The sequence below is a fragment of the Magnolia sinica genome, chromosome 3 (assembly GCF_029962835.1).
Source record: "Magnolia sinica isolate HGM2019 chromosome 3, MsV1, whole genome shotgun sequence".
NCBI classification, from domain to species: Eukaryota; Viridiplantae; Streptophyta; class Magnoliopsida; order Magnoliales; family Magnoliaceae; genus Magnolia; species Magnolia sinica.
In genome coordinates this window covers 119907843-119979704 of record NC_080575.1, presented here as the reverse complement: position 1 = coordinate 119979704, position 71862 = coordinate 119907843, and the positions used below count along the sequence as shown (strand labels likewise).

At 39.8% G+C, this 71862-nt stretch overlaps 4 protein-coding genes across 7 annotated transcripts; 3 read left to right on the top strand and 1 right to left on the bottom strand.

Moving 5' to 3' along the window:
• The first annotated feature begins 7512 nt into the window (after positions 1 to 7512).
• Positions 7513 to 20322, top strand: LOC131240978 (shaggy-related protein kinase eta). Its single transcript, XM_058239561.1, has 12 exons — positions 7513 to 7666; positions 8438 to 8530; positions 8992 to 9051; positions 9154 to 9426; positions 9528 to 9602; positions 9692 to 9748; positions 9931 to 10071; positions 10218 to 10268; positions 10348 to 10443; positions 11036 to 11119; positions 12021 to 12122; positions 19719 to 20322. The coding sequence occupies exons 1-12, from the start codon at positions 7580 to 7582 to the stop codon at positions 19812 to 19814; spliced, it is 1215 nt and encodes a 404-aa protein (XP_058095544.1). The 5' UTR covers positions 7513 to 7579; the 3' UTR covers positions 19815 to 20322.
• A 10799-nt stretch (positions 20323 to 31121) lies between these two features.
• Positions 31122 to 49299, top strand: LOC131240977 (probable LRR receptor-like serine/threonine-protein kinase At5g45780). Of its 4 annotated transcripts, XM_058239556.1 has the most exons (12): positions 31122 to 31245; positions 31334 to 31613; positions 35649 to 35781; positions 36173 to 36244; positions 41892 to 42035; positions 42151 to 42209; positions 42307 to 42366; positions 45795 to 45887; positions 45997 to 46140; positions 46251 to 46589; positions 47425 to 47816; positions 48643 to 49299. In XM_058239556.1, exons 2-12 carry the CDS (start codon positions 31526 to 31528, stop codon positions 48955 to 48957), a joined length of 1839 nt encoding a protein of 612 aa, XP_058095539.1. In that variant the 5' UTR covers positions 31122 to 31245; positions 31334 to 31525; the 3' UTR covers positions 48958 to 49299. The 4 variants fall into 4 exon arrangements, with proteins under 4 accessions (XP_058095539.1, XP_058095541.1, XP_058095542.1 ...); XM_058239558.1 differs by having other exon boundaries at positions 31129 to 31613; positions 41892 to 41974; positions 42151 to 42222; XM_058239557.1 differs by having other exon boundaries at positions 31130 to 31613; positions 42151 to 42222; positions 45814 to 45887.
• Positions 49300 to 52640: 3341 nt separating this feature from the next.
• Positions 52641 to 56520, top strand: LOC131240975 (pentatricopeptide repeat-containing protein At5g16860-like). Its single transcript, XM_058239554.1, has 2 exons — positions 52641 to 55929; positions 56017 to 56520. Exon 1 carries the CDS (start codon positions 52823 to 52825, stop codon positions 55145 to 55147), a length of 2325 nt encoding a protein of 774 aa, XP_058095537.1. The 5' UTR covers positions 52641 to 52822; the 3' UTR covers positions 55148 to 55929; positions 56017 to 56520.
• A 1012-nt stretch (positions 56521 to 57532) lies between these two features.
• On the bottom strand, positions 57533 to 68346 carry LOC131240976 (aspartate aminotransferase, mitochondrial). The gene is made up of 10 exons (XM_058239555.1): positions 68041 to 68346; positions 67853 to 67938; positions 63006 to 63212; positions 62671 to 62776; positions 62464 to 62568; positions 62214 to 62386; positions 60421 to 60580; positions 60204 to 60299; positions 58140 to 58234; positions 57533 to 58047 (listed from the first exon to the last, which is right to left on the bottom strand). The coding sequence occupies exons 1-10, from the start codon at positions 68212 to 68214 to the stop codon at positions 57975 to 57977; spliced, it is 1275 nt and encodes a 424-aa protein (XP_058095538.1). The 5' UTR covers positions 68215 to 68346; the 3' UTR covers positions 57533 to 57974.
• Positions 68347 to 71862: the final 3516 nt, after the last annotated feature.

The following is a 71862-nucleotide window of genomic DNA, read 5'->3' as shown; positions in this document are numbered from 1 at the left end:
TCCATCAAGCCTTCCCATTAAGTGATGCCACTATAATCATGTATGCTAAAAAAAAAATAAGGCATATATAATCATTAGATGGGCCACACCATAAAAACAACGAATAACATTGAAAAATCTTTAAACATGTTGTGGCATATGTGATGGTTAGATGAGCCTGGTTTCTGGGGCAGTCCTTGTAGACATGGTGGACACCATGAACACACTGCAGTGGACCCCACACACAAATATAAGTTCATTCTACAAGGACTTAGGATAGGAACCAGCCTCGTGGAGGGTACAAAGACTTTCACCAAAGGAGCTCGTTTTATCCTCGATGGAGTCGTCCTCTTCCGCATCCCACCAGAAGATAAGGATACGTGTACTCCACTGCCTCCTACTCCAACTTACCAGGAAGAAGGGTATTTTAGTCATTTAGATATAACCTTCCAAAGCTGTCGTACAGATCTTACAGCCGTTTGGCACCTTGGATTTAGTGGTAGGTTGGTGTATTTCAAATCTAAATAATTGCTTTTTTCCTTTGACAAATTTGAATGTATAGGTAAAATGAGTCGGAGGTATTTCAAATATACCTTTTAGTTGTGTTTAGAAATATGAGCAAAATAATGAGATTTAAATGTAATCCAAAATAGATGTTAAACAACAACAACAACAACAACAACAACAACAACGTAGTTTTAAAAGTAAAGGGAGATAAACATGTAAAAAAAAAGTATTTATAGGCTATTAACCCAGTGGTACATTGCATGCTAATCATACCCTGAAACAATTTAATTATCGTTGCAACACAAATCACAAAAATAGAATGATCTAGACTATCCAAAAATTAAACATCTAAATGGACAGTTTAAAAAGGTTAGGGAGTTGCTTATTTGTGATCCTTGCATTTTTGGCCCACCGAAGGCTTGTAATTTTCTTGTTTTTGGGTAAGGTATATAATTTAACAGGCTTATTACAGTCATTCTATCAAAATTCATATGATAAACTAATTTGTGATATGAAAGTTAAGTTAGTTAATCAAGTCTAAGTTATATGAATATACTAAAGAATTTTAATGCAATCTAAATATAAGCTTCTAAACAAAAGATTTAGATTCCAATGCATTTCAACTCAACACAAATGAGGATTCAGAATCAACTTGATTCCAATGTAATTGTGATTTGGATTCCAATGTAATCCAAATCCAAGTTCTTAATGAATCCAAAAGATGTACATAGGAGATCTTGCTACATGGGCCAAGTATGGTGGGGCCAATCACATTAATGGTTTAGATCACCGAACTGTGAACACCATCTGTACACGAGGGGCTAAAGGATCTTCAACCCAACAATTGAGGCCATGGTTCGGTGATCCATGACATTGTTTGTGGCCTTCCATGTATGGTGGCAATGGGCTAGATTTGGGCAGGTCCAAGCTAGGCTCTGGCCCAACCCAACACTTAAGATGCAAACTTGAACCTGGTCCAAGCTTTAGTTGAAAATTTTTGGTTAAGGCCTTACTCAACACTGCCCATTCAAAAAAATTGATAAATTCCCTATTTTCCACTTATATGCTCCTAATATATCTATTGATCAAGTGGGACACATGTGCACAAAGAAAAAAATAAATAAAAACACTGGGAGGAATAAAGTCAAGCGCTTTATTTAACATGCTCTCATTGCCTAGTCAAGGTTTAGAATGACATATTTGTGGAGCATAAGACATAATATGTGAAGTGGGCCAAGCCCGCTAAAATGACTTGACCCAGGCTTGGCCTGAAAATCGATCGCCCCACACATTTTGGGCCCAAACGCAGACCAAACCTAGTAACAAGTTAGGTTGGGCTCATGGGGCTAGGCGGGTTGCATTGTTGTACTTCCACTGGTGATGGATCGCGCCCATGAATCTTTTCCACAGAAGGGCCATAAGATTTTCATTTGTTGCTCATAGTCTTGATTTTTGTTCGAACAAAAAAGCATTCCAAGTTTTGAAGGGAAAAAAAATACAAATGGCAAATGGTCAATTGCATGGCTCTGTCTATAAAACGATAGGCCAAACTTATAAAAGCTTAAGATCTCCATGTAAGATAGTATTACCAATGAGTTTTGCCGAGGGTTCCCTTAGTATAAGGATTCTTTTGGTATCTTATATTTAGCATGGATTGTAATCTAAATTACAGTTACCATAAAATGGATGCGAATTAAAATCCGCCATGATTGACAATCCATTCTTGGAATCCAAAATTGTGCTTGGCATCTTATAATTGAAATACATTACAATCATGTGGTATATTTATGAAAACTTAAATTTGATTGAGTAAATCAACTTTAATACCTAAATTTAGTTTATATATTTGGCATTTGATAGAGTGATTCTTATAAACCCATTGAAATGCATACTTTGGCAAAAGATGAAGATATACCAAGCCTTGAACTACAAATGCAATGATCCCGACATTTTTTAACAGCCTATTAGATGGTCAACACTTGGACAATTTGGACTATTATACTAATAAGATTTTAATAATGTAGTCAATAATTGAATTATTTTGGGATATTGTTAGCATACTAGGTGCGTGGTATATTAATAGCCTAATAACACCTTTTTTACTAGTGCAATTCTCTTGCGTTTGTAAAAGAAACCAACAAGTAATTACTCATTTACAATTAATTATATGGTGCCGAATACACTAAAAAGATGTAATTACCATAAATTACCAAAGCATTTATCGGAATGTATGCTGCCAAATGCCACCTAAGCCTATTCAAACCCTGGACTGGTTGTCCACAACCCTAGTATAAATGAAGATGGAGCCGACACTATAAGGCCCAAGCACCCATTTGGATGCACCGACGAAAGAAGCATTTGATGCCCAAAACACCGTCTTAAGCCACGTCCACTAGATGGACTGCCGACTGGATGGACACAACTGTGGGAAACCTTCTTTTGAAGGGAGTTACATCCAAAGGTGCTCTAAGGCTGCAACTCAACAAAGGCCTAGCACAACAAGTCCAAGCATAAGCTTGAAATAGTTGATTAGACCTTGTACCACCTAGCTCAGCTTGAAAACTGCTCAAATCCCTGTTTTCCTGTAATGTTCCTAGTCAATCCACTGATAAAATGGCTACACACATTCAAAGAAATAATCAGGTTTAACTAAATTTATTAGCTTGAAAATTAATTAGTCCATGCATGCTGGACCAAACCTGGCCCCACAGGCCTAGCCCAGTCCAAAGTCAAGCTGGTAGGCCGGTTGCCACCCCTACATATAAATATTCTGTAAATTGAGAAATTAGGGCTCATTGGTATTTATTTTTCCCGCTACTCTTATATATTGCAATAAAATAATTCAAAATATTCAATAGTCTGTGACCGTGCGATATGATGCATACTCACCTTAGGGCGTGTTTGGGCGGTGGGATTAGAAGGGATTAGGTGGGATGGGATTCAAAAAATATAATTATTACCCTTGGCAGGGATAGTCCCTTGTTGCCATGGGATAAGATTAATGACATGCTTTGTTAGTAATACAGTGCTACATTGAATGGATATACCCACAATCATTTGAAATTATTAAGAATAACATACATGTGTTATATCTAAACCGTTCATTTGTTTTATAACATCATTTTATGGGATGGGCCTAAAAGTGAGGTAGATCCAAAACTTATGTGGTTCCAAAGAAGTTTTCAACGGTAAGTATTCAATTCTCATCACTTTCTATGGTGGGATCCACTTGAACTTTAGATTTACCTGATTTTTTAGAGCATGCCCATGCTCTAAAATAATCTAGAAAAATGGGTGGACGGTGTGGATATAGCCCACACATCATGGTGGGACCTACAAAACTTGCTAACATTAAGTAAAATTGGCACAAGACCCAATGCATTTTCATCTAATCTGATTGGAAGCTTTTCCATTCTTCCCAAATATGAAGTGGAATGGGCACTGGAACAGGCTAGATGAATCCCATCCCACTTAATCCCTTCTAATCCCACAGCCTAAACACGCCCTTAACAATTTCACAAGCGAAATTAAAAAGCTGGGGCTACCTTTGGGCCCGCGTTGATCAACGAACCCTTTGATTAGGCAGCAGACCCGATGTGATCGCTCCCACATTGGAAACGGATTGGCTACTCCCCCCACCACCAGCCTCATCATGATGTATGTATTTCATCCATTCGGTTCATCCATTTTTACAGATCATTTTAAGGCTTGATCCAAAATATTAGAGGAATAAAAATCTCAAGTGGACCACACCACAGGAAAACAATAGTGACTGGATATCCTCCATTAAAATCCTCCTAAGGCCCACTGTACTCTTTATTCAACATCCAATCTATTGATCAGGTCACACAGATCCAGATCAAGGAAAAAAACAAAGATCAAATTGATCCAAAACTTTTATGACCCCCCCAAAAGTTTTTAATTGTCAATCTTCATTCAACACGGTTTCCGTAATGTGGTCCACTTGATAATGAGATATACCTCATTTTTGGTCTCAAACCTAAAATGATCTTTGAAAATAGATGGACGCATGGACGAAACACATACATCATGGTGGGGCTCACACAACACCGACCATCAGCCATTGGCTGGTGGCAGGGGGAGTAGCCGATCCGATTCCTCCCCTATTGCAGAAAATTATGAAAGGTCCCACCTACATCCGGGCCAGCTCCTCTCCCATAATCTCGCTGAAATGACCAGAGCATACCTAAGTGCATGCACTCGCGGGAAAGTAGAAAAATAGATGAACGAATAGGCACAGGTGGGGCCAAAGGCCGCCTTGATGGAGCGTGGACTGCACAGTGACACTGAAAGTGGATGGTCTTCTGCGGGCCCCACCACAATGTATATGTTTTATGTATGCGGTGCATTCATTTTTACGACTCATTGTAGGGCATGAGTCCAAAAATAAAAAAGATCTAAATTTCAGGTGAGCCATAAAATAGGGAAATAATGGTGATTGAACATCCACCATTAAAAACTTCCTAAGGCCACTACAATATTGATTTACCATCCATCTTGTTGATTAGGTAAAAATAACCCAAAGGGAAAACACAAATATCAACTTGATCCAGAAGATTTGTCGCCCCCCAACATCGTGAATGGCCGGCAATCAGTCACATTATTTCGTGTGGCATGGTTGGCTTAAGGCACATGGTTGGCTTAAGGCACAGATTTGCCTTACTTTTAAGCTCATCTTGGACGCAGATTGGACAATGATCATGTGGTCAGTGGTCTCTGTGGGACCATCATGCTATATGTGATCCATTCATGCTATCCACCTATTTTTTTATATCATTTTATAATACATGCCCATAAATTAGTAGATCCAAATTTCAAGTAGACCATAAAAGTTTTGGATCAGGCTAATGTTTGCTTTTTTCTTTCATCCAAGTATACGACCTAATCAGTATGTTTGATGTCAAATAAATGGCTTAAAAAGACTTTAATGGTAGACATTTAATCAAGGCTGTTTTCTTATAGTGTGGTCCACTTGAGATTTAAAATTGTCTCTCTCTCTCTCTTTTTTAATATATATATAAAGCCTTAAAATGATTTAGAAAAAAACGGATGGATGGCATGGATAAAAACAAATACAACATGGTGGGCCCAAAGAGCACTGTCCAGTAGTCACTACTGACGATCGTCTGTATGCAATCCGCGTCCACCTTGGTCGTGAAGATCACACAAGCATAAGACGGAGAATGTGGCCAAGAGGGGATTGCCTGATGAGCGGCTTGGATTCCTTGCATGGGTACGTCATCACGACATGCGAGGCAACTACACTTTCAAAGCGCAACCGAGTCGGTGGAAATTAGGATTTCTCAGCGACCAAAACCTTTGCTTTCAACGGGCTACCTCTCCTTCTGTCAAAGAAATGCACCCCACCACCATGTGACTCGAAGCAGCTTTTGTCGACAACTACCCACCCGGAAAGCCGCTGCCACTTTCGTATTCAGGGTCATTATCGTAACTTTCTCATTCCCCGTCCACTTCAAGGCAGTCTTCTTTTGAGCTGAGGACCGGAATCGTCTACGACACCTGTTTTACCCAGTTGCGTATAACACCCAAGCTATGTGGGGCCCACCATGCTGTATTTGTGAATCCAGCCCGTCCATCAGGTGGGAAACCTTTTTTTAAAGTAGTCATACAAAACATAATCTTCATTAAAAAACTCTTACGGACCACACGAAAGTGAGCGATGTAAAATTGCCTACTTTAGATTTCGATGAATGACACCCGATTAACGGATTTGGTTAAGATACGCCCAAGGGCGGCCCCACACAAAAACCTATGGTTGGCATCCTATTCCGATTGCTCTCCTTGGTGTGGCCTACCTGAGTTTTATATCCGTCTGGTTTTTTTCCTGAGAGCCTAGAGTCAAGGATAGAACCGGATGGGCGGAGTGGATTTTTACATCTACGACTGGCGCGCCCACAGAGTTCGGTGATTTGTATTTTATGGAGGATTCCTTCGCGTAGTAGTTTTGAGCAAGTGGGCCCAGTTGGATCCCTCGTTCACTGATCCAAACCGTTGATATTACGGGCCGCACTGGTGATCAGCCATTCACTTAAAAAAACACACCTCATCAGAAGAATCCCGACCCTTCGGGAGGTTAAGAAAAAAGATACCGCAACGGTTCACGTTCAAAGAGAAATTGCCAATACCATACAACCCAAATGTTCTATTCTCGGGACCATGTAGTCCACATGCCATGAACGGTGTGCCCTACCGCACTGAAGGTTTGGATCACTGCACGTGGGCCCCACGTTTACAAGCTGTATACCAGGAGTGTAGCGTACAACATGCTCGCCCGAGCATTGTACTGCGTTTTTACTTGGGTGGAATTTCTGGCAAGTGGATCCTATGCTTTGGTAATCTACATCACTGACCCAATGTAGATGCGTCACCTCTCAACTTGTAGCCGACGGATACACTCTACTATAAAGGTCCAAAGATCTGTGGCTAGGATCTTCCAATCTCGATGACTTCTTATATCATAATCCATCCACGGTGGGCCATAAGAGAAGAATGGTTTAGATTACCGTAGCATGGGCCCACCTGTAGAATTAACAATGCATGTGCACATCACAACTCCTACACCTCTCTACCTAACGTCGTGAGGTTTTCGGTTCGGCCAGCACCCGTACAGCGGGACCTACCCTTTTCCGACTGAGCCGTTTTGAACCGTCACGAATGTTTGATATCTTGTACCCGTTGGACAATCTCACCCATATAATCAGCGTCAGCTTTTCTTGTAGAATCTGGACTGTGTGCTATACCTTTCATCTTCAGACTAATATTTAAACATTCAAAATAGAATAGTAGGCAAAATCATCATACGGCCCATTAGTAGATGATTTGTCCAGATGAACGGTACCGATCACTGAAAAGTGGACCCCACTTGTTTAGGTACTGGGCCGGACAAAAAACACCTTTTAACTCGACGGAGCATCACATACACATAATTAATGTGTATATTCGGATAATATACAAATTTCTCTGGGTAAAGTGGAGAGAGAGAAGAGAGAGAGAGAGGGAGAAAGAGAGAGAAAGAGAGAGAGAGAGTCTTCAAAGTGGAGCTGTATTCCACATGGCTTCGTTGCCGCTGGGGCCTCATCCACCAGAGAATGAGGGAGTGAAGATCGCGCCTCGCCTGCCGAAGATGGGAGACGATAAGGTATTTTCCAGCCATTTCCGTGTCAGATTCCGGCCGATCGTATCAGATCTCCGACCAGCTCCGCACTCCTCCCTCTGCCAGCGTTTCCGATCCAGTTCTCATTTCTGCATTTCCGATTTCTTCGATCCTCTCGTGTTTGGTCTCAGCGATCGTTGTCTTGTTTCATCTGTCCTTTCTCTACGAGATTTCTGCATTTCTTCCCGAAATTTCTGTCCTCTCCGCCATTTTTCGTTCAGTCCTCGTCGATCTCAGCAAGGTGACCGGAAATAGCCGATGGCTGGGGCTTTTGTTTTATCAGCGTCGAGATTTCACCGATTGCTTCGGTGATTTTCTGCTCCTCTTTCCTCTCTACCGATCTGTTTATGTTTTCATCAGATCTTTGATGTTTTCTAGGGTTTCGTTATGAATCTTGTGGGTTTTCTCTTTTTACGCTTTTTCCACGATGTTTCAAGCATCAGATGTTTTTCTCCGCGTCTGTTATCTTGCGATCTTTGATTTTTATTTTTCTTCGAATTTTGTTGTTTTACTTTCGATCTAGGCTAGGATCTGGTTTGCTTTATGAGTTGGTTTGGCATTTGATTCTCTTTGCATCTGTTTCGAAAGGCATCGCTTCTCCTTTACATTTCTGCATCCTTTCCTCTCTCTCTCTCTCTCATAAGTTTCTCTTACATCTTTAAATGCAATGGTTTGTCATTTATCTTTGTGGCTATTAGGACCATTTAATCTGTGAGTAGCTTTATTTTTGAATCCATGGATGGATCTTTACTGCAGGAAATATCGGCATCTGTTATCGAGGGGAATGATCCGGTCACTGGCCACATCATTTCCACTACAATCGGTGGCAAAAATGGCGAACCGAAGCGGGTTAGTCCTAGATCTCACAAATCAAATGTTTTTTGCAGCTATACGTTTAGTTTTCTAAAATTTGGGCTTTTGATCTCTGAAAATGGCGATTCAGAGCATGCTAGAATTGGTCTTTGTTTTAAGATGAAATGTTTTAGTTTTTTGATTGTGTGTTGTATTCATATATATGAAAGAAGGGATGCCTGTCATTAAATTGTTGAATTAGAGCCACTTTACCCTCATGCGGGGCACCTTTTAGAATTCATCATGCACGTCCTACTTGTGGAGACATCCAAGCTGTGCATTAAGTGGTCGCCATTGCATTCATGATGTGGCCCAACGATCAGGCAGGTCCTCTCGTCACTTGGGTGGGCCACAGATTCTTTTACTGAATCCCTGGCTAAAGAATGGGTGTTTCTCATGTAGCCTGTGGGTTCTTCAATTTCTCGAGTCGTAAGTGTAGTTCTTTGTGCGTATTGCAGACAATTAGTTACATGGCAGAGCGTGTTGTGGGTACTGGATCATTCGGAATTGTCTTTCAGGTATAATATTCACAGAGGTTTATCTGGTTGCTGATGGCTTCAAACATTGCATCATTTGGTTTCCTTATCTCTCCCTGGGTGTGTGTTTTCTTTTGCCTAAAGGCTAAATGCTTGGAGACTGGAGAGACCGTAGCTATAAAAAAGGTCTTACAGGACAGACGGTATAAAAATCGAGAGTTACAATTGATGCGTTCAATGGACCACCCAAACGTGATCTCTTTGAAACACTGTTTCTTCTCAACCACGAGCAAGGACGAGCTTTTCCTCAACTTGGTCATGGAATACGTCCCAGAAACTTTGTATCGGGTTCTGAAGCACTACTGCAATGCAAACCAGCGGATGCCACTTATCTATGTGAAACTTTATACATATCAAGTATGAAATCCTGCTTGCATTTAATAGGTTCTGTGCCCGTTTAATTATCTGTTCGTTCTCTTTTCTTTTTTTGTCCTTAATGGCTTGGTGTTGTTCTCCAGATTTTTAGGGGCCTAGCTTATATTCACAGTGTACCCGGTGTTTGTCATAGGGATGTGAAGCCTCAAAATCTTCTGGTATGTGTTTTCTTTATTAGGGATGTTTACTGAATTTGTTCTGTTTGGGAACTGCAACTGTTTCTCTTACTTGGTGAATTTTTGTGCAGGTGGATCCTCTTACCCACCAGGTCAAGCTTTGTGATTTTGGAAGTGCAAAAATTCTGGTACATGCACACCTTTGTTCTTTTTACGATGTGCTTTCATGCTTAATACCTGACCAGTGGGAATATATCAAGTTCTGCATATCGTCACGAGGGGAAAGCGAACATATCATTTCAGACTTTTAGATGCATATTTGTTTCTCGATTTTGGCTCAGAAAATCTGCGTTTTTAATTATTATAACAGGTCAAGGGAGAAGCAAACATATCGTACATATGCTCTCGCTACTACCGTGCTCCGGAGCTTATATTTGGAGCGACCGAATATACAACATCAATTGATATATGGTCAGCTGGTTGTGTTCTTGCTGAACTGCTTCTTGGCCAGGTCAGACTGTAGCCAAGACTTACAAGTTTATATATATATATATATATTATATCTGCACCTTGTGGAATCGTATTCAAATTGCTGTCCTAGTGGAAGCTGTGATTTTAACTTACTGACTTTTTTTTGATTTACACAATTTATTTTAGCCATTATTTCCTGGAGAAAGTGCAGTGGACCAGCTGGTTGAAATCATCAAGGTACATCCTATTCATGTTTGGTGATATAGGGGATCTCGCATTTTTGTGAATCTTGACTACTAATTGGTTGCTTTCGCAGGTTCTTGGTACTCCAACTCGGGAGGAAATTCGTTGCATGAATCCTAATTATACTGATTTTAGGTTTCCTCAGATCAAAGCTTGCCCTTGGCACAAGGTAATTAAATGCATAAGTTTCTTTAGTTTCATTGGTAACTCCTGTTCGTAGAGCAAAAGGAACCCCTTATATCTAGTACTATGAAAAGAATCTGAAAATTTGAGTTTTGCATGGTGATGGTTAATGAATTACATAGAACTTGTATTTTTCTTGGTTGAAATATTAACATTCCTTATGGTGTGGACGCTTCTACGTAAACTCTTTTATTGCATTTTTATATGCCGCAGGAAATGCTATATAAACTTTTAAAAGCAGGAAAATGTTGGTCATGCCGAACCTATGGTTTCAATTCTCTTATGTGAAAATCTTAGTAATTTACTGTACTTTATCTGAGGCTCGAACCTATTTGCGATTGGGTGTTGTTCTATATCATAATTTATGCATCCTTCCATACTTAAAATAGTTATTTATTTATTTATTTTTTCCATCAGGTGATAGTTAATTAGAGCAGCTATGTGGCTTTTCACAAAATCATCCTAAGATTTCTGCCTTTATTATTATTATTATTATTATTATTATTATTATTATTATTATTTTTAAACCTTTGGATATTATCAGTTATCCTTTTCTTACTATCAAGTTTTTGTTTCAGGTTTTCCATAAACGAATGCCTCCAGAAGCGATCGATCTTGCTTCACGTCTTCTCCAGTACTCGCCTAGTCTTCGCTGCACTGCGGTGAGTTCAAGTTTTCTGTTCTTTCATATGGAAGAGCAAGGTTCTGATTCCCTATTTCACGGGTTTCTCACCAGTGGAAAATTAGGATTTGCTGGTTGCTGGTTCTGATAGTCCTGGACTCATTGTCCTACTTGTCCATTCTTTTCAGTAATGGATGGCCCTCTTTTCCATTGGGAATGGCTCTTTGCTTTTGTATTCAACTAAAAGAATCACAAATATTTTGTTATCCTGGGTCATGAAATATTTCTGTTAACTTTGACTTGCTAGTCGCTAGTTCTGATAGTCCTGCACTTGTCGTCCTACTTGTCCATTCTTTCAGTAATGGATGGCCCTCTTTTCCATTGGGAATGGCTCTTTGCTTTTGTATTCAACTAAAAGAATCTCAAATATTTGTTATCCTGGTTGATGGAATATTTCCATTAAAACTTTGTTTATTGTGTTTTGGGGCTTGTTTGGGTGTTCATTGCCATGTGGTGTGGGCTGGATACTTTTATTGTGCAAATTGATATTGGATAATTTTTTCGGTCTGGCCTGAGATGCATCTGATACCTATTTGGGATAAAAAAGAGGAAAAATGAAACCCACATGATGGTGTTTCTGTTTTCTGCACCAACGTAGATAACATGTGCAGACAATGGTTGATTATTTGTTCTGCCAGCTCATGTGGAACATCTGAATTCAGCTTTAGTTTTTGTTGCAATTCTCAGTTTGTTGCTGATCCAATTCATAGAGTTGGGTTGGTTGCTGTTGTATTACTCACAACTTGGTTTATGGTGTCATATTTTGTTGTTCTATTGTAATATATCAAATTTACTGTAAAGTAGAAAATATTTATTATTACCATGTGTATGGATGAATACCTTTTATTTTTAATGGCTGACTTCCATTTTTATCATTGCAGCTAGAGGCATGTGCACATCCCTTTTTTGATGAACTCCGGGAGCCCAATGCTCGCCTGCCAAATGGCCGCCCCTTACCTGCTCTCTTCAACTTTAAACAAGAAGTATGCCTCCAAACCTAGAGCATTGCATTGATGTCTGCATGATGTTATTATTTTCCAGTATGGACTTTGGCTAAAGTCATTAGTTAATATTCTCAAAATTTTCAGAAATTTTGAATTCTATAGTAATTCTGAACTTCTGCTTAGTAGAAAAAAATGAAAGACATAATGGGAATATTGCTGAGAAGCTTAAATTCTTTAAACAGCTGGGGTGAGAGCAGGTGAAAAAAGGCAGTGGATGGAAAAATGAAAGACATAATGGGAATATTGCTGAGAAGCTAATTAGGGCAATAAGTGAGATGGAGAATTATAGCATGGTGAGGCAGCCCATGGTCTGTGTTGATAGTGCAAATGGACTGTCTTGGTTGATTTGGTGTGCCCCATTGGTATTGGTATCTTACGCTAATGGCTTTTTATAGTTTCCTATATTTTTGCCCCTTATTTTCTAGTCCATATCTAAATCACACGGAATTGGTCCCATTTGATAGCCTATTGAGTTAGCTTTCAAGCGAGCAAAGATCATGTGAATAATGATTCGTTTAGTGTTGTAACTTGTAAGGTTGGATCGGGATTTATGGTCTGTGTCTTTTCCGAACAATTTTGTGAGTTTAGGGTCCATTCGTATAGCGGGCCTGTGTAATTGGGATTAACTCAATTAATCCAGGGTGCTAATCGTGGATAATCTATGTAAGAGAGGGTTGGTGCTCCCGAACATTTGTATCACGTGTACGAGGGACGCCCAGTGAGTGGATCATTTATTCCTTCACTGCTCTTTTGCGAGAAAGATTTGGGATTTCTTTACTTTGGATCTCAATATTAATTAGGTAATGCTGGGCTCGATCTAGGCTTTTGTGTCTGTGTGGCACGAAGGCGGTCTTGGCAAAGATGGGAAGGTGGTTGGTAGCAATGGCAAAATCCTACGAGCCATTTGGATAGGGAGGAATAGGCAGTGATTCGATAATTAGATCAGATCTTGAAAGTATGGTAATTCAAAGGGCTGTCTCTTGGGTAGTTGATTGGGCTTCTGGTTTCAAGGATCTGGATGCTTGTGTTCTTCTTCCCCTGTTACGGATGTGAATTTTCTTTTATTTGTATTGTTTTCTTTCCTGCCTTCTTTTGAAGCGGCTTATCGATAAAGTTGTTACCTTTAAAAATAAAACTGGGATTAACTCTAGTCGTGATTTTGGTGGGCCCCATGCCCTCCAAGTTGGATTCAGCATGCTAAACTGGCGCCTTCTTTCGCATAAAGCACAATTAGCGGGGTTTTTGTTTTATCCTATGGGCTATGACTTCGTTAATTGCGTTTTTGCGGAGAAAACTGCCACTTTATTGTGGTGAATCCTATATGAGACCCACCAAAATCAGGTTGACTTGTCCCTTTTTTTTAAAATAAAAAATTAGCTGGTCAGTACACCCCACTGTCAGTTGACACTTCACTGTTTGCCACCCCCACTAGGGATCGATACCAAGACCTCAGTGTTGAAACGAGGTATCTTCCACTCAGTCTACCACTTGAGTTATGTATCAGGGTGTGGGTTGACTTGTCCTGATTAGTGGGTTCCCATACCCAAACAGACCCCTAGGCAGTTAGGGTTTTGTTATCGAAACAATTTTGTCAATGGGTTGATTGAGTAATGGTAGGAATTGTCTGTTCTTTGTGGGTTTTTTGGTGCGATTAGTGGGTTCTCCTAAGTCCTACCCAAACGGACCCTTGGGTTTTTTTTTTTTGTCAGGTAAGAGTTTTGTTATTGAAACAATTTTGTAAATGGGCTGATTGAGTAATGCTAGGAATTGTCTGTTCTTTGTGGGTTTTTTGGTGTATTCTTTTTAAAGAGTGCTATTAAGTTACTTGGAACATATTTGGATCCATCTTTGCACACACATCTGATCAATAACACAACTGTTAGAAGCTGACGTGCTACTGATCTGTTGGAAATGGGACTACAATTCGGATTTCACATGCTGTCCCAGCCAATGTGATGAACAGTCTGAGCCAGATTTTTGTACAGGGATCACATATGGTTTGACCTGCCTGATGAATGGTTTGGATTGTTTGCACATGCCATTTAGGCATGTGTAGCACCTAGGACTGTCAACAACCCTGGGTCTAGGGTTGTCTGAGGCCTGGATTTTGAATTGTTCAGGGCCTTCAGGCCTATTAAAAAATTTCCATTGAACCCTTCGTGTTTAACACCATTAGAGGCAACTATTCTATTTCTCACCATTTGTTCACTACAGTATCTATCAGAGGCCACAAAATGCATGCAATTCATTTGGGCTTATTGTCACTCAGCATCCAAACATGCCCTTAGTTGGATTTTTTTTAAATAGATTTGTTTTAAATTATTTCCTATTTAATTGTAACTCTAGTCACAAGTTTGCTAGTGTTGGTTTCCTAGAATATTAGGAAACTTAAGGGATATCTGTGAGCCACTTTTCTTAGGGGGGTGATGTAGGATGTGAATGAGAAAGAAAAGAAGAGAAGAATCGGTTTCTGATCATAGCACAGAATTCAAAGTGGTTGATTTTTTAGAGGGTTTGTCCCTCTTACCTAAGAATGATTTATCCCAAAAATCACACTTTTTAAAAAATTCTGATCTCATTACCCATGAACTCTCTCTGATACATTCGGCCTTAGAGCTCTTTATACAGGCCAAGGTATTCTGTAATGGTAATGGTGGCCGTGACATACACCATCGTTACCATTATGATACCGGTAGTTATGGCCTTTTAAAGTAAAAATAAAAATAAAAAATAAAAAAATTAATTAAAAAAAAACTTTTATTGGCCTGGTAATGGACTGTTACGGGACCATTACGGCTGTCATTGTAACGTGTAACAGTTGCCACCATTACTGTTATGTAATGGTAATATGGCCCCATAATGGCTGTCATGGCACACCATGATACAGGCACAAATACAAAAACTAAAAATCTCAATAGTTCTTAGGGGGGGCATAACAGTAACCGAAAAGATTCTAAATCTTAAAAGATTTTCCCAAACGAGTCAAAATTATCTTGATCATGGGGTGTTTACATCCACCCCACAATAAAAGCATTGATGGATGGACCGGATGCATGGATTCCCCTGGTTTTGAAAGAATTTGTCATTGATTTGGTAGCTGGTGGTAATCCATCAGATTGATCCAACTTTAGAATATCTTCCTTGGCTTCAACATCAGTTGATGGCTTGCATTGAATGGAGCTTTAGATGACGCCACCTCTTCCTCCGTCTTTGTGCTCTCCATGTTTAGGCATTTGCTCCCACTTCTGCAGTAATGGAGTTGCGAGTCTATCAGTTCTTTGTTGGCGCGGTGTTGTCCTTATTTATGTTGTCGGATTTAAAAGTTCTGACTGTTGTTGGTATAGGATCAATGTGCCAATCTCAACTTTGACATACGTAGTAGAATATGCTAGTTTGACAACTTAGCCGCTCCATCTCTTCCTCTGCTAATCTAACTGTTGATCCATTATCTGTTCCATCAACTAATATATTTGTTGATCATTGATGAATCCACTGACATGTATCTTCTTGATTGTGTTGCTTTCGCTAAGCATGTTATCATCAGATCTTCAAACACCTAATGAATCTTGGATTTGTTTTTTGAAATTCGCAGATTCTTTGTAGAACTTGAGTACATGAAGTTTTACATCACAATTGTAGCCAGGATCCTCCAATCAGCCATCTCTTCTGCTGTGGGGACGATCAAATGGAACATTGTTGGAACCACTAACATCCAATTCTAGGATGTAGCCACCCTCTTGCACATGAGGAGGCACTCTTTGATGTTGTGTCAATATTATCTAGTTATCCAATTGATAAAAAAAGAAAAACAAACTTATGGAGAGCATTTGCTTCATACGATCATATTCCCTTACTATTTCCTCCACACCTTTCCTCTTGCTGCTGCCATTTGTCTCATGCATGCCCATGGATGAACCTGCGCATGAGGAGGCACTCTTTGATGCTGTGTCAACATTATCTAGAAAAACTTTCAGAGCATTTGCTCCATATGATCATATCCCCTTGCTATTTCCTCCACAACATTCCTCTTGCTCTGTTACCAATTTGATGGGGGATGTGGAATCCTAAAGATTGACATCTAAATTTCAAATCCAAAAAGGCAATAATGATATCTAAAAAGATCTTAACTAAAATATCCTGATCATGACTGTTTTACATCCACCCCCACAACAAAAGGCATCCATTTCATGGTGATTGATGATCCAGATACATTATGAAGTTATTAGGGGCATTTTAAGGGTTGAATTTAGATTAGATGCAAGGTCCAGATTTTGAAGAACTTTAGGGGTTTGGGTTTGCTGTATAATACTCCTTGTGGATGTTGTATGGCCTGATTATTGAGACGAAAATGAGTTTGATTTTTAATTTCCCCAATTTCCTGAGACTGAAAATACTAGATATGAGACACTACAATTTCTGAGATGTGACTCTACTAATGCTCGTCTTTGCATGGTTTCAAGCTATACCTCCGCTACATTGATGACCATCTCTGTCCATCTTCCAATCATTTATGCTAGATTTACCAGAAAGAGACTGACTTTTCCCTCCTCATCACAGTATTAGGCTCTGAAATTTACAGGTTTAGCAACTGCCCTGAATCACATAGGGCATTTGTTTGGAAGGAGTCCATCAATATAAACAGTGATGGTATTAGGAACAAGGAATGGACAGTTGCTTGATGGATGCTACCTCTCAGTGAGGTGCTTAAGCAGAATTTTGATGGTAGCTCTGGAGTAACTTGGGGCCATCAGGATTGACAGCATCATTTGAAGGGAGGAAAGGGCTGTACTAAGGGTGTTCTCAGGTTCCAGTTTGGTAGAGATAAGATCTCTTTGGACTGGCGTCAAATTGCTGTTCTTAATAGATTCAACTCCAGCCGTTGTAGGAGGGAGAGTCTCTAAATGCACTTCACTAAATGATGTAGGAGGGGATCTTGTCTTGGAAATGGGCCTATTAGATCAAGGAGAATAGGGATATTTGTGGAAGGAAATGGTCCAAACAGCCTCTTCGCATGCAGAAATTCCAAGGAACCTTGAGTTCAAAATGTTAGTGCAGGAGGTGTTCCTATAACCACTTGTACTTGCCCTCTTTTGCAAATTCACAGAAGTAGCAGGCAAACAACTCTAAATCTGAAAAAAAGGAAAAAACTACATGTTTATAAGTTTTTTTGAGTAATATGCGATATTTTGCTAACGATGCTCTTCATCCTTTAGATATGGGAAAAACACATGATGTTTTCTTATCAATATTGTTCAAGTTTTTGCCATTCGAAAAAGAAAATAATGTTTAAAATTTTAATTATGTTCTTAATTCGAAAATTGTGGAACTACAATTTTAGGTCAGGAATTTTTATGATGTACTTCTTTTTAAAACAAAACTTTTGGTTTTGTCATCAGTGTGCATTTTCACCATGTGCATGGTTCATTGCCCCGGTGTGGATGGGTCACCAATCAGACTATTGCGGCCACCTGCTTAATGATGTTTTGCCCTTTGATAGTGGACCACCGCCCAATTCTGTCTTTCATTCATGCATCAACCCACAGATGATTTGGATTGTTAAATTGATAGGATTTTTTATTTTATTTTATTTTATTTTAAATTTTTTTTATTTTTAATGAACCACTCAAATGTCACCTGTATTGTGAAGATAGCTTTGGAGGATTTTGCTGTTCCTTTTCCCTATGTGCCACTTAATTAAATTTGTAAACGAGAAAATTTAGTCCCCCTCCCCCCTCCTAAAAGAAAAGAAAAGAAAAGAAAAAATAAAATCATAGTCATCATCCTCTAAGCTTTATCTCATCTGATTGGGCCAGCTACATGTATCCTTCAAGTCTTTTCTTACTACCTCTACCCATGTCCTTTTGGGCCTTCCCCTTCCCCTTGACCTAAACTATCTAAGTCTACTTTCCCTCATCTTATTGCTTATTGTTGCTTCTCCTAAATTCTCTCTAATGCATTCATTTCTAATTCTATCCTTGTCTTGCCACTCATCCTTCTCAACATCCTCAGTTGTCTAAGTACGAAAATAGCCTCAGTGATAGACTTCCCTGGCACCAGACCAAACTGACTTTCTAATACATTTGTTTCATGCCTTAGCTCTTTCAGAAAGTATCTTACAATCTTGTTGAACAACTTTGTCAACAAAAATAGCTAAGTATCTTTCATAGCTAAGTATTTATGGACACGACAACATTTGAGTAAATGGTTCCTTCTATACCTACACTGTCAGAGTGCCTGTCATTTAACAAGTTCTGAAAATAGCTTCTCCATCTTTTGTTAATCTTGTTGTCCTTGACTAGCACCCCCTGATCATCACTTTCTTGCATGTTTGAACAGTTTGGTGTCAGCTAAGCTTTTTGCCAATATGATCCACTTTTGAAAGTTGTTAAATGTTCATCTCTTTTTAAAGTATGCTCTTGCTAGGTTGATTGAGTGCCAATAGAAAAATCAAGAACAGCTTCTGCCAAAACCATATCCTCCATGTGGCCCTCTCATATGCTCTACTTTCTTTTCCTACATGACCATTTAAATCTCCTCCAAATGTCCTCTTTCCATTTGGAATTTCTTACATTTAAGCCATTAATACCTGTGGGCTAAAAAATGCTACACTATCTGCCCTGATCGAGACAAAAATATTCCACCTCACATGCACCCAGAATTTCTAGTTTTTCATTCTGCCCTATGCATGCCAGTTGATGTAGGATGATCAAGGGTTAAGGTGGATCCAGTAAACTGCAAGTAATTCCAATGGTAATTAAATAGGCCCTGCCAAGTCTTATATAAGATACTAACAAAAAAATTGAAAATCAGCAAAAAAAATCCCAATTCCGATCAAGAGCTGTTATCAAACATATTCCAGTAATTTTAAAGTGATTTCCTGAAAGTCAAATCTCCAGCCATCAATAGCACATTAGCACCATTTCAGTCAAATATGGCAAAGAGGGAAGATTCAATTTTGATGTAGAATTCAGGGTCTAAACTCTCCAAACGTAAAAATTTAACACTGTTCCCAGAAGCAGATGATACACCAGCTTAAAACTGAAAACTCATGGCTTTAAAAGGAAAACAGGCTTTACTCTTTAAAAGAAACCCTAAAACCTGGCATTTATCTCTCCTTTTATAATGCTAAGCAAATGACTCCTAACTATATATCAAAGCAAACCATAAACAAATCTCTAAAATGTATTTATTTTTAATCTATTTAGCTGGCCATCAGATGGACCAATAGCTGGGCTGCCAAGCCCTGTAAGAATCTGCACAAACCTTTTACTTACAAAAGCGAAAATGTCAGCAGTTGCTGTGCTCATGTGTCAGCATTTGCTCTTCCTTAGAGAGTTCCTTTTCAACATACTATGCTCAAAGAACTTGGTTGATTCAGATTGTGGTATTAGTTTTCTCTGTACAACTTTTTGTTGTCTTTGCAATTGATGGTAGTTACCTGAAATGATTTTTGTTGTCTTTAAGAAGGCAGGTGGAACTCATCCCCCCTTCCTACTTATTTGCTCGTCCTTTTGTTGAAATGACCGCGAATTGAAAGTATTTTCTCTCTCATCGTTTGGTCCTCTTTGGTTACAGTTGGCCGGTGCTTCACCAGAGCTTATCAACAAGCTGATTCCGGAGCATGTTAGGCGGCAATTTGGTCTTTGTTTCATGCACCCGGCAGGCACGTAAGATGACCGGCAGAGATTCTTCTTCTTGATGTATGCTAAGGAAAAAAGGCCTCTTTATGGTGGTTATTGTTGCATCGAGGCCATCAAATACAGTGCCCAGCATTATGAAGTTCTAGACCAAATGGGCAGCTGCTCTTTTGGAGTTGGTGCTTGTTTACTTTCAGGCAACATATCTGTGTTGTATACTTGTCTGATGAATAGGATAGTTTCGATGCAATCGGTAAGGAAGCCATGAGTGTGAGAAGATGCGGGGGCGAGAAGCATGGCCGGAGGAAAGGGTGGGCTTGTTTACCTGGTCTTCTTTTAGTTTCGTGGTGGCTGCTTGCTGCAGACTCCCAATGCACAAAGGTTGGTTGGTTACTGTCCCTTCCATGCTGTTTTAATCCGCAGGGCTCTCTAGTTTTTTTACATTGGATATCGATGTGGTTTCTTCCAAGTTTTATCAACTTGTATACATGTTTTTAGTCTGTGTTCTGGAGCTAGAAAAATGGAAATTCCTGTTGTACTCATCTGTGTTCAGTTTGGCATGCCTGAATATGTATTTTCAATGGTGACTTGATGGGAAATCGATGCACATTCTGGTGACCCGCACATTCCTTAGGGGTTCGTTCTAGTCTAGTAGGTCCCACAGCTGATCAAATGGTCCTAAGCTGGCCTCACCCTCCTCTTTGCAGGCAACTGAACAGGCGGCTGAGATCATTTGATTGTTATTTTCATGGTGTCTTCTTATGGTAAGTCACTTGAATATTATAAGGCAGGCCCTGCAATCCAGTCCTAAGAATATATTGCCAAGTCATCGTGATCAGATGATTCTTTTTCATCTATTCCAACATATTGATAATTGGAGATTTACATGAGAAACTTAGAACTTGGAAGTAATCCGTAAGCACCTGCTGCTCGTAATCCATCACGCTGCCAGAGTGTTGAAGTACTCTTGATTGTTGCATGACTCTGCATGCCTGATGCTTTCATCTCCACCTCTAGTAAAGTAATTAGTGTTTTATTTGATTTCGTTTTTCTTATTGTAATTCAGTGAGGGTGCACCGTTAATGTCATGTCCCAAAATCATAATAGCACACTCATTAAGTGAGGGACACGTGTACTGTTGGATATTTCCTGACTTGCATATTTTCCTTGTGCAAGTTTGATCTGCCTGATGAGTGGACCAACAATATTTTTTGCCCTTGTCATAGTGTTCCCTACCTGTTAAATGGCCTGGATCTCAGGCCTGTGTTACAAGGCTGGCCATTACCAACTTTGGATCTGATCACGACCCTTAGGTTTGGAGCTCCGGTCATTTTTTTTGTTTGATCTGATGGCTCGCATCAAAGTTGAACCATAGCCAAGCTGACCGTTTATTTTGATTTCCAAACCGTGAGCCGCACTGGACATTATTGAAAACCAATGTATGCGTATGCTGTGAAAAGAAGTGGGCGGGATCGCTTACCTCGTATAATTTCTCCATGAAATATTGAAAATTTTCGGTTTTGGTAGAGGAGATTTTCGCGAGCCATCTCTCTTTTTACAGTTTGAAAATCCGAGCACGCTACTCGGGCCGAGTACTTATAAGGGAAATCTCCCCACAGCACAGGTGGCACTACGATGGATCGTCATCATCGTGTCTAAAGCATTATCCATTTACATGAAAAGAGGAGGGAACCCAGGAGACTATTATCCTAGAGGCCACGAACAGGGAATTTTCCTGTTTGGTATAATCCGTAGATGTGGGACCAATAAATACAAGCCATTGATCTGATGTCCCCCTTAATGGATGAACCATGCCCAAAAAATCTCCTTAACCGGAAGATCTTGATTGTTGCATCTTTTGCCTTTTGGCTCTTTTTATGAAGGGACTTTCTGGGCATGTTTTATCCACGATTGGGGGCCATCAGATCAATGAATTGGATAAAGCAACCAAGGGCCCTACATGTACACGTTAGCTAAACGAACAGAAACTTAGAATCCTATCCAATATCCATCACCTTCTGGGGCGCGGCTTCGGTGGATCCGAAGTGGGTGGGATCCCTGACCGTGGGGCCCACTTCGATGTATGTGTTTTATAATGAAAAATTATTTTAGGGCATGATCCCAAAAATGAAGTAGATCCAAAATTTACGTGGACCATAATACAACAGTTGATGATCATACGAGCATTACTGTAAAGGCATATAATGTTCCCAGTTGGGATCGCCTGAGCTGCTCAGATCTCTCGCAAGTGTTCGAACTTGTGAGGTGAGTTGACCCTTTCTAAGGACCCAACTTTCTTTCATCATGTGACTCGAAGCAGCTTTTTGGGGGACAGCTAAGCTACCATTCCGGAAAGCTACTGCAACTTTTGTATTCAGGGTCATTTTCGTCACTTTCTCATTCCTGAATCCACTCATTAGAGCCCGACATTCCGAAGTAAACCAGAGCAGTTTTTGATACTCCGGCTACGGGTGACGCTTGATATGCCGGGACTCCAAAACTGTACACGAGACATACACTAACTAACATTAATCGAATAAATCTTGGGACCCACTGTCACTCACAGTTCCAGAATAAGATTGATGGGATAATCCTAACCTTTGATTTGTGGATACATTTTACAAAATAGGACGGTAGGAAACTTTCAACATTAACAGTCCAATGATCGGATTTACTTATTTATATTTATTTTTAATGTTCACGATACATTTAGACTGGGAATCACAATTTGAGCACTTGTGGGGCACCGCTACGGATGACCCATTCGCCTAAAATAATTCAGATTGCGAACAAATAGACGGTTAAGATAGAAGGTAGGACCATAGTCGACAATCTGGTTGAACCCACGTTAGTGAAACTTGAAAGTAACGTGATAGGTAACGATGCACTGGCACTGCATGTCTTTTACCATTTCCGGCCTACCCGATCTGCTTCTTCTATCCTCTCTCCGCGTTAGGCGTGGTTGTTACTTTTGGTTAGAAAGAAGTGTGGTGGTGATACTTTCTACTCGTAATTCTTGGCTGCAGCTGATCACAGATGGGTCTAACTTTGCCAATCATATCATGGGTCTAATAGGGTGAGATTCAGTGATGGTGACCATGCAATTTGTTGCTGGGATGATTTTCTTAGAGGATGTTTTGGAAGGTTGAATGTTTTTTTCATCCCGTGTGTTTGGTGCAGGATGATTTTCTTTAGTCTGTGTTTAGGGGCGCGGCTTCAGTGGATCCTTAACTATGGGCCCACTTTGATGTATGTGCCTTACATCCACACCGTCCATCCGTTTTTACATATCATTTTAGGGTATGTTCCAGAAAATGAAGTAGATCCAAATCTCAGGTGGACCACCACATGAAACATTAGTGATTGACCCTAAAAACTTTGTGGACCACAAAAGTTTTGGATCGAGATTATATTTGTATGGTCACTTCATCCAGGTCTATGTGACCTTATCAACAAGTTGGATGACAAATAAACATTTCGGTGGCCTCCAATAAGTTTTTAATATTAGATATTCAATCACATGCTTCATTTTTAGGATAACGCCCTAAAATTTGATTTCAAAACAGATGGGCGGTGTGGATGTAAGGCATATACAGCGATCCACCTAAGCCTCACACGTGTCTAGGAACGTTGAATACTTACTAATTGAAAATGGTTTCCAGGAGGTATAGTTTTTCCTTGTTTGAAATAATTTGTAGATAATTTGTTTGAAATCATTTCCATTTTCAAGGTTTTATTTAAAAAAATGTGGATATTAGTCTTTAAAAAAATAAATAAAAATAAAAAATAAAAAATAAAAGAGGAAAAAGAATAAACGGTATCTTTTAAGAGTGACAGCTCGCAACGTTTGACTGTTGAACGGACAATAGAATTATTTATGGAATCTGCAATTTGTCTATTCCACGGCGATTTGCACTGTTTTAACGGGTGGAGGGTCAAAACAAAAGGCTGACAGAATCGGACGCGGATTTCCTGCGAAAGCCTTTCGCAGGAAGTTCCCGTGCTGGGAACTTAGGTGGGGCCCACTGTGATGTTTTTGAGAAATCCTCTCCGTCCATCCTTTTTGTGAGTTCATTTTAGTACATGATGTCAAAAATGAACCGTATCTAAAACTTGAGTGATCCGTACTAAAGGAAAATGTGGTTAGGGAAATTTCTACCATTAAAACCTTCCTGGGTTCAACAGTGATATTTAGATGCCATCCATACCGTTAATAACGTCATTCCTATTGGGATGAACTGAAAAAAAAAAATATTAGCATGAATCAAAACTTATGTGACCCACAAATATTTCAACTGTGGAAATTTAATTATCATGTTTTTGGCTCACTGGAGCTTGGGATACGGTTCATTTTTTGGGAAATTGTCCTAAAATGAACTTACAAAACGGATGGACAGATAGGATTTCTCACAAACATCACAGTAGGCCCCACCTAATTTCCCAGCGCAGGAACTTCCTGCGAAAGGCTTTCGCAGGAAATCCGCGTCCGACAGAATCGGTGGTTGGGATTGTCCAAGCCCACTTCTGACATGCCAGCTGTAGCAGGAGAGACTAAAAATGTCATTACCACGATGGATGATGCATACCTTCTTTATTCATGGGGAGAAATGCTGGTAGTTGCATTGGATCACTTGGACCGTCCAATTCATTAATGTGAACTGGCCATTGAGTTCAAAACACACATTTCTGTATCCTTATTCGGCCCTTATTTTCTGTAGCCTTTCTTTTTCAAAGCCATGGATGGACGGTGGCAATTGCCTAACAAAATTATTTCTTTAGAATAGCAAGCAATCCATCGTCATCCCAAACAAGTTGATGGATCAAATTGTCTATTGAAACCATTTTTGTGTAAATGATCTTGGCCGTCATTTTAAGGCCATTGATCATTGCCCATATCAGTTGGAGGTTTTAGTGGTAGCCCATGAAATATGTATTGGACCTATTCAACAGTCTAGATCGACGGATCGGCCTGTTTTTAAGTGTCCCAGTGCAACTGGGAGCACTGGAGCACGGGACCATCCTGTTGGTGGACATATATTGGACGGTTAAAATGAAAATTATCTACTTCAACAAATGTCTACGGATGAGATTGTTAAACCAATCTGTTCCATGGCCCATCCACAGTAGGGTCCACCCTTGTTACGTGGCCCATCGCTGCCTCGTGTAAAGAAGAAAGCGTGACCCATATTTGCTTTGACGAAGTTGGCTATTCCAACGTCGGAAACAAGTAAAAATGACGGTCGGGTAAATCCCAGAAAAGTACCACCTTTAACAACGACAGGCTGCTTGGTTTTCACCTGCTTTCACTTCCAAGGCCTATCCTCTTGTATTTTACTATCTTTTCATATAAAAAATTATTTTGGTAAGAAGTTTCCATGTTGAACGGCTGACCATTTTAAATAATGCTCATGATTCATTGATAGTAGGCTCATCAAGACGCACCATCGACGTCTGGAGCTCCGGGCCATGTTTTTGTTTTAATCTGGATCTGTGCCCGTCAATCCGACGGTTCATATCAAAAGTCTTGCTTTGGTAATGGTTCATTTGGATATACAATTACATCTCCTAGAAAATAGAGCTTTTGCTGCTAGGGTTAGTGTGGGGCCCATGATCATAAACATCGTGTCAAAAACTTCCCATGGCCAATCTTTGAAGTGGGCCTGCACGATCATTATCCCAGCCATTTAAACAGGAGAAAAACCTTGATACTCTGGCAGAGTGTGATGGATGACACGACGGCATTTTGAAACTTCATTCCTGGTACACAACGGATCTGATTTTGGGACTATCGTTCAACTAATCTGATTCTGGGACTGTGAGCGACGGTGGATTTCGCAAACTAGTCCGTTTAGTTTTAGTTAATGGCTGCAAAGTGTACAATTTGAGTGTGCCTGCGTATCAAGCTTCATGCTTTGCCAGAGTATAAAATAACTCCCCAAGATGGGTCCCTAGATCACATTTGATGCGGATTGAATCGATAATCATCTTATCCAAACCGTTTATTTTTCTCATATATATGCGTGCCCCATCTGCATGCACAGGCATGATTTTGAGGGGTGGGATGTTGATGGTGAATGGCTGTTGACCATGAATGGCACAAAACTCGAGTTGTGTCTAGATGGGCTACCTCAAGCGAACCTAGTGACGAATCTCGTTTTTGAGAATTTCTCGGGATATTTTCAGATAATGAGGTTTTCGTGGGGAAAATCTCGCTACCTATAATTATAAATTCATATACATATGGTCCAGCGCTAACAGCATTATAAATACTAATTGAATCAGTCCAGTTAGAAAAATAAAAACGGTTGCTCTGAACTGTCCAATAAAATCGATTTGCTCTATAAATTATAATTCTCCTGATTGCATCAGTTCAGTTAGAAAATTAAATTGATTGATCTGATCCGTCTATTAAGTTTCAAATGCATTTCTTAAGCTACCATGCAAAACCCTCATTGATTGGATGATCCATATGATCCTTGGTTTGGCCTTATTATTTCTAGGAAGCTGATTGTCTTGCCTTGCCTAGATAGACTTGGTGTAAGCATGGGATCTGTGGGGCCATCATAATGTATAGGTTATTCATATAATTTATCTACTCCTTTTCAAATTATTTTAGAGTATTTGCCTAAAAAGGAGGCATGTCACCGGCTCAAGTGGACTACACAGTAGGAATTGAATACCCACAACTAAAAACTTCTTTGAACGTTCAAAAGTTTTGGAACAAATTGGTAATTGTGTTTTCCCTTAATCTAGGTTATGTAATTTTATGAACAAATAAGCATTATGATTGTCATATGATGGTTTCATTGATGGGTGTAATTATCATCTATACTTCTTGTGTTGCGGTTCATTGAATCCTTGAATTCATCTCAAGTTTAGTTTCATTTGGGAGCTGAACTTGGAATTGAGAGTAAATGGCTTACTCAACTATGCTTGGATTGAAGTAAATGAAATCTAAATATTTCGTTTGGATGTAAGTAATTGAAAAAGGTCATAATCCTAAAATTGTTTTTAAAATTTTAAATTAGTGTACATATGTAATGTTTAACATAATGATTGTAATAAGCCTATTGAAATTATAATTTAGTCAAAAATGAAAAAAAATTAAACCCAAAGTGAGGTACACATGCAAGAATCACAGGCAAATAAGTTGCCAATATTTATCAATTGTCTATTTAGATTGCTAACTTTTAAACATTTTTTATCATTCTATTGGTATGATTTAGAATTGTAGCTAATGATTGAATTAGTTTTGGAATATTATTAATGCATCACATGTATGGTGTGCATATGCGTAGCATTACCTTTATTTACTTGTGTGATTTTATAAAAGAGCTCAAAAAAGCATTTCGCCTTTATTTACTTTTAAATTCTATATTATAAAGAATTTACTCCCATCCAAACATACCTCATCATGTACGTTTGGGCAATTAAATGGAAGTAAATGAAGATAAATGGGAGTAATTAGGAATAAATGGCATTATAAATTTATAATGATTTGGAAAATTAGAAGAACATTGAAGATAAAACTTATACATCATGATGGGATCGGGTCCATCCATGCGAAAGCATGGCTTTCTATTTTCTATAGCCGTCCTATTCCTGAGTCATGGAAGAAATGGCTACAATTGAAGGACAAAATCGTTTCATTAATAATAAGCAATTCATGAAAATCTTAAATAAATAGATGGATTAACCTTGTTGGTGGGATATTTTTGTGCAGAGGCTCTTGCAAATGCGAATGCGTTTTAAAGCCCCCAAATTACAAGGAAATCTTAACAGCATGTAGCCGTGTATGGTGATAATCTTGTCGTACTAAGAGGTGGGGCTCAGGCAAAACATATTTGAAAGTTGTTAGCTTCACTCGTTTATTTGAGCAGAGCAACTCTACACAGGGGCAGTCGGTTCTATCAGATCCTGCTACATCCCAACATTAGATATAGGTGTTAGGTCACCAGCATGGTTGAGCCAAAAGAAGATGGACCGTGAATTGACCATAACATTTGATCCGGGTATCGTTGTAGGGTGTACAACCTATTAATCTTTACTGAAACGGGTCATCCGAGGTGAACCGACCCACAAAGTGGGTCGCATCTGTCCGTTTCGTCAAAAAATGTGCGCTTTCAGCTCAAAAACGAATTTTTAGAAAAATTTTGCTATGTTTAGTAATTCCGATTTTTTTAAATAATTTTAGAGTTTTAGATTTTCTTTCATTTTAGAAATAACTTTTAGTTATACTAGGACTCTTCTAGAGAAAGTTTATTTACAATTTTTATTTTTAGAAATTAGGCTTTAGAAGAGTCTTATTAGAATTAGGATTTTTATTATAGTTAAAATTTTGTTATTTTTGATAATTACGAATTTTAGTTTTTTTTTTTTTCTATATTAATGGTGTAAGGAGACACATTAGAGAATCATCAATGATCAATTAATCAATTTCGAATTTATTATAATTTATTTCTATTTCCTGCCTTCTTTCCTCGTGGATTCGAGAAGTCTCTGTGAGAAGTCTAGAGAAGCTCCGTGGATTCGGAGTAGTTATCCTCATCACGTTCATCCTTGCATCAATTGGTATCAGAGCTAGGTTCCTCTTGGGCCGATGACAAATAATGAAGGTATAAATCAAAATCCTGTAGACGGTGATCCAGGGATTCATTATCTTTTGGAAAGAATGGAAGCTTTCCACTGGGAGAGTCAGTTGACTATGCAAGGGCTGCAGGCAACCCTCAATCGTATTGCGGATGCGCTAATTCCTCCCCGAGCTCAAAGTGATGCTCAACCGCCTGTGCCGCTGTACGACACAACCCCAATTTCTACAAAGCACCATCAAATGATGGTAAATCACAGGCCACCATTTCGATTATGAGAAAGCCGTTATACATGTCAAAGGTGGAAATAAAATTACAGCGAGACAACATCTTTCGAACAAGGTGCACTGCATACAACAAAGTCTGCAATGTGATCATCGATGTCAGGAGTGATGAGAATTTCGTGTCAAAAATAATGGTGGAAAAGCTACAATTGAAAACAGAAAGACACCCATCTCCATACATGATTAGATGGATCGAGGAGGTCAACAAAACAGAGGTAACTGAACGATGTCGTATATCTTTTTCCATTGGTAAATATTATAAGGATGAAGTAATGTGTGACGTGGTCGACATGGAAGCTTGCCACATGTTACTTGGTCAACCCTGGTAAAATAATATTAATGCTACACATAGGGATCGGGATAACCTATTTATCTTTATTAAGGATGGTAAAAAGATTATCCTTGGCCCTATGGGAAGGGAGAACTAACCCAAGACTTCTAAAGTTGAGGAACAGTCTCTCACAACTGAACAGGCTTTTGTCAAACAATCTGAGGAAGCAAGACATATATATCCATTAGTTGAAAAAAAAGAATATATAGAGCCTGTGAATATTCTAAAAAATTTGAAGCTAATGTTGCAGGAGTTCAAGGAGATTGTGCTCGATGAACCCCTCGATAAATTGCTTCTCATACGAGATATACAAAATCACGTTGATCCCGTTTCAGGGGCAAGTCCGCCTAATTGCCCACATTATCAGAAAAAATATGAGATCTTGAAGACAAATATGAAGGAACTGATCAATATTAATCAAGTCAAGAACAACATGAGTACATGTATTATGTCAGTTCAAGAGCTTAATGTCAAGTACAAAAAAAGGGCTAATGAACATCGACGTCAGAAGTTATCTCAAACTCATGTGCAAGTCTCTTGTATAACTCAAGGACGAGTTTTTTTCAAGTGGAGGGGTCTGATGTAGAACGTGTCACAGATACGTTCCCAGCATGGTTGAGCCAAAAGAAGATGGACCGTGAATTGACCATAACTTTTGATCCGGGTATTGTTATGGGGTGTACAACCTATTAATTTTTACTGAAACGGGCCATTCGATGTGAACCGACCCACAAAGTGGGTCGCATCTGTCCGTTTTGTCAGAAAACGTGCGCTTTCAGCTCAAAAACGAATTTTTAAAATTTTTTTACTATTTTTAGTAATTTCGATTTTTTAAATATTTTTAGAGTTTTAAATTTTCTTTCATTTTTGAAATAACTTTTAGTTGTACTAGGACTCTTCTAGAGAAAGTTTATTTGCAATTTTTATTTTTAGAAATTAGGCCTTAGAAGAGTTTTATTAGAATTATGATTTTTATTAGAGTTAGAATTTTACTATTTTTGGTAATTACGAATTTTAGTTTTTTTTTTTTTTTCTATATTAATGGTGTAAGGAGACACATTAGAGAATCATCAATGATCAATTAATCAATTTCGAATTTATTAGAATTTATTTCTATTTTCTGCCTTCTTTCCTTGTGGATTCGAGAAGTCTCTGTGAGGAGTCCAGAGAAGCTCCGTGGATTCGGAGTAGTTATCCTCATCACATTCATCCCTGCATCACATATGCATAGCATTACCTTTATTTACTTGTGTGATTTTATAAAAGAGATCAAAAAAACATTTCACCTTCATTTACGTCTAAATTCTATATCATAAAGAATTTACTCCCATTCAAACACACCTCATCATATACATTTGGACAATTAAATTGAAGTAAATAATTTACTCCCATTCAAACACACCTCATCATATACATTTGGACAATTAAATTGAAGTAAATGAAGATAAATGAGAGTAATTAGAAATAAATGGCATTATAAATATATAATGATTTGGAAAAATAGATGAACACCGAAGGTAAAACTTATACATCATGTTATCAAATTGAAGCATGGCGTGGCTTTCTAATTTCTGTAGCCGTCCTATTCCTGAGTCATGGATGAAATGGCTACAATTGAAGGACAATATCGTTTCATTTATAATAAGCAATTCACTAAAATCTTTAATAAATAGATGGATTAACCTCGTTGGTGGGATATGTTTGTGCGGAGGCTCTTGCAAATGCGAATGCGTTTTAAAGCCCCCAAATTACAAGGAAATCTTAACAGCATGTAGCTGTGTATTGTGATAATCTTGTCATACTAAGAGGTGGGGCTCAGGCAATACATGTTTGAAAGTTGTTAGCTTCACTTATTTATTTGAGCAGAGCATCTCTACACAGGGGCAGTCGGCTCTATCAGATCCTGCTACATCCCAACATTAGATATAGGTGGTGTTAGGTCACCACCTCAACCGTTGATATTTATCCAAATGATTTGATGCTCACTAGATGGTTTATAAAATGTGAGAAACTAATGAACGGTCTAAATAATGAATTGGACGGTCTAGCTGTCACAATGCAACTAGGAGCACTAAACTTACACAGTGCTTGGTGCATTTCTCAAATTCGTAAATAATTTTTAATCTATAAGCTTATATAAATAATTTCGTGTTAATATCAGGATAATTTCGCGAACCGCAATATAATCGTTCAGCTGATTTCTCGCGAAATATCGCGCTATTCTCAAATCGCATTGCACGCTCGTGGCCGGAGCGCCTCTCGGTAAGAGACAAGTCATCGCTTTTAGAGCCTTTCCTTCTCGACTTTCGATCTTTCAATTCATCGCTTCCGAGGATTTTGATTTTTCTAGGGTTTCGGAAGAGCTCCCGAGGAGTGAGCGAGTGACTGAGTGAGGGATTCCAAGAAGCTTCAATGGCAGGTCTAATCCCCAACATAACTATTACTAGCAGCAGCAACAGCCTCTTTCCAGAGCAACGACCGTACGGTCGAAACCCTAAAAGCCCCAGATTTCTGCTGCTGCACCCGTTGATTCTCTTTCCTGATGGAATGTCTGAAGCTGCTGCTGCTGTTCTTGCCTCTCTTACGAGCCTCCGACACCCTTCTTTCTCCCAAGGGCGTTAACTACGAAGGTAGGTAGAAAATGAAAAAGAAACCCTAGATTCCTCTTCTGTTTATCGCTTTCCAAAGAGGTCTTGTATGATGAGAAGAGCGGTGTTTTTTGTTCGGCTTCCCCCTTCTACGCCGCTGATCTTTTGTGCCCCATCACTGGACAGGTTATGCCCCGTCTTATGAAAAAGGACAATTGTGACTGATGGTCCCCCGGCCTAATTAGATGGTTGGAATCATCCGATGGGCGAGAAACTTGGGATATTATTTCCCATCCACCATCAGGCCCACCATTTGGAACACCAGACGGTGGGCCCCACGATTCAAGAAATTTGTCGGTTATTGAAGTGATATTAAGGCCGCCTTTGGATGCCTGTATGTTTTTTAAGTTGTAAGTTAAGTTAATTGTAACCAACTTACAGGTGAAAGAAAGTTACGGGTAATCTTGGTTGGGCGTAAAGCTGTAACTTACTTACAGATAACTTAGTTTTGTGTCTGGATAACCTGTAAGTTAGTTACAGGTAAGATGTTGTATATTCACACCAACCTAAGTTTGGAGTAACCTGAGTTTGGAGTATGGAATTGTTTAAAAATCAAATTGATGCATAGAAAAGCTTGGATAAAAGCATGTAATTTTATTGAGCCCATCTAGATAAATAGTTTGACTCTTAAGCTAAACTAATCATTAGGTGGGTCATAAAGTGAGCTCAAAGTATTCAAAAAACATGTAAAAGTGGGCCCACTTATATGTAACTTAAAAACTTCCTGGGGGCCACAAGTTTAAAATCAAACTAGTATTTGCTTTTCCCTTCATCCAGGTCTTTATGACCTAATCATCTGGTAGGACGTCAAATAAACATTGCAGTGGACCCTAGGAGGTTTTTTAATCATGAACATTCAATCAATACTGTTTTCCTATGGTGTGGTCCACCTAAGATTGAGATCTGCCTCATTTTCCTCATTTTGGGATCAAGCCCTAAAGTGATATGAAAAAATGGATGGATGGCATGGATAAAACACATGCAACATGGTTGGGCCCACAAAGCACCAACCAGTGGCGATCTAGCTATTGGCTAACGTCACTAGCGAAACTGGAGTGGATCCATTGAGGTGGGTGGGATCCCAGATTGTGGAGCCCATCGTGATGTATTTTCCTCACATTCACGTCGTTCATCCGTGTTGAAAGCTCATTTTAGGGCATGATCCAAAAAATCGGAAGATCTAAATCTTAGGTGGATCATAGTATGGGAAATAGTAGTAGTTGACCATTAAAAACTTCTTGTGGGCCACAAAAATTTTTGGATCAAGATATTTGTGTGGTCTTTTCATCCAAGTCTTTGTGACCTTATCAACAGGTTGGATGGCAAATAAATATTCCAGTGGACCCCATGAAGTTTTTAATGGTGGGGATTCAGTCAAGATTGTTTCTTGTGGTGTGGTCCACTTGAGATTTAGATCTGCTTCATTTTTTGGGATCATAACCTAAAATGAGCTTTCAATACGAATGGATGGTATGGATGTAAGGAAAGTACATCATGGTGGGCCCTGTAGTTAGGGATCCAAAACCGCCCCCTGGCCAAACCGTGCCCGTTATGCCCTAACGCAAAAGAAAAAAATGATGAAGAGGAGAAAAAAGAAAAAGAAATAAGGGTTAGGGCTTACCTTGCTAGAGAGAGAGAGAGAGAGAGAGAGAGAGAGAGAGAGAGAGAGAGAGACGTTGTGTCAGAGCAAGTAGGTGCACTCTCAATGCAGCTGCGTTTCCACCTCCCTCTCCCAAATTCGAAATGGATAGCCGTTGCCTGTAACAAAGTAACCCGTGACTTGAAAAACACCTATTTCCCTTGTTACATTTCTTGCAATCTTACCTGATAGAAAGTTACAAGTTGAGATTTTGTTACTTGTAACATTTCTCCCCCAAACACAAACTGTAAGAAAGTCACTTATAACTTTCTTACATTTTACAGAAGTTACAGGCATCCAACGGCTCCTATTTGAGAAAGGTTGATTGCATTTCATTATTAGGTGTTTATTTCTGATTGGGCTATAGTAAATCCGGTGATATTGTCATATCTATGAGTTTGCTACATTGCAGGAGTTGGGGTTTTCCCCTCATTTACACCCCACCCCCCCATCTCTCTCTCTCTCTCTCTCTCTCTCTCTCTCTCTCTCTCCCCCTCCTTGTGAAGTACTTTTGTGTCATTTGCTCTTCTGGGAGACTTGCACTGTCTGCAAGTGGCGACCAATTTGCTCAACTTGAGCTAGCGATTCAACAACTTCACAGGCAGATGAATCATTTGGCTCGAATGGGGAGTGATATGCATCGAGAATTGGCGGTGTACAATTGCATTGGTCCTCCAGCTATTGATTTTGCACCTTTGGACAGATACCCTTCCTACAAACATGTTTTGCAGGCACCATTGGAAAATCCAAGATCTGAAGAGCGGATTGTTAAGTAGTTGTAGGAGATGGAGATCATGGACTTCTTATGGATGTAGATGATTTTGATGGTTGGTTTGATCCCAAAGAGTTCCTAGATTGGTTAGATAGTTTAGATGAGTTGTTTGATTGGAAAGATATGGCTGAAAATGAAAAGTTAAATTGGCTGTAGCTTGTAGGAAGTTAAGAGGATATGCATACGAATGATGGAACCAAATTAAACTTACCTATAACAGAATGGGTAAAAGGAAAATTGATTCCTGGGAGAAGATGCGGAGGGAATTGTTTGAAAGGTTTCTTCCATTGAGCTACACAGATTCTTGCCCAAAGGTTTTGGAACCTGAGACAAGAAGAGAAGAATGCAAGATTACACAAAAGAATTCTACAAGTTCTGCAATAAGTGGGTTATATCCAACAGTAACACAATGTGTAAAAGATTTGATCCCCAGGATCCAATATGAGATTTCGATGGGTAGAATGTGATGCTGTCATGCTCGCTATGAAAGCTGGAGAGAAGTTGTGTTGGCACACTAACCATCGTTTTGTGCCTGAGAAAGGACAATCCTCCATTGTTTGTGTTTTCTGGGTGATTCCAAGAGAAACAACTGATGGGAAAGGCCATATGGACGGGATGAATAGTGATGCAAACTGGTGGAAAAGACAAGGAAAGAGAGGAAGATTGGTTGAGACCAAGTGTCTTTCGTACTCGTTGTACCTCGGGTGGTAAGGTGTGTAATACGGTGGTAGTTGTGGGAATTCCGTATCAAAGGATATGTTAAATAAATTGAAGCTTGATTGTGAGAAACATCCCCAGCCTTACAAGATTTGGATGGCTTTATGATGATGATGTGTTTAAAGTTGATCAAAGATGTCTTGTGTTCTACTCCATCAGTAAAACCTATAGAGATTCGGTTTGGTGTGATATCGTTGATGCACATTCATGCCATATCTTACTCAATAGTCTGTGGATATTTGATTGGTATGCATCACATGCTGCTCAAAATAACACTTACTCATTTTGGAAGGATGGAATGGAGGTTGAGCTTGCAGCGATGAAAGAGGAAGCCCAGAGTCAAGCTGAGCATTGGTTAATCAATCATTACTTTATTCATTACATGGGCATTGCTTAGTATGGCTAGTCGGCTGCTTCCCAGCTGGGGAAGAAAGATGCTGTCCAATTTTGACCCTAAGCTGGCTAGTCTTAGTTTTTTTAAGGAAACTAGTCCTTTTGGGGATCTGGTTTAGTTCGAAAGTTAAAAGAATTTGGACAGAGTTGAGTTTATTTTGGAAAAGGTGGGCTTTGTTTTGGGTTGGTTTCTAGTTTCTATTGGCTAGTATATGTGGCTGGTTGGTCATGCTTCAAGGGAAGTTTAAGTTGTATTATTTGCGTATCTTCAGAGATTTCTTATTTGGATTGAGTTTGCATGGGTATGTACTTGAGTTTTCTAGATGAATGAATTGTTTGATTGACATTTACTTTTCTTTATGCAAATTAGGTGTGGGCACTCCCTCTCTTGTGAATTTCTTACGGTGGATTTGCCCCCTTGTCTTTCTGCTTCTCTCTGCCTCATTTTCTTTCTTTGAGATTTTGAATTTTGAGGCTTTGGTTTCTTAATTTGCAGTGGCTGCTTTGATGTCTATGAAGAGTAAACTGAGAGACCCTTTCCATGTTCTTGATGGATGGGATATTAATTCTGTGGATCCTTGCACTTGGAGCATGATTGGATGCTCTCCCGAGGGTTTTGTAATTTCACTGTAAGCCACCCTCCCCGCCTCTTCTTTTTTGAAGATAAAAATGGATGGTAATGTTGGCCCCATTATGAAGAGACCTAGTGTGAAAACCAGGCTGATCCACACATGAGGTGGCTGCATGTGAACATTGGATCTGTCTGCCCATTGTTTCCTATGGTGTGGCCCACATGATGCATGGACTGGGCTGTTTTTGTGCTTTTTTTTTTTAATTATTTAAAATATGGTGGGGCCAACTTTTTGGACGGGCTGGATGTTGTGCATCGACATATTGGGACTCATGATCCGGTTGGATGGTAACTTAGTAAAGATATTGCTTTCTTTTAATACAGTTTTCTTTATTTAGTTTTACTGCCTGCATGAATTCGTTTTTAATCTGAAATAGTATTGATGACAGAGAAATGACTAGTAAGAGCCTGTCTGGCGTCCTTTCACCAAGTATTGGGAATTTGAGCCACCTTCAGACGATGTAGGTGACTGATTTGTTTTGTTTTCTCCTTTTACTTTTTTCACCATCTCTTTGCTGTTCTACTATTGTTAGTGGGGCTTTATTTATAGACGTGTAAGCCTTAATATGTTTGGCATGGCTGGCAATATTTATTAGATTACAGAATGGGTGCAATCTGCTGTTGCATGCATATCATATATATCATTACTTGAAATTAGGAGGCACCCCAATTTCTGCAATGCTAAATTTCTAATAAAGTCCCACATTTTTCTTATTTTCTCGGCATGTGAAATTATCTTGAAATGATTATGGGTACAGTGAGAAGGAAGCCGCCCTTTATTTTTCATGAGGTCCACTGTAATGTGCACATGAGATCCACTCCGATCATTAGATGTGGAACCCTATGCTGGGCCCAATGGCAAAAAATCAGGTTAATCTGTTATTCAAATGGGCCACACCAATGAAAATTTTTGAAAGAGAGACATCCACCATTTATTTTTATAGGGCCCACTGTGATGAACATGTAAAATCTACTCTAACCATTAAATTCCACGCAAAAAGCTATGGCTATGGCCCAAAACGTAGGTCCATGTGTGATTCAAGTGGGCCACACCATGGGAAACAATTTGAAGGGTGTGCTTTCTATGTACACTGTGTCCAATCTTGTAGTCTTCCTAAACCATGGACGGGACTGATTTTTGGACCCTAGGACTAATATGTGGTTCCACACTTGATGGTTGGGGTGGATTAAACATTAACACCATAGTGGGGCCTACTCATATATGTGTGTTGTGTGTTATTTGGCATCTCCACTCTAATCCAATAAGCGGTTTTCAAATAAGAGCTACTCTAAGAAGCTCTTTCTGTCCTAGCCCTTGTTTTAAATAAGCTTGTTTGATAAAATCACTTTTTTAAAACAAAAAAGCTCTTATTTGAAATAAACACATTTGGTAAAACGTCTAAATAAAAGCTTTTTCTAGGGGTAGTTGATGTCATTTTTTAAAATTACAACAACTCCATTATAAGAGCAATCCAGGTGGTTGTTTTGGTGGATCTCACCATAGATGGATGGTGCCCCAAATAACAAAAGAATGGATGACTACAATCATCATGTTTTAAGACATTTGGGCTGTTCATTATGTCGGACATTGGATGTGGACCGTCCATCATATGGAGCCAACCTTTGATGTGGACCGTTCATCATTAGGGGTTGACCTTTGACATGGACCGTCCATTATGTGGGGCGCACCTTGATGTAGGTCATCCAGCATGTGGGGCCCACCATCAATGCTAATTGCCCATTATGTGGGGCCCTTCAATTTCCACCACCCATCATATAGAGTCCACATTTGATGTCTCCATTGTGTGGGCCTCACCTTCGAAGTAGGTTGTCCATCATGTGGGGCCCACTTTTGATGTCCACCGTCCATCGTGTGGGGCACACCTATGTGGATCATCCATCATGTTGGGCCACTTTGGATATGGGCCATCCATCATGCGAGACCTTGGATGTGTGCCGTCCATTAGGTGGGGCTCACTTGATGTAGATTGCCTATCACGAGGGGTCACACTTTGATGTGGGCCATCTATCATGTGAGGCACACTCTCTCCGTTATGTGGGCCCACCATGTTGTAGACCATTCATTATGTGGGCCCCACCTTCAATGTGGGTCGTTCATCATGTGGGCCCACCGTTGATGTCAACCATCCATTATATGGGTCCACCTTCAATGCCCACCATCCATTATGTTGGTCCTGCCTTTGACGTGGACCATCCATCAAGTGGGGCCCACTTGATGTGAATGGTCCACTATGTAGATTGCCTATCACGAGGGGTCACACTTTGATGTGGGCCATCCATCATGTGAGGCACACTCTCTCCATTACATGGGCCCACCATGTTGTAGACCATTCATTATGTGGGCCCCACCTTCAATGTGGGTCGTTCATCATGTGGGCCCACCTTTGATGTCAACCATCCACTATGTGGGTCCACCTTCAATGCCCACCATCCATTATGTTGGTCCCACCTTTGATGTGGACCATCCATTAAGTGGGGCCCACTTGTTATGGATGGTCCACTATGCTGGGCCACACTTTGATGTGGCCATCATCATGTGGGGCTCCACATTCATTATGGGTTGTTCGTCGTGCAGGCACAACTTTGATATCCACCACCCATCTTGTGGGTCCCACCTTTGCCGTGGACCGTCCATCATGTGGGGCCCACTTGATGTGGATAGTGTTTGTGCAATTCAATCAAACACGAGGCCCCACGTGTAAGCGAGTGCATGTATTCGGTTTTCGTGTGCGATTAGGAAAGTACGGCCGTGCTAGAGTCATACTCGACTCAATGTTTGATTGAATGTTGGTGATCCCCGCATTGGGATGGACCGATTAAGATCAAGTTCTAGGACTCAGCCACCCTTGTTAGCCACTGCTTGTAACAACGATCAAGGAATTTGTGAAAGTGTAGGGGTTAGTCCTCCCCGATGGATTCTTTTTGCCTTGTGTCTCAAAGACTTGTTCTTTCACCATTAATTGCACCCAACTTATTTATCAAAGGAACAAAGATGAACAGACTAAAAGTCTGAAACAGAAGAACGCTAAATATAATGCCAATATTTTTTATTGATTTATAAATGATATGCTCATTACAATCGACAGAGTAACAAATAACTTGAGAATAAAATAAAAAGAGATAAATACTTGAACCATTTGTATACCATCTGTATGGACAGATGATCTAGGCAAATGGTTAGTAGGAAGTGATCAGTATGTTTGATTTTCCAAGTACGAACTTGGTTGATCGGGATCCAGTAATGAGAAGTTTTGGATATTTACCTCATTCCTAAGGGTACTGTAGTGGTGGCGCTGGACTGTAGCCATCTAATCCAAGACTAGGTTATGCTATGCTAAGATAAAGGATAAAGGTAAAGGTAAAGGTAAAGACTATTAAAGATAATTGTGTTTTGCATGGGCCTCGAGGTTTGAGCTTTTCATCGCATTCTCCTTTTATAGCTTCTAGAGGTGGCAAAAACCTCGCTAGGTTTCCTTGTTGGTTCAGGATCTTGCGCAACCACGACTTTTTATGTGCTCTTCCCACAAGAGATCTTCATAAATCTGAAACTGTTTTTAAATCTCTAGCCAGTGTGGTTGCAATGATTCCCGCATATCGGAAATCGTTTTCAACCCTCTAGCTCATTGGATTTGGTTCAATCATGGACTGTTCTCAGAGATCCCTAATCGTGACCATGGAAATTTGTGGATCTGGTGGAATTGGTCCTGCTGGATCCAAATCGGGCTCCAATCCATTAGTTCCAATCTTCGTAATCGCCATTAATGCTACGAACATTTCTGGGAAGATCTCCCATTTTGGAAGGATTGTGAGATACGACTTTATTGAGCATATTCAGATCTGTGATAGGTAGAGGTGTACACGAGTCAATCTGAGTCGAGCTTGGCCTAGCTTGGCTCGACTCGGCCAGCAAGATACCCCAGCTTGAACTAGGCTCGACTCGGTCATCGAGCCTAGATTGGCAGCTTGGCTTAGCTCGGTTAGTAACTCGGGCCAGTTCGAGTTCGATTGCGAGTTTTTGAGCCGAGTTTGAGTTCGGACGGACACTTCTTGCCACTCGCCACACCCCGGCAGGAGGCAATATGAGGAGATGAGGAGGTAGAGGAGAGTTTGGGTCACGGTTGGCGTTCGACCGTCCAAGAGGACCAAAGCCACATGGCCAGTGCTTGGGTGGGGGGTCTGACCATCCGATTGGGCCATAACCACTGGGCTAGTGGTCGGGTGGGGTCTGCTAATCAAACGGATGTTGCTCACCATTCGCCACACCTCGGCCAGAGGCAATGTGATGAGATGATGAGTAGAGGAGAATACCTTTTAGTTGTCGGTTGTCCGGACGGACGGTAGAGAATGGAGAGAGGAGAGGAGAGTGGTTATTGGTTGACCACAAGAGAACGACAAGAAAGAGGAGAGAGGAGAGGAGAGTGGTCGCCGGTCGGGTGTTGTAGAATGACGAGAGAGAGAGAGAGAGAGAGAGAGAGAGAGAGAGAGAGATGATTAGGTTTTTTTTTTTTTTTTTTAAATACATGTTTTGGGCTACTGGGTTTATATACTTGGTCAGAATATCGATTTGAGCCGAACCGAGTCGAACCAAGTCGGGTTCAAGCTCAAGACCGAGTCGAGTTGAGCTCGGACTTGACTCGAATTTTTTCGAGCTTAATAAAACTGGCTCAACTTGACTCGAACACAATTTCGATCCAAGTCAAGTTGGGCTTTTCCGAGTCGAGTCGATCGAGTTAACCGAGCTAACTCGGTTCGTGTACAGCTCTAGTGATTGGATTCTTGCCTCGATGGGTCTTTTATAGATGTGCTAAGTACGCTTCCTTGGTCACGTGCGACACGAATTAGTGCTATGTGTTATTCATCGCTTCATTTTCTCTGAAGGCATGCATACGGTTCTATGCCATTGCATTTATGATGGAAGACGTATCGCTGAAGGAAAATGGGTAAAAGATATCTTCGGGTGCAAGTACGATTATGTCATTATTAGGCGCATAGTGCCAAAATGTGGCGGCATCTTATTGATCCATGAGGGTGTGTAAAAAATGGGTGTAAATAGATAATCCATCATGTGGGGCCACATGTTGATGTGGGCCACCCATCATGTGGGACCCACCTTTGATATGAACCATGCATTATGTGGGCTGACTTTGATATGGACCATTCATCATGCGGGGCCCAACCTTCAATATGAGTCATTCATCATGTCTGCCTACCGTTGATGTCAACCTTCCATTATGTGGTCCCACCTTCACCTTTGATGTGGACTGTCCATCAGGTGGGGCCCACTTGACGTGGATGGTTCATCATGCTGGGCCACGCTTTGATGTGTGCCACCCATCACGTGGGGCCCACCTTTGATGTGACTGCATTATGTGGGCTCCCTTGACCATTCATCATATGGCGCCCCACCTATATGGGTCATTTATCATGTGGGCCCACCTTAGAGAGATTGTAAAGAGAGGAGGGTAAGATGGGAATTACTTAAAAAATTTAAGGACAAACTTGTCCCAAAATTAGCTAAAAGCATCTTACCTGCTGAAGCCAAATAAGCTCTTAAAAAAAAGTGACCTCGCCATCACTTATTTTTTAAAGTTTTAATGCTAGTTTCTAAAAAGTTAAGTTGTAAAATTAGAGCTTTACTAAGCAGTCTATTTTTAAAATAAGATCTTATTTTTTTATAATAAACAAATAATCTCTTATTAATAGAGTTGTCAAATGGCCCCTTAGCTTCAGCTTTTGACTAGTTCAGCACATAATTTGCGCATGTACATGTTTGTGTCTGACCTGCCATCTTCTATATGAACTTCTTATGATGATACCATGGTTGAATTTCAAAAGGCATGTTTTCGTGTTAGTTATTTATTTTATTTTATTTTGATAAGCAATGGCAAATTTTATTCATGGGGAGGTGTTATTGCTATTTTATCTGCTTCTGTTACCAGATACAACCTGTACTTGGGATTCATGCCTTCATCAATGAGTTGTGTCATTTCTCAACTAGCATATGCTGTTATCACTAGACTTTATATGATTTTGCATTGCGGCAGCTTGTGAAGCATTGTTACAGATAAAATAAGATCTTCTTTGCAGGTTACTCCAAAATAATGAAATATCAGGTCCAGTTCTGGTTGAGATTGGGAAACTCTCAGAGCTTCAGACACTTGACCTTTCAGGTAACCAGCTTGTCGGTGAAATTCCAAGCTCATTGGGCTCTCTGACTCATCTAAGTTACTTGTGAGTACACCTTCAAATTTTAGTAATGAACTGTTCTTGCTTATGAGGTTTAGGTGCTGGTTTACTTAACTGCTTTGTTTTGATTCTGTGACTAATTTGTTCGCCAATTCTCTAGGCGTCTTAGCAAAAACAATTTGTCTGGTCAGATTCCCAGAGCTGTTGCCAATCTCAGAGGTCTTTCATTCTTGTATGTATTCTTTCATAGCCTGCATGCATCTTCTCTTTTGAGCTGTTGTTGGATTATAGAGTTTACCTATATGGTTTGGAACAGGGATTTATCATTCAACAATCTTAGTGGTCCGACTCCCAGAATACTTGCAAAAGAATACAGGTGAGATAAACAGGAAAGATACCCTTTTTCAAATGCTGGCTGCTCAACTTAGTGAAAGCTTCCTATACTGTTACTGTTTAAATTACTCTTAGTTTTTCCTTCCCTCATCTGTGATGAAGTCCATGATCAATAGGATTGTGGACTGTGTCCTACCCTCTCCCATCTCCAGCTGGGAATGGGCAGGGGCTCCGAGTGGCCACCGTGATGTATGGATTTTATCTATACCATCCATCCATTTCGCCATGACATTTTATGGAATAGGACCAAACGTTAGGCAGATCCAAGGCTCAAGTGGATCACGCCACAGGAGGCAGTGGTGATAATGATGCTCACCATTGAAACTTTCCTAGGGCTCACCGTGATGTTTATTTGCCACTATTCATAAAGTTATGTAGACCTGGATGAAGGGAAAACACAAATATCAGCTTGATCCAAAACTTCTGTGCCCCCCAAGAAGCCTATATCCTGAAATGATGCGGAAAAATGGATGAACGGTGTGGATAAAACCCATACATCACGTTGGCCACTCGGAGCCCCTGCTTGTTCCGAGCTGGAGATGGGCGGGGGTAGGACACAATCCGCGTTCGATCGATAGATGCAACATCATGCCACAGGAATCAGCTTTTTATGAAAATCATCGACTCTTTTTAAATTCTAGTGGGGTTCAAAAATCATAATAAGAAGTTTATTGGTTTTTTTAGATAATTGTTCCTGAAAATTGTGAAAGTCACTGTTTGTCCTAGTGAAACTAATTTTTTTTTTTTCCGTAAACTTCTACAGATATTGAATCATTGAAGCTAAACAATCCGCATTCATGTGAAGTAAAGAAAAATTCCGTCTCCACCATTGTCTGTAAAATTTGGCAATTCATCACTAGGAAATTCATTCTATTATGTGGAAGTAAATTCCTTCATTTTCCCTGTACGTCGAGCAAATATTAGTCATTCTCTCATACATAGAAGATGTTGTGGTCATCATTTTTAATCTGATATCAACTGGCAATGGCATGATACAGAGACGACAAACTTTTGCAATAAAAATTGAAAACATTAAAACACTGAATGTCACCAGTTCGCAGGTGTGCCCTATTTATTCTGTGACCACTTCAGCAATCTAGAGTTGTTTTAGTGTTTTGAGGGTTTCTTTTTTTCTTCCTTTCTTTCTTCTTGTATATTTGTGTCTGGGCATGTACATGTAATTAAATCAGCACATGAATAAAATCTCGGTGTATAAGTATATAATTGGAGATAGGGGATCAACATGACAAAGCTTACATTAGTCAAATATAGGCTGCAACCAAAAGGCCACTCTTAAAGAGTTTTGAATTTTAACAGACTCAGACCATCAGTGTCTTGAGCCTATAGTTGGAATATTCTGGCATGTTTCCTGAAGAAAAAAAAAACCTGTGCCTTTGTTGATGGAATCTTCTCTGTCTGTTAATGTAGAGTTCGAAAACCAATTTATCAACACTCGGACACTGTTATGGTGCAGTATCTGGAATGAGCAGTTCTCGCCACTTCCCTTGGCATTACTGCATCTTAACTAGCACCATTGGAACACAGGCCTTTCGATAAAAGTTGTCCCCAAATACTTTTGGTCCTTTCACCAAATAATTCCAACCCTGGTTGTGACACTGTTGGCGTCGTGACCAAACTAGGCGGAAGCTTTCCATTATAATCGAACCATTGAGAATTAATATCACAATGGTGATATGCCTCGTATCCTTTCCCGGGACAGGCGCGAAGAGTTAGTGATGTAGGACAATGGAAACTAACCTAGGATGCAAGATGTGAGATCAATTACGCATTTAACTCGTAAAACCAAACATATCCGCATAATAGATTAAAAAATATTCATATTTGTAACACAAAGGGCCTAGGCTATCACATACGCGGTGTACGGAAATATAAAATATTACGAGAGTGGCTCACTTGGAAGTAGTGACTTCCAATCTAGCGTGGGTAGTGTAACGACCACATGAAAAGACAATGATGCCAATAAAATCAGGTTTGGGAACGGGATTTACAAAAAAAAATCAGTTTTTCGTTAGGGTTTTGGGACTGAGATTTTGGGTTTTTCTTTTGGGAATTAGGGATCTAGGGATTAGGTAGGGTTTGGAAGGGGATCAAGGAGGGAAAAGTACCAAATGGGGCCCACATGTGGCGGCCGTCCATGTATGGTTGGGTAAGGAAAAGAGAAAGGAGGTGGATTGGGTTGGGTTGGGTTTTGATAGGTTTAGAAGAGTTGTAAAAGAAGGGAAAGAATAAAAAAAACGAAAGAGAAGAAATAGAGTACCTTGTTGGAGAAGAGAAAGAAGAAGAAAGCACCTTGGAAGAATCCACCATCAAGCAAGCCTCTACCCTTCCATAATTTAATTGGAATGGAGGGTTTCTCACAAATCCTAAAAACAAAGAGGAAAATACCCTTTCAACACAAGGACCTTTTTTCTTTTCTTTTCTCAATATCCCATTTGGGTTGGATGTCCACACCTCCTTTGCTTTTATATTAAAACTTCAAAAAAATTACAAATATGCCACTTAAGTGACATGGCCCACCATCCAAAATAAGCAAACTAAAACACTTTCCATCAATCTTAATCATCAAATAAATTCTAAAAATAACAAAAAAACATAAATGAAACAAGATCAAGGTCCAAGGAGCTCAGATCTGGAAGATCTGGTGGCCTAATGGTTTGATCGACAAGATCCAATAGTCGGATCGGCACAAAATAATACTCCTTTGGTTAAAACTGTCTCCAAGGCAGCCCACATGCATCATCCTTAAATGAGTCTTCATGATGCACATCCAATGTATGTGGGGTTTTCAATATGGCCCGTAGGCCCCATTTGGAACTCATATTCCATCTACAAAGAGAGTTGCGCTGATGTGGGTGGTCGTTTCCATCTCTGGTACATCCGAGTAGGTCCTCTGATGTCCCCATCACTTAGGCACCAAGCCAAAACTTTGGTTATTACCTTTGCCAATAATGCCCTGTGACCATCTTCAATAATAAAAAAAAAAAATCATTAGTGGTTCATCCAAAAACACACATCAGGTTAGCCAATATGGTCCATTTGATGTTTCATCATCGGCTATCAACCTCGGGTTATTTAGCGTCTGCTGACCTATTGGTTTCCTCACCTCTTGAATGCTTGTCTGGCAGTATAGTTCAGGACTGGTCTAAACTTGGTTCTATCCAAAGAGATTTTAATTGGGGATTAATCTTTGTTTTTGTACATTACTTTGAATAAGTAAAAAAGGTCCAAGGCACAATTTTGGTCGTGGTCAGGTCATAGATCTGTAGCTTTTGGATCTTCTTGGCACTTCAGTAGTTCTTTGGAAACATAAGTCAGGTGTTTTTGTACTTTTTCTTCATTTTGAGATTCTGATTTTTGGTATTCTGCTTTCTATAACAACGTATCCTGAAGCTATATGTGGGTCCTCCAGTGTTGCAGGGAATGTGTTTCTTTGCACTTCATCACTCTTACAAGGCTGCATGGACATGCCCAAACCAGTAGAACGTAATTAATTTACTTGATTCTCAAAGTCTTTTTACCTTACATTTTTTGATGTAATATATGCATTCCTTACATTTTTTGATGGAATATATGCATTGTGTTATTGTTGCAGAAAATAATTCATCCCGAGAAGATGATAATCATAGATTGGTGGTTGCCATTTCTGTAAGCCTAAGTTGCACCCTTGTGGTTTCTATGATGGTGGTTGTTTATTGCCTGCACCGGTGCAGATGCAATGTACCCTTTGTCTCTATTGGTATCTCTCCAGTCAAATACTGTTTTGTTTTGTGTAAGAATTTGTTCCATAAAAGAATCGAGGTGCCTGAAAATTGCAGAAATATCTCACTTTGCCTATTTTGATTTCAGGGAAGCAAGATTGCGAATTTGATATGGGTCATCTAAAGAGGTTTTCATTTCGGGAACTTCAAGTTGCCACTGATAATTTCAATCGTAAGAACATCCTAGGTCAAGGTGGATTTGGCGTGGTTTATAAAGGGTTCCTTCGAAATGGCAAAGTAGTGGCTGTGAAAAGGTTGAAAGATCCCAATTTTACTGGTGAAGTCCAGTTTCAAACAGAAGTAGAGATGATTGGCTTGGCTCTGCACCGGAACCTCTTACGTTTGTATGGGTTTTGTTTGACATTGAATGAAAGGCTGCTCGTCTATCCGTATATGCCAAATGGGAGTGTTGCTGACCGCTTAAGAGGTATGCACATGACCCTCAGTCAAACAATGGGCCTAACCTGAAATTGATGAAGACTTATGATTTGTGGTTATACAGTGGCCATTTTTTTGAGGTGTAAAAATGGATATAATTTTCTAAAATAGCCCTGGTACTTTTTTTATATTTTATTTATTTACTGACCAATATGTCCTTTTTATGGGAACATGCTGTTTTCTTTTTCAACATTAGAAGAAATTTGTTGGGGGGTTAACCATATGCTTATAGCTTAGTCCCAGCTTAGCTACAAGAAGTAAAAAAAAGGGACCTTATATTCTTTGAGAAACATGAGCACTTGCCCATAATGCTATCATTATTCATGGGTTTATCTATGGGTATATTTTATTTTGTATGAAATCATGAAAAATTTCTAGATGATATTTTTTATTATTATCATCATCAATTCTCTTGACTAACTAGTCGATTACATTGTGTGAAGTGTGTGTGTGTCTGTAAGTGTATATACATACAGACATGTATCTGCGTGGCCCTTTTTATTATAAATTTCCCAGACCAGTTTTTTGTGAAACATGAAGAGGTTTCATTTCTGAATGTGAAATTGGCATTAATTCTAAAAAAGAAAAGTGAAATTGGCATTGCTTTTGGCCATGCACGTTTGATCAAATTCTTGAAGAGAACATGGTCATGAAAAAGTAAAGTGCACGGTTTGATCTCTTGTGGTATGTTGACTGTAAAGAATGCATGCCATTGTTTAGATGATTTTTTGCACTCTATATGAAACTCTAATCTTCTCTGCATTAGCCTTTTATTCCTGTTGGGCCTCCCTATTCGGAAAGTTAAGCTAAATCATCATCTGCAGATCCTCGATGTGAGAAACCATCCTTAGACTGGAACAGACGAATGCGAATTGCCCTTGGGGCTGCTCGTGGGCTGCTGTACTTGCATGAACAATGTAACCCAAAAATCATTCACAGGGATGTGAAAGCTGCAAACATTTTACTCGATGAAAGTTTCGAAGCAGTGGTTGGAGATTTCGGTTTGGCGAAGCTTTTAGATCAGAGGGATTCACATGTCACTACGGCAGTTCGAGGCACGTTAGGCCACATTGCCCCAGAGTATCTCTCAACGGGGCAGTCTTCTGAAAAAACTGATGTTTATGGATTTGGTATACTACTTTTGGAACTCATAACTGGTTACAAAGCACTAAACGCTGCAAATGGTCTGGTTCAGAAGGGAATGATTCTGGATTGGGTAAGTACATTGTTAAAATACTATTTGTATTTTTTCTTTCCATTTGTTTCTGGTAGAATGTGATCATTTTTCTACCCTTTTATGGAAAAAAGGTGTATGCCTAACCTTGGTTGTTCTGCAAAATGAAAAATCCCCTTTTTGAGAGAATGTTTCTGTAAAATGAGGGATTCCCTTGTGGAGAAAACACCATCACTAATTCTATTCATCTGAAAGAGAAGAAGCCATCAGATTGTTTACAATGGTTATGGTATCAGTATAAAGAAAGTGCAAGTTGAAATTTATTGAAAGGTTTTCATTGCTTCTAAAACTCATTGTTTCTAAGGAATGCCACTGAAACCTACTCACAGTGAAAAGGCCCACTCTCCCTCCCTCTCTCCCTCTCTCTCGTGTGACTTCTGTTTCATTTTCTCTTTCATCTCCTAAGGATTGCCACTGAAACCTACTCACATGAAAAGCCCCCTCCCTCCCTCCCTCGTGTGTGTCTTCTGTTTAGTGGCACTCCATCTAAGACATGAGTTATCTTACCTGTAGGATGCTGACAGTTGGCTCAAGTTAACATAATTCATGTCTTGTAGTTTACCAACAAAGGTGTTTCCATCTCTCTTACTTGTTCATGAATTGTATGCATGCAGTTGGCTGAAAGTTGGAACAATATTGTCATCTGTTTTTAGGTGCCATTACATCTAATAACCACGTTGTGTGCAATTGATGACATCCTTGCAATTCATGCTTTGTTATTTTAATGCAGAATTATGTTAACTTTGTTATTTCAATACTACATTTTATTAGCTGTTATATCAGCTAAAGATCGGCTGGAACTTTTCAGGTTAGAACTGCGCATGAGGAGAAGAGACTGGATACACTGGTGGATAGGGATCTCAGTGGTTCTTTCAATGTGATCGAACTGGAGAAAGCTGTCGGGGTGGCTCTCCTTTGCACCCAATCTCATCCCAGCCTCCGACCAAAGATGTCAGAGGTCGTAAAGGTCCTGGAGGCTGTGGCTGGGCCAGCAGAACATCTGGAAGAATCGCAAGGGGGAGTCCCTTGCGAAAGGAGTTACGGTTTTTCAAGAAACTACAGTGATTTTCTTGATGAATCTTCATTCATCATTGAAGCCATGGAGCTCTCTGGGCCCAGGTGAAGTTGTTGCTTTCTTGGCATTCAAATCCAAACAAGCTTGGATTTTATAAACTAGTGAAAATCTTCACCGGCTGAAGAATGATAGGGGAAGGAGGGAATGTAATCACTTGAAAATGGTCTGGATGACATCAGAATATGTAGGATTTTTTTTTTTCTCCCAAAGTGTGGAAGAATGTAGTGGTCCCATAAAGGAATTGAAAAAAAAAAAAAAAAAAAAAAACAGTTCTAAATTTTGATGTATTTGGAAAATGAGCCAGACTGTTAATGATCGTATGCTTATACCATATGTTAAAAGTAGTGTACAAAATAAAGATATTAAAAAAACCCATTGCTCATAACTGTATTTCACAGGCCACCATATCTAACTGTTGCTATCTTTCATAGAAGAAGTTGTTTTGCAGGGTATCAGACGTCGACAGTGGCTCATAGCACCGGTCACTGGAGCATTGCCCACTGGATACGCTCCTAGCACCAGTCACTATCACTCCCCTTTCAATTGTCGTTGGATTCAATGAGAAGCAGGATTTCAGGGCAGGCTAGAAGTCCCCTTCCTATCAAAGGAATCGGTTGCTGCCCAAACTGGTTTTACCATATATTGGGCTGTTACAGGCTGATACAGCTGTATTGTTTATGGCGAAACTGGTCTGCCGGGAGCAATACATTGCTGTTTGGAATGATAACCAAAGGCTGATTACTCATACAATCAGTGCCGGTACGTTTCCCTTGAAAAAAAAAAAAAACAGATGTCAAGAGATTCTACTTCCCATGCTGCTTTCGGAGCAGCTGCACATCCATCTCTTCCTCTGAAAGTGCAAGCCGTCGATGGTTGGATAGGGTATGGGAGCCAGTCGGATGCTACGCGGACTGTCGGTTGTGATAAACAAAGGTAGGGCTCCAATAATTGAAAACCCGTACTGTGCGAAGCCGTTCACAAAGGTGAATCTAGACTGTGCATCTTGTGGGCCACCTAACGTAACTCCTAATCAGCGATCTTGATGGACCCCGGGGTTCTTGCAAGGAGAAGAGGAGGGAATTTGGGGATCTTGGGGAATTGAGGGGTTTGGATTGTAACATGAGATCCGAAAACCCTCCAAAAAATCACATACGAGGGGAATGCCTAAATCTCTCAAATTCTCTTACAAGTTACACTTTCTAAAACTACGCAGAAATGGAAATTACATGTTTTCTATAGAATAGGTGCAATTAAGATCAAATGAATTCCTTACCCAAGTTTAATAATCCAACTGATGTTGATGATTTGTTTCTAATCACAACTACCCTGTAACTAACTAAATAAACTCTAACAATCTTTTCAACTTTCTAACTAACAATTAGCAATGAAAATAAATTTTATATATATATATATATATATATATATATATATATATATATATGCGAACTTTTTTGAGAACCCATCACGTGATGTGGATCCAAAATCTAAACTGTTCATGTGAAGCAGCACCTTGCGAGACCCCCTGGGCCCAAGTTTTACTTTGATCTAAAACTTTGACGGGCCATGAAAAATGAAAGCAGTTTCCTCCCTTAATTTGCATATCTCTTGGGATTCCGCATCACATGGACCATTCAGATTAGACACTCATGACACGTGTGCAAAGGTGTGCACGTGTGTAGGTGTGCAGGTGAGCATGACTCTCTCTCTCTCTCTCTCTCTCTCTCTCTCTCTCTATATATATATATATATATATATATATGAAAGAAACCTTAAAAGCAAAATAAAATAAACCTCAAGAGACACCCCTTGCATGGCGCTAGCCTTGAAATAATTGAGGTTCACCTAGTCCGCGTCACCATATGCGCTTGCTAAAAATCACAGCAAATAAACAATCAAAATATTATTTTTTTTCAATGTTTTCTGCATAACTTTACATAACTCTTAAGCTTTTGCTGCTTCTATGCATAAGTTGCAAGTCTTTTATATATAAGAAGATCAATGTTGAGTTTTCTATGCATCATTTGCAAGTCTATATATAAGAAGAGGAGTGTTAGTGCTGGTCGATAAGAAAGGCTGTAAACAACCTAGGCCGTCGGGATGATGGGCTGTCTATTCAAATTTTTTTTTGATTTGGCCTGGCCCGAACAGGGCCCATTGATGAGCAATAGTGATGTGACACACGTGTGTTATACTTGCACGTACGCACGTAGATCCACGAAACGCATGTATCGTTGTGGAGCCAAAAGGAGAAGGGGTTATTTTGTTGCTGTGGCACGGTGTGATGGGTACACAACTTTTAATACTCTATGGACCTAGAAATTGTGGACGTGGAATTAACATAACTCAAATTGAAGTACCATCCAAATCGTGGGTTCCACTTTAGATGGGTCAATAAACCCAACGTCAGATTGACTAAACAACCATCACTTCTGATTAGCGGAGATTTTGTTTGTCGGATTTGTCCTTTTAACATTTTTCATCTTAACCATGTATAAGATGTAGACCAATCCTTCAGTTAGGATATTGTTATTTTAGCTTAATCTTTCGGTTATGAACAATCTAACGTGGATCCCACGATTTGGACGGTATGATTTAATCCAAATGAGTGCCACGTATACGATTTCTGATGCACGACCACGTAATAGCAAGCTCTACCAGAGTATCAAATGTTTCTTTTTGTTTTTATTTTTTATTTTTTATTTTGCACCCAAAGCCAAAAAGGCGTTTGGAGTTAGGGCTGTTCACGAGTCGAGTTAGCTCGAAAAATTCGCTCGACTTGGCTCGAGTCGGCTTAGATTGACTCGGCTTGAATGGTCGATTTGAGCCGAGTTAAGCTAATTATTTGAAGCTTGAGTTGAGTTCAAGCCGAGTTCGACCAGGGGGCATTTCAACTCGAACTCAAACTCGACTCGACTCGAAGCTCAAACTCAAGCTTGACTTGGCTCGATTAATAAATATATTAAATGTTAAATATTTTATATATATATATATATATATATATATAATATATATATATATATATATATATATATATAAATCTAATAGTGTAGCTCAAGTTCAGTTGCCTCCTCAATCTGTATGTTGAATGGACGAACCAATATCATTATACAATTGATCCATGAATACCAGCTCTACTCTTTGTTCCTTTCAATTGATGTCGAAATTTGTTTGAGCAGCATTCCCATTGCTGCAATCATTGCTCAAATATCCTTCACAGCCTTGGTGGAATTCTTGGGCAAGAAACCCTAGAAATTCGAGATGAGTTCTTCTCAGATTTATTAGAGTTTCAAGGAAATTCAATGATCTAATTGGCTTGAGCTCTTTATTTGGATTTTTGATATATGTTCTGGTCTGTTTCTTTTTTAGTACTTGGATTTCTACTGGTGGAAGAAGATCAAGAGCATATCGGTTCTTACAAGTTTCCTCATCTGATTCGAAGTTGTTTGGTTTTTTTAATTGAATTTTACTTTGATTCTCTTAAGATTTTTGAATTTTTCATCAATGGAGGAGGATCAAAAACAGAATCCATTACACTCTCACCCAACAAGCTTGAGCTCGACTCTACTCGAACTACTAGCTTCACTCGAACTCGACTCGACAGTTTGGCCAACAAGTTAAGCTTCAATGCTGAAGTCAAGGCCGAGCTCGAGCTCGAGTGTAGCATGGACAAGCTGAGCCAAGCTTGGCCCACCTCGACTCGACTCGGCTCGATGCCCACCTCTAAAGTAAAACTCCACTTCAACACAAATTGAAATAGCAAGTCCCCAACGACTACTTCTCAGTGAACCCATTTGAATTTCAGCTCCAACCAACGCAAAGCAACCAAATTCAACAACCGTACTGCTGTTTTTCACTCCCTTAAATTTCCTCTCTCTCTCTCTCTCTCTCTCTCCATGGAAGTCCAATTCGAGCTATGGAAAACTCTCTATTTATCATCGAATTCGGAAAAATGAGACTTTCACCCCTAATTGCAATTCCAAAAATTCCCATCTCATTCACTGGGTCATATTCCCGCATTCGTTTATCTGTTACAGTCAATACAATCTCCTTTTCATCGAATTCAGCCCCCAAAACCTCTTTTCTCTATAAATACGGCATAGAAAGTTATGGACGATGGTTAGAAACTTGTGTTCTTCAAGAGAACTTGATCTTGGGAAAGCTGATCCATGCAAAGATTGTAACCAATGGGTTGGAGAAGGATTCTTTCCTTGCGACGAAGCTCATTGGCTTCTACTCTGGGTGCAGAAATCTCCCGATTGCAGAGACGATTTTCAATCGAGTAGCATGTTGTAATGTTTTCCTAATGAATGCCATGATCAGAGGATACTCCGTAAATGGGTTATATCAGCAAGCTTTGGATTTCTTTTATCAGAAGAAGGAAGAAGGATTAGAACCCGATGCTTATACATTTTCTTTTCTTTCGAAGGCGTGTGGTTCGCTGTCAGACATTCAAAAAGGGAGAGAGATTAGAAATTTAGTCTTGGAAAGTGGGTTAGAATCCGATGTGTTCGTATCAAATTCTCTCATCGCTATGTATGCGAAATGCGGGAGTCTGTCGGATGGGATTCACGTGTTTGAGAGAATGCCTCGACGGGATATTGTGTCATGGAATTCAATCATTTCAGCTTATGTACAAAATGGTTTTGGTCAGGAAGCCATGGTTAAAGTGCGGGAGCTGGTTGAGAGCGGGTTGAGACCGGATAATGTGACGATCGTGAGCACCTTGATGATATGTTCCTCAGATGCAACTTGCAGAGAATTACATGGCTACGTTATAAGAAACGGATTTGAATCTACTTCGGTGGTCTGTAATTCCCTCATTTCTGTGTATGGAAAGTGCGGTAGAATCAAAGAAGCTCAATGCCTTTTTGGTAATTCAATTCGGCCTGATAAAGTCGCATGGAATGCTATGATCTCTAGCTATGCTCAAAATGGTTATTTCAGAGAAAGCATACAGCTTCTTCGAGAGATGAAGCTTGCTGGATTTGATTTGGATGTAATAACTTACAGTGGGATAATTTCTTCCCTTTCCCAGAATGGTCAGTTGGATGAAGCAATGAGAATTTTTGAAGAAATGCTGAGTTTGGAATTGAAACCGGATGTTATAGCGATTGCAAGTATTCTCCCTGCAGTTTCAGATCTACAGTACTTCGATTACGGTAAAGAAATACATGGTTACTCTTATAGGAATGGATTAGAATCAGATAGGAGAGTTAGGAATGCTCTTATATCCGTCTACAGCAAATGCGGTTCAATACAAAATGCCAGACATGTCTTTTCGGAAATCAACAACAGAGACGTGATCTCTTGGAGTTCAATGGTAGTGGGGTATGTCCAGAATGGTTGCTTCAATGAAGCCCTTGACACATTCCGAGAGATGATTAGAACCGAAACAGAACCAAACCCAATTACTATCACAAGCATTCTTTCTGCTTGTGCAGGTATCTCCAGCCTACGGCAGGGAAAAGAAATCCATCTGTGGGCGTTGAAGAATGCATATGAGGGTCAGACCTTTGTGGGCAGCGCTCTGATAGACATGTATGCAAAATGTGGAAGGATTGGAGACTCACGAGGAGTGTTCGATCTGATGACGGATAAGAACTTGGTTACTTGGAACTCGATGATCAGAGGGTATGCCATTCATGGGCTGGCTAAAAATGCTCTTGAGATCTTCCGGAGGTTGGAAGAACCTGATCAGATCAGTTTCATTGCAGCTTTATCAGCTTGTAGCCATGGAGGGCTGGTTGATGAAGGGATCGAGATTTTTCACACTATGGATGGTTTTGGAGTGAGTCCTGGTGAAGGTCATTACGCATGTATGGTGGACATATTGGGGCGGGCGGGAAGGCTAGATCAGACATTGGATTTGATCAGGTCAATGCCAAAGGAAGCTAGTGCTGACATTTGGGGGGCGTTGCTCGGGGCGTGTAAGACACACTCCAATTTGGATATTGGGACTTATGCGGGGGAGCGGATAATCGAATTGGGATGCGGGAATCCAGGATACTACGTGTTGTTATCGAACATATTGGCAGATTTTGGGAGGTGGGAAGATGTGGAGGTGATGAGGAAGCTGATGAAGGAGAGGGGAGTGAAGAAAGAGATTGGTTGCAGCTGGATAGAGGTGGATAGAAGAGTGCAGTGCTTTGTTGCAAGGGAGAGAACACAGCATCCAGAATGGGGGATTTTATTCTTGGTGCTAAGGGGCTTGAATGAGCTGATGAGGGGAATGGGATGATTGTAGGGATCATCTCTTAGCTGATTTTGATCATTATAGTCACAGCTTCATGTGTTTTTATAGCAAGTGGGAATCATGGTAGACTCTAAATTCTAATCTCTGACTCAGGTGGGCTACACCACAGGGAAGCGTTGGGAAGGGATGCCCACCCTTGATTATGCTGGGGACCACCCGAGTGTTGGAAAGGCCTGAGTTTTGGCCTGTGCCTTCATCATCTTAGCATGCATCAGGTGATTTGAGTGGATTGCTTGTACACAGCACTATGGCCCACAGCGCCCTGCCCCCCCTACTCATCTGGTCCCTGTGGTATGGCTCACCTGAGTCATGGATTGACCTGATTTTTGGGCTCAAGGCCCAACATGGAGGGTGCATCTGATGGATGGATTGGCTATCGTGCTGCATGTGTCACTGTGGGTTATTGGGTAGGGATTGAGATGCAATTGTCTCTAATAAACCATGTACAAACTTCAGCTCCTGGGAGCTCTGCATCCACAATCTGTTGGAGACAGGCAGAGGCAGAGGCAGAGGCAGAGTAAATTACAAAAGAAACTTGACAAGATTGGAATTTGCTGAAGAAATAGTAAAGCAGAGTTATCATAACCAATGTTTCGTATGGTCCGAAACTGGTATGCATTGCGTATCAATATCATCATCCATGAATGATATGGCCACGCCGGGCTGAAACAGCCCGAGACAGCGTTACTGGGTGATGCAGGGCTGTATCTGTGGTGAACGAAACGGTGCCCGTTACACTGATTTTAAGCCTTGATCATGACAAAAAGGTTAAACGTGAAGAAACTACATTGTGGAATTTTTGTTGCAGATCCTTGACTTGGACCCCATACTGTCTTAATGCAACATTGTTGCAGGTTTCCAAAGCGACCTGATACATCCTAATACCAGCCAACAACCTGCTTAGGTTCAAAGGAATCACCATCTCTAAAATTCGCAAGAATCATCAATGAAATAGCTCTGTGCCAATGTTCCATGCATGGAAGGTCCTCAGCAACTTGCAAAAGAGACCACCCTTGACTAAGAAAACACTCTCACCTAACAGATCTCGCAAGCATTGGGAAGGCTGAGACCACTCCTGTTGAAGCTGGCAAGCATGTTAAGGGCGACGGCTTGATCCTCAACACCAATTTCAAGTTCACATGCTAAAAAACTCATGGATAATATTGCTGAAGCTGCAACCCTTCGAAGGGTAATCCGTGCCATGTAGAGTGAAGCTTGAAAGCTTGAACTTGTAAATTATCTGTGAAGCTACAACCCTTCAGAGGGTTATCCTTGCAATGTAGAGAGGAACTTCAAAGCTTGACCTTATATTTTATCTGAGTTATCTTTCGAAAAACTGAAGTCATTTCTCAGTGTAACAGGCGCATCTCAAATGTGCAGAACTTGAATTGATTCCTGTTACCAAAGGTGCAACTCATAAATTGCATTTCATGGTATCGTTGCCAAATGCCTCAGCACATTAACCATGGAAATTGTAATCAGTTTGCTCACCTCGACCCAGCTAATTGTAATCGGTTTGCTCACCTGACTCAACCCATCCCATCCAACCCAACTCAGTAAGGAACATGGGAGTATGCCTAGCCTAGCCCAATTAGATAATACATACATGAACACACGCATCATATGCACGTATAGATGCTGTCTTGTATTATTACACGGGGTTGTGCATATATTTTGCTTCGTATTATTACCTGGGGTAGTGACACGGGCAACGCATGTGGAGAGAACCTTAGAGACTGCAGGAAAGGGTGCAGCCTAACATACCTGGCTCAACAAACGTACGGTTTTGATGTCACATAGTCATCATGGTGGACCCACTTAGTGTTTATTGAACAGTACCCTCGTTCCATGCTTACATTGCCCGCTACATGCAAAGAGGGAGAGGTGGGTACAGCTACTTTCAAATGAAGATAAAACAATCCCTCAGTTGAATGGCCAGGTGCTAAAAAACCACCTGTTAACAAGCATTTCCCAAACTAATTGCAGGGGCAAAAATGTCCAGACGGTACTTGTGTTATATATAGTGATGTTTTGGTGTTTGTGTTGGGTCAGGCCCAACCCTTGATAACCAATATCGACAGGTCAGATCAGGTAGTTCTCAACAGTGCCTGACCACTTAAATGGATAACATCATCTAGGCTCTAGCCCAAACCTGATCCATTTACTTGAATGAGCCACATCTTCTACCAGAATCCAACCCACTACTTAGCCTGGCGCAAAACTGTGGCAAAAGCAGGTTGGGCAAGTTGACCACAAGCCGACCCAATCCAATGCCACCCACCGCTACCAACTGGCAAATCAAAAAGACATCAAAACATGCACTGACTAACTCATGAGGAAGACAATCCACACATTAGAACTCGTCACCTCCTCAAATCATCTTCTCTACCTTTATATCTTTTCAAGAATAACAACGATACAACAGTGGGGTGATCTGGAAAAAAAAAGATTAGTGTTCAACCACAACATGGTTGTTTCCTTTGACAGTTTCAAGATAAGTAGCAATTATTACTGTTTTCAGTACTCTTGACTGCTGCTTTTGCAGCTATACTCATTGAAAAAGAGGAAAAAAAATAAAAAATCATTCCGGACTGAAAGGGATGAATTGTATCAATGCCCTTTGAGAATCCAGATGGTGAAATAATTAGCAAAAATTATCACACTGACCTCTGTAAATAGAAGATGTAAGAGGCACAGAAATCAGGCCTATTTATTTCACGGAGAAAAAGGAGAGGAAGAAAGAAAAAACTCATGACACTAGGTAAGTTCTTGTCCGTTTGTTGTATCACCTCTAAATTGAGGAATTTGTTCCTCAAGTAGATTTTGTAACCTCGTTGATAGCATTTGCCAAGTAGCCCACGTTTCCGGTAGTAACACCGGCCATGCTGCAAAGATTAGTAAATGTTACTAAAATGCAGAGTGGTCTCCAACCAGCAACAGATAAATGGAGTTCAAGCAGATCATCAAGATAACTTACCTGATACGACCGTTGCGGGTCAAGTAAATGTGGTACTCTTTCGTCAAGCGATCGACCTGTTCTGGGGTCATCCCACTGTAGCAAAACATTCCAATCTGTTTGAAGAAATATTAGTATTTTAGTCAAATATACTCAGTGATTAACAGTTTAGTAATAAGAGACTTGGCAATGAATGAATGATCTGTTCCAATCTGTTAGAAGACAAGTCAGTATTTTAATATAATATAATAAGTGATTAACAGTTTAGAAATAAGCAACTAGCAATAAAATGAATGGCTCCTATTCAGTGCGATTGGGATCCTCACACAGGAGATGGAATTTAATAGCAAAAATGAAGAAAAAAAAGGACAGATAAAGAAAGAATGAATGAATGGTTCCATTTGCAGTTTTGCACACTTTCGTTGGATAGTTCTGCTTTATATAGATCCGACTCAACAAAAATAATTTCTAAAACAAAATTTCGAGAGGCTTCATCCTGAATGCATTTGCTAGCCTGCACGCAACCTCTCCACATGCATGTGCAACACAAAAGACGGCCATGCACGACAATCCGGCTAGTAAACTCATCAGGTAGGCTACAAATGTATGAAAATATTAAATGGTTCTGGAAAAAAAAAAAAACTTGGCATGTTTTCTTAAACCGTCCACTGTTTTTTGCGTATCTGTGGCCCTACCCCAATGATTTGAGCAGCCTGACTTTCGTGCATGGATCCCAAGTGATGTTTTGGATGTCCAACATACATGCCAATTTGGTACATTAGGTCATGTGTAGAGGTATTTGTGAGCAAATCAATACTTCTTTTTTCTTTACAGAGAATTCAAAAGAAACACTGGTTACAAAAAGGAAATTAGGAAACAAAATGGCTTGACCTTTTAAGGGACACTCAAACAGTTTGTCTTTTTTACAAAGTAATAATCCAAAAGCATATAGAAAATTCAACAGTTAGATTTAACTGAATAAATGCAATTGAATTTAACTTAATTTCATAGCTGCTATATTAGTATAAATGATTTATTCCTCATGGTTTAGTGATAATTCTAATAATGCATTTTTTTGATATTACAAATTGACAATGATAATTCCCCATGGTTGACTTGTTCACATTGTGATGTTGTTGGCAACATCAAAATGCCAAAAAAAATAAAAATCGTTCTGCTATCATGTGGTTATGCTATTATTCACTGCTTCAATTTCGTGATAATACATTTTACAAATTATTCAATTTCTAGTGTTGTCCATTTGCTCTCTGTTTATTCCTAATTTTTTCCTTTAAAAAGGCCATATTGTTATTACATCATGTTATGCTTAATAATAATTAAAGCTGTATTCATTATTTTAAGTCCTCCATTTATGCGAATGGCTACCAATGAATCAGGTGAAATTGGCCCCAAACATTTTGTTTCGAGGACACGGGATGAAACAAACGGGAAAAAGTTGTTCTTTCTAATGCCTTTCCACTTCCGCCAGGACTTCTTGGGTAAACCAAATGCCTTTTTTCCCCCTTACATGTAAATCTTTTCATGTATTTATTTATTTATTATTTTTTACACACGCACACACACCCCACACACTCACGCTAGTGGAATTTCACCACCTACGGGCACTCGAACCCTTGACCGGGAGTTGAAACTCCTGGGAGTCTACCACCCCAGGAAGAGTAAGGACCCTATAAATCTTTTCATGTGTAAAGGCGAGAAATTCAGGACTCAGGATCCACTTCTTCACGCAAACAAGACAAAAGTTGAACTAAGGATCTCATGTGTATGGCAGTATAATTGCATTTGCACCTGCCATGTGAAAATGCATGCAAATGCTCCTTCATGTTTTTTACTTTTCCCCTTTTCAGGCAAAAATAATGTTCAGACAGCTTGAAACCAGCAGATCTTTCACACATATATTTGAGAATCTCCATTTACAGGGGATACTAAGTAATCATCTTTTTATGTTCCACAGTTAATACATGTGCACATGCTCATGCCTATGTGTCGAAGGCCAAAGGTTCAATTGTATTAAGTTTGAGATGCATTCGCATAGGCACATCCCCACATATGAATCATGCCTACCTGATTGGTTATATGCTCCCAAGACAGAGGTGAGCCCAGCTTTTCAAGGTTTTCACGTAGAGCAGTTCGCATTCCAATGATGCGATCAGCCATGATCTGAAATGAAAATGAAGGTACTGAAAGTTAAAGAATGAAAGAAAATAGAACCAATCCATCTCATCTACTGATTAAAAAATGAAACTGTCTTAAAAAGATTAAAAGAAAATAGAGCTCTTACCTTCACCTCCTTCAGCCACAAATTCTTCAAATCAGGATCACTGAGGATGATTGAAACAACAAGCGCACCATGAACTGGTGGGTTGCTATACATGGGCCTAGCAATCTGTTGCAACTGACTCTTCACAGCTACTGCTTGCTTTTCATCTTCGCAGAGCACACTGTAACCAGAAAGGTAGCAACGACAACAAACAAAAAACTAAATAAAAAAAATAAAATAAAATAAATCCCTCGACCATTCTGGAATTATGTTAGAAGGAAAAGAGAAGTGCTAACAGAGAACAGCTATAACTAGATGGGAAATAGCTTATTCATCAATCTTAATAAACCTCTTCCTTGGGGAAGGGTAATTTAGGATTTTTTTTATTTTTTTATTTTTTTATTTTATTTTTTTTTTATTTTTAAATTGTTAAGAAAAAAATTACCCTTTTAGCAATAAATAAGGTGATAAACACTGGTTCTAAGGGCTTGTTTGATTTTCCAGTGCAGTGGTAAATACTGTGAAAATATGTAATAATTATTTCCCCTGTATTTACCTCACTTTTTTCAATGTTTGATTTGACGACCTGTATTTTTGACACAAAAATCAAGAACGCAACAACATATTTGTGGGTCCCACCGTGATGCATATCGCTTATCCACACCGTTAATCTATTATGCCTACTGAATTTATGGCATGAGCCAAAAAATGAGGCATATCGAAAGCTTAAGTGGACCACGCCACTAGAAAAAGGAAATCCAACACTTAACCATTAAAAACCTCTCAGGCCCACTGTTTCTTTTGGTGTGGGCCATTTGAGTGTTCAATCTGCCTCATTTTTTAGCTCATGCCTTAAAATATTATGTTAAAAGGACTGGACGGAATGGATTTATCATATACATCACCTTGGGGTCCAAAAATTTAAAATAACTCTTTTAAACCGGTTTCCGAGGTAAAAAGTACGGTGGATTTTCAGATGATTTTCAAACGGGTGAAATGGTAATAATTACTCATTTCACAGGTATTTACACAGCCACTGAAAATCAAACACACCCTAAAGGAAAGTTAAATGATCAGATAAAAACTGTTTGACCCTAGTAAACCTTTAAAGAATAGTAGAGAGATCTTCAAAGAAAGAAGGAGATCAGTATAGAGATAAAACAGGAAATGCAAGTTGCGAGAGGGAGGGAGGGAGGAGCGCTGAGTAACATGCAGTCTATTTTCATCTACTAGACTCCATTAGAGCTCGTTGGCCAAAATTGTGAATGGATGCTCCATTAGCATGGATCTGCCCATAACCTCAACCTGTCAATTACCTAACAGAACTTCTAGAAGGCTGTTTTCTACTATAAAAGGAAAAAGTACAGTGGTCAAAAGATAGAAGTGGTCAAAACTTATCTAAATTTTAAAATAAAAAAATTTCCCTCCCTGACTTCGTGTAGTGATTATTGCTACAAACTTCCACATGAAGATCCAAGAACAGCACCGGTTAGGAGTGATTTGATACAAGTTGAAGGCTCTAAAAGGGCAAAGGGAAGGCCTGAAAAGGACGTGAATGGAAGTAGTAAGAAAAGTCTTCATGATCTATAGTCTAACTGAAGGTATAGCCCTGATAGAGTGGAATGGAAGAAGAAGATTCATGCAGTGGAACCTAATTAATTCGGATGAGGCCTAGATGATGAAGACTTACACATGACGATTATAGCAAATGAGCAAATAAGTATGAACCAGAGATGTCAAAACTTCCTGAACTGACACCAACCAACCATTCTGTCATTTTACACTCGAAATTTGTGGGGAAAAAAAAAAACTACCTGAGGCATCCTACTCTCTGTCCATAGAGTCCCATGTTTTTCGCATATGATTGAGCACATCCAATCAAATGCCCATCTTCAAGAAAAATTCTAATTGCTTTTGCATCTCTCTCAGGATCACCACTTGCAAAACCTTGGTACGCCATGTCGAAGAAGGGAAAATGATTTTTTACCTAAAGTATTCACCAGGAGCAGTGTTAAACTTATGGTCTGATAACATAGGAAATGAGCATCTTATGAAATGGTGTACCTTGAGCTGATAGGAGATCTCTCTCCACTGTTCCTCTGAAGGATCAACACCGGTAGGATTGTGTGCACAGGCATGAAGCAAAAAGAAGGAGCCGTTTGGAGCATTCTATGCACAAAAAGGAAGATATAGTGAGAAAGATGTGTACAGAGGGCAACAGGATGCAAAATCACCAGAATATAGTGAGAAATCCAGTTGTCATTTAAGTACCTTGACATCATCCATCAGTGACGCAAAGTCTAATCCCTTCGATTCAGGATGGTAGTAATGGAAGGTCCTCTGAGGGACCTGGGCATCTCTCCATATGTTATGATGGCTGTGGAATCCCCATGTTAGAACAAATCAAATATAAGCAAGAAAATCATTTCTGTGGCATTCAGATGTCAACATATTGATTTAAAAAGCAAAAAAAAGAAAAGAAAAAAAAAAAAAGAAAGAAAGAAGAAGAGGTAATTATATTCACCACAAGGCAGGTATCACATCAGGCTTTTATGTTTGCATAAATACTGAGCTGGAATGAAAATAAGGATGACAGTGAAACTCACTTGGCCCAGGTAGGCACAGGAATATAGATTTGAGAGTCGGGCAGGAAACGCTTCTGAAAGTCCGCAAAAAGTCGGCACGCACCAGTACCAGAGAGAGCTTGTACTGCTGCAATCCTTTTCTCTTTGATGAAATCACTGTTCTCCCCATAGGCCAGCTTCAATGTTTCCTCCACCATTTTCACGCTTCCTCCCATGGGAAGATACTCCCTAGCACATAGGTTTACAGCAAACAATTCAGCAAGTTTAAATTCTCAACATAATAACAGCAAACATGAAAGCTTAGATTAAACATGTTTACAATCAAAAGCCCCCCCTACACATGACATGCACAATCAAAAGGCCCTCTCACTAGTTTATTTTGGATAAAGAATTGTTGTTCCCCTCTTAATTTTCCTATGTTTATTTTGCATTTTTCATGTCTTTATTCATCCATTTTCATTTCTAAAATTTTTGTTTACTTTCTGTATAGATGTGTAAGAACTCAGAAGTCTACCCCTTCCCTCTTCTCAATTTTCTTTGTTCTCCTATTCGTAGCTATTTGGATTCTTTGGAACACTGGGGGCCCTTTGCACTCAACATCCATGGCACATGGTAAGGTAGCACTATATTCTACCCAAATCGCTCATTATGCAATAACATGGAATCATCATAATCTAGGCCTTATCCCAACTAATTGGGGTTGGCTGAGGCAATAAATTAGAAAAAAAATAAAAATCAGAATTTCGTGACTGCTAATTGTATAAACACAAAATCCAATTCATTTAGTTATCGTATGTGATAACAACATCTGGTAGTCAATATGTCATGTCCTCAATATCTAATATATATTTACGCTCCTTGTATAAAAAGGCCAAGAGTTGAGTGTATAAAATACTGACAATAATTATTTTTAGTTAAAGAGAAACCATACGAAAAGAGAAAGGAAGATGTAAAAGAAAAGGTTAACAATTCTGAAATTCAGAACTAAGCACAGAAATGGCTTCAGAAATTTGTGAAATTTCAGCCTTGTGATGGGTTCCACAATAGATTTAGCCTGGCCCACCAGTGAATTCCCTAGCCACAAGGATGTTGTTCTTCTGCATTAATGCTAAGGGCATGTTTGGATACATGGAATCCATGAGGAAATGGAAATTGTTTTCCACTGAGAAGACAGTTTGGATACATGGGACTCTACATGGTAGCCGTAACGGTCACTGCTGTTACTGTTACAATACAGGCTGTTACAGGCCATTTTTCCAAAACGGCTGTTACAGCCCTAAAGCACGTAACGGTGCCCACCGTTGCTGTTATGTAACAGATGTATACCTTGATCATTACTCTTATCCATGGTTAGGATTCACTGGCACAAGAAACAACTTGAGAGTTGTCTAATGAATTTGAGGATTTCACTTGCTATCAGAACAAGCACCCCATTTTTGTATCCTATTTTCTACCATGACCGTGGAAATTATCATTGAGTAGTCATTATGTTATCAACGGAATCCATGTACCCAAATGATGCAAGTCCATGGCCCATTGCAGGCCCTGTCAAAGACATAGACTCATAGCCCACTGAAGGACCCAACATGTGCTACTTTTTAGATAGTTTATTTATAGATTTGGGGGCCTAAATCAAGGATTATAATTTACTATTTTTGGAAAATATGGAGGGTTTATTTAAAGATGTGATTGAGGATGTAATTGATATTATTGAAGATCTCGGCTGGTTTTAGAGATATAATTGCTTTCTATGTTTGCTTTTTATTAGGCTTTTACCATATCAAGGAAGATTAGATTGGTTTGCAATAAATTGTGATTGATTTGAAATTAATCTTATAGTTGGGGGGATTTCAATTAAAGATTCATTTAAGATCTATATATAAAATTCTTTGCAATTTGGGTATCAAGATCTCATTGACTCGATAACTGGGTTGTACCATTTTGATATTAGAGTGGGTGATCGTTAGGTGACACAAGTGTGAGCAATTAATCCAATTGATCCATATACTCACAGAGCGGGTAGATCAACTCACGTATGCGGTAGGAAATCTCACTAATGAAGTGGGGGAACTCCTACATAGAGGGAATCCAAAGACTGTAGTTGGAGCATGCAGACACGTAGGGGAAAGTCTCCACCAAAGTCCTAACCAACAACAGGTGTCCAGCTTATGAAGACACCAATGATTGAATCTTTCAACTGTTGGAAAGCGACAAAGAGCCCAGAATTGAAGTTTCCGGAAGCGACAAAGAGATCCATGGAGTCAAAGGAAAAGTTGACATTTGAGGTGATCGATGTGTTAATGTTGGATCAAAACTTGAATTCACCAATGGATCAATTGATAGATTTAATTATAGTTATAATCACATTGATAGACATGCAAGTGAGTCTCAATATTCAAATTAAAACACCTTCGTAAAAGATGATTGTGGCATGAAAAATAGAGCAAATGTTTCAAGATTCACAAAGAACTTGAAAGTTAAAACAAACAAGTTGGCAGCCACAAAAGTGCAGGTGAATTTTTATTTTTATTTTTATATATATCTATAGTGGACTCCAACAAAGGTTATGCCGAGTCCATGCTTAGGGTTACACCATCAACTTCCACCAAAGAAGAACGTGATTCATCGTAGAGGTGTTAGAAGTCTGAAGGTTAAGATTGGTTTCGAACTTGTGGATGAGTAGTTTCGAAGACAGGGAGAATTGATGCAAGCCCACGGTCCACCTAAGCCCACTGTAGGGCCCGTCAATGACGTACACCCATATAGACCACCGAAGGGCTAACTTGTGCTGCTTTTTTATTATTTATATACAGATTCAGGAAACTAAATCAAGGATTATAATTTACTAATTTTGGAAGATGTGGGAGGAGGATTTAAAGATGTGATTGAGTATGTAATTGATATTATTGAACATCTAGGCTGATTTTAGATTATATAATTGCTTTCTATGTTTGTTTTTTTATTAAGCTTTTACCACATTACGGAAGATTTGATTGGTTTGTAATAAATTATGATCAATTTGAAATCAATCTCATACTTGGGGGATTTCAGTTAAAGATCCATTTAGGATCTATAAAAGGGGGTGGTATAGGAGTCAGTCATTTGAATATTTTTCTAAGTGTGAGTTTTCTTAAAGTTTTTATAAGAGACGAAAGTTGATATCAATAAAGTTCTCTCCCCATCTCCTTTATCGTACTTTGTGGGTATACTTCGTTTTAATTCTTTGCAATTTGGGTATTGACATTTCATTGACTCGATACTTGGGTTGAGCACCAAACACACCCTAAAACTTGATCTTCCCTCTAATCCTCTAATGGTCATCAGACGTTAGTCCAAGTTAGAGCAATGAGAAGGCAACATTTTCAAAAAGCCTGGAGTGTGGGACATGATTACCACTTAAGAAAAAGTTACACCGAAATAAATGATCGCATTCAAGTATTGAGGTGAACTTTCACATGTAGGATGCAACATTGCCTTCCTGCCAAGGAGTTGGATTGGGTACTATCCCCACTAGGATCTAGCTAAAGATGGCTGGTCCTGTCTGGGCTCTGTGGGCCCCATCGTGATGTATATGTTTTATCCACACTGTCCATCTGTTTTGACATATCATTTAGGGCATGAGCCCAAAACGGAGGCAGATTGAAGGCTCAAGTGGACCACACTATGGGAAGCAATGGGGATTGAAAGCCTACCATTGAAAACTTCCTGGGGGCCACAAAAGTTTTGGATCAAGCTGATATTTATGCTTTCCCTTCATCCAGGTCTATGCGAACTTATGAACAGGTAGGATGGCAAATAAACATCTTGGTGGGCCCTAGGAAGTTTTCGATGGTAGGAATTCAATCCCCACTGATTCTTGTGTGATCCACTTGAGCCTTCTATCGGCCTCATTTTTGGCCTCATGCCGTAAAATGATCTCTCCAAATAGGTGCACTGCATGGATAAAACATATACATGATGGTGGGCCCCCACAGAGCTCCTGATAGGACTGTCCGTGTCAAGCTAGGTCCTGGTGGGGGTAGTACCCAATCAGCGTCCTCCTGCCAATGCCTCAAGGTTTAGGACATTTGAGTCGCGCAAAAAGGTAGGCCACAGCAGGAAGGCCACCTGGTGTGAAAATCCGTTAGTCCATTGCTGCGAGGCACACCATCAAAATCAGTGTATGGCCAGCGATCTAACTCAATCGTACAGGTATGGCCCACCTAATGAGTGGATCTGCCCGGTTTGCACGTCAGCTAATATTAATGGTGTGGCCCACCTTTTGCACAGCTTGGATATTGACGCATTGGACAGAAAGGCATGGTGACTGTGCTTAAAAAAGAATCATGTTTTCCTTGCGAATGTAAAAGATTCCAAAAGCATAGAGACATCCAAACAGGAATAAAAGTGGTGGAGGTAAAAGTGGACTCAACGGGGCCATGATACCGTAGCAAGTGGTTCGCTGGACTATTGGTCCAACCTCGGCCCACGTGGCTGCATGCTCAAGTGATCCAGACCATCCATCTTGTAGGCCTACCATGGATGAGTGCCCACACCAAAAATGACACCAATCTTCAATCTCAGACGCTTGATTTTGCCCACTCGACGTTCTGGAACCCTGATTAAGTGAAGGACACCAATCCAGCATATCGGATTGTCAGACAGATTTGTTTTTAACATTTGTCCATCCACTCTCAATGGCCCACCAGATTGAAGATCTGGATCACCCGTCCATGCAGATATGTGGGCCCCACCATGGATGGGCGAAGTAAGTCGGCCTCAAGCAGATGCATGCATGCCACCATGGATGGACCAAGCGAACCGGTCTCATGTATTAGATGTATACAATCCCTACAAAACACACATGCATGCAAATACATCATACATACATGTTTAGATTTCCGGCGATCCTCCTTTCAGCTTCCCGCACGCATTCAAGAACAACGGGCTTCCCCTTATCATCGCGATAAGCTCCCTAAATCATGCAAACGCGCAAAAATGGGGATCAGATCCACTGAAACAGAACAAAATCAGTAACAGGAAGAAAACAGAGGATTCCGATAGGAAGGAAACTTACGACTCCAACGTTCACTTTATCGGGGCTGGGATCGGCGAGGAAAGCCTCCGTAACGCCCAGAATCGGGTCTTTCGCTGCCGGTTCGACGTTTCTCCACCAGGAGGACATGGATCGGGCGCCGAGTCCACGATTTCGACGGAGAATTCCCCTGCAAATAGCAGTTTTCGACGCCATGAGAGCTGATTTTTTTCTTTTCTCGAGGCGAGAAGACCTAAAACCGTTGCAGTGATGGCGCCGATGGAAGACAGCAGATGGTTTTGCAGATTTAAAAAAGAAAAGAAAATGAAAGAGAGGGTACTTTAAGGCATCTGCCGGGGTTTTAAAGCTGGCGTCTGACGACGATAGGGCTTTTGTAGTGTTAAATTACAAAAATGTCCCTGTCTCGTCCCAAAGCGGGCAAGGGTAGGTCTTACTTTTCTACAGTAAATTACGGAACTGCCCCTTTTTTTGTCGAGACTAGTTGGAAACGGAAATTGTCTGGCTTGGGACGTCTGTTTGTGCGGACTTTAGGTAGGCGCTGCCGGAAGCAGATCAGCTGCCATGGGAACAATCGGGGGTCGTTTGGATACATGTAAATTCCTTAAAATTGTAAAAGGATTACGGGTAACTTGATTAGAAGGGCTGTTTGGATACATTTATTTATCTGTAAAGGAATCTAGATTGCATTTGGGGCCAATGTAATAGATGGAAGACATTCGGTTGATTTAGTGTGTGCATACTTTAATGATCTTTTAAGACTCTTAAAAAAATCAATTTTTTCTTATGTGATTTGTAACTTTTAGAAAGTTCGTATGTAAACTCTATAATATAAATATGTACTTATTAATTGTAAACACCTGTACATATAAATAAATGACCACATAAAATTCAAATGAAATAGCATGTAAACCACATACACCTTGAACTCTTTTTAAGTGTATTGTGTTTATGACTAAAAATATTACAAGTATCAAAATGACCCTAAGTGGATGTTACTCCAATCATATGAGGCCAATCTTGATGTATTTTTTGTATATCCACATTCCATTTATTTTTACATCTCATTTTAGGATGCTACAGTGATCCTTGAGAAGAGAAATTTAAAGTTGAACATACAATTAAAACCAATAATGAATGACCATTAAATTTTTTTTTAAATGGGCCACATAAGTTTTGGATCAAAATGATATTTGTATTTTCCTTTCATTCATATTTTTTGACATTATCGGCAAGTTACATGGGAAATAAAAATTTCAAAAACCTTACGATGGCCCGTCTAGAGCTTTTAATGGTGAGACACTCAATTAGATGAATATACTTAAAAGTTATGAGACCACCCCTAAAATGGAAACAGATGGATGGTGTGGATATACAAAAAAATCATCAAGGTGACCCCACAGTAAGAGTAATGCCCACCACGGTAACACCGAATCCGCTGCTGGCGCGGACTCAAGTTGACCAGCCATCTGAAATTCATTGGTATAATTTAGACCACTCAGGTGCCGTGAATCATCATACGTTTTTTATATATATATATATATTTTTTTATTTTTTATTAATACCGACGTGGAGCCACATTCTGGTTATTCAAACCGTTGATGTGATGGCCCACAACGTGGGTGGAGAATACCACTGGGATCTTGCAACTGAAGGATGTTCACAGTACGATAGTTAGACCATTTTTTGGGTAGTAAATTAGGCGCGGCCCGGCTCATCTAAGACGGTATGACCCTTATCGTGGGGCCCACATTGATGTAGGTAATCCACTACCTCCATCCATTTTGCCAGATCATTTCAGCCTGTGAGTCCAAAATTGAAGGAGATCCAATTCTTAGGTGGACCATACTATTATAAATAGTGTTTATTAAACACTACTATTAAAAACTTCATAAGACCCACCGTCATGTTTATTTTCATGTAACCTATTGATAAGGCCACATAAATTTGGATGAAGGAAAGCAATAAATATCATCTTTATCCAAAACGTTTGATGCTCATTAATGGTCAATCATCACTATTTCCTATGATATGATCTACTTGAGAATTGGATCTACTTCATTCTTGAGCTTATGTTCTAAAATGATCCAACAAAATAGATGGACGATATGGATATAGAATACATGCATCTAGGTGGCCCACGGTAAGGGCAGTGCCTAATCGGCTCTCATTTTTTGCGGGTTTGATACAGACCGCCTGCACTTCTAGGAGTGAGGATAATGTTGAGGGAGAGAGGTATATATGCAGCTGATAGAATACATCGCGACCCATTATGATAAGATACTCTAGGATTTTAGCTGTTGGATTTGAGTCTTGTTGAATAGCACAAACCCTTCATTTGATAGGGCTAGCCATGGATGAGGGGAAAAAAAAAACAAAACAAAAATTCTAATATTGAATATTCAACTCATCAATTATACAAATGTTACCCCAAAGATTAATGTTAGAAGCAAAAGAGCCAAACTAAGGGAGGGTTGAAATAGAGAGCCCGTATTTGGGATTCACATGAGAAACTTAGTAGTGAGTAAACTCTGTGAAGCTCATCGTGATGTATGTGTCTTATATATGACATTCATCCATTTTACTAGTTCATTTTAGGGCATGAGCCCAAAATCGAAGTATATCTAAAGCTCAAGTGGACCACACCATAAGAAATAGTGTGAATTGATTGCCTACTATTGAAAACTTATTGGGGTTACAAAGGTTTTGGATCAAACTTATATTTGTTTTTCCTTTTATCCATGTTTTTGTGATCTTATAAAGGAGATTGGATGACAAACAAAACATCATTATGTTCCTTAGGAAGGTTTCAATGGTGGAGGTCATTATCCCTATTATGGGAAAAATGGTTCCGCTCTTCGTATATAGCTTGGCGGAGTTGTAGCAACGTCAATGTTCCCGACCCTGAAGTAACTTATGAGAATCGCTCTCTACCGAGCCAACATGTGGAGCTCCAAGTATTGATCAATACGAGAACCAAGCAAGTTATATAAGGGGTCGGCACAAATTGTCTAATCTTTCGTCAACCATGACCAAATCCTTGTCAGCGAGCCGTTGGGCTCAACCTGCTTTAGGTTGAATTCGGATCGGCTCGAACGAGAGATGATCCACAATCACGCCTAGAAACCGACTCCAATAACACACGTTTAGAGTAACATCCGGCGCATGATCTCAGTGTAACCATTAGTGTCACCAGTCACGTACTTCTCACCTGATGGTCGAGATCATGCTGAGATCAGTGGGCTCCCACATCGTATTCTATACTATAAATACAAGGTAATTCGATTGAGACAGTACACAAAATCTATCACCTATAACTCACCTACACAACTTAGACCCAAATTCCTAACCTGACTTTGGCATCGGAGGGTCCCCTGATTTACCCAGGGTCTCCTTTGTTTTTCTCCTGTGCAGGCTTATAAGGCTTGGCGTCTGTGCTCGGAGCTCGGCCAGGGTGAGCCAGATTTTTGCATCAACAATCCCCATTGTTTTCTATGGTGTAGTCCACTTGAACTTTGGATATGCTTCAATTTTGGGTTCATGCACTAAAATGAGCTGCTAAAACGGATGGAAGGTGTAGGTAAGACACATACATCACAGCAGCCCCACATAGGATACTGAGTAAGCAATTTGCTGCCCTTCATTTGTAGCCTTTTCACTTTAAAAACTTGAAAATTGTCATATAAACGGTTGCGATCATTGGAAGATGATCCAGATTCCCGAGTAAACGTATGGTATTGCAATACTTCTGAATTATTCAAGCAACACCCTGTGGAAATGTAGGGATGAATTGGGACCGGAATCCTCCACGACAACTGTTGTTAATGGCACATGCAACATCCAAGC

Excerpts from the sequence above, each read along its gene's own strand:
- LOC131240978 (XM_058239561.1), top strand. The coding sequence starts at position 7,580 with ATGGCTTCGTTGCCGCTGGGGCCTCATCCACCAGAGAATGAGGGAGTG. Across the intron at positions 10,269-10,347 it reads AGCTGGTTGAAATCATCAAG|GTTCTTGGTACTCCAACTCG; the intron begins GTACATCCTATT and ends TTGCTTTCGCAG. Across the intron at positions 11,120-12,020 it reads CTAGTCTTCGCTGCACTGCG|CTAGAGGCATGTGCACATCC; the intron begins GTGAGTTCAAGT and ends TTATCATTGCAG.
- LOC131240977 (XM_058239556.1), top strand. The coding sequence starts at position 31,526 with ATGGAATGTCTGAAGCTGCTGCTGCTGTTCTTGCCTCTCTTACGAGCC. Across the intron at positions 36,245-41,891 it reads TTGAGCCACCTTCAGACGAT|GTTACTCCAAAATAATGAAA; the intron begins GTAGGTGACTGA and ends TCTTCTTTGCAG. Across the intron at positions 47,817-48,642 it reads AGGGAATGATTCTGGATTGG|GTTAGAACTGCGCATGAGGA; the intron begins GTAAGTACATTG and ends GGAACTTTTCAG.
- LOC131240975 (XM_058239554.1), top strand. The coding sequence starts at position 52,823 with ATGGAAAACTCTCTATTTATCATCGAATTCGGAAAAATGAGACTTTCA.
- LOC131240976 (XM_058239555.1), bottom strand. The coding sequence starts at position 68,214 with ATGGCGTCGAAAACTGCTATTTGCAGGGGAATTCTCCGTCGAAATCGT. Across the intron at positions 63,213-67,852 it reads ATCGCCGGAAATCTAAACAT|GGAGTATCTTCCCATGGGAG; the intron begins GTATGTATGATG and ends CCTATGTGCTAG. Across the intron at positions 62,569-62,670 it reads CACTGATGGATGATGTCAAG|AATGCTCCAAACGGCTCCTT; the intron begins GTACTTAAATGA and ends TTTTGTGCATAG.